Source organism: Spinacia oleracea, chromosome 1, assembly GCF_020520425.1.
Source record: "Spinacia oleracea cultivar Varoflay chromosome 1, BTI_SOV_V1, whole genome shotgun sequence".
NCBI lineage: Eukaryota > Viridiplantae > Streptophyta > Magnoliopsida > Caryophyllales > Amaranthaceae > Spinacia > Spinacia oleracea.
The window spans coordinates 85,063,456-85,123,546 of record NC_079487.1 but is presented as its reverse complement, the minus strand read 5'-3'; the positions used below and the strand labels follow the sequence as shown (position 1 = coordinate 85,123,546).

The 60,091-nt window shown below is 40.2% G+C and overlaps 2 protein-coding genes and 1 pseudogene across 4 annotated transcripts; all 3 read right to left on the bottom strand.

The window, feature by feature from the left end:
* Positions 1–7,293: 7,293 nt before the first annotated feature.
* Positions 7,294–35,083, bottom strand: LOC110788270 (glutathione S-transferase U17-like; annotated as a pseudogene).
* A 9,725-nt stretch (positions 35,084–44,808) lies between these two features.
* Positions 44,809–45,213, bottom strand: LOC110776454 (uncharacterized). Its single transcript, XM_021981020.1, has one exon. The coding sequence runs from the start codon at positions 45,211–45,213 to the stop codon at positions 44,809–44,811; it is 405 nt and encodes a 134-aa protein (XP_021836712.1).
* A 7,309-nt stretch (positions 45,214–52,522) lies between these two features.
* Positions 52,523–55,185, bottom strand: LOC130465991 (uncharacterized). 3 transcript variants are annotated; one of them, XM_056834754.1, is made up of 3 exons: positions 54,866–55,185; positions 54,242–54,451; positions 52,523–52,898 (listed from the first exon to the last, which is right to left on the bottom strand). In XM_056834754.1, the coding sequence occupies exons 2-3, from the start codon at positions 54,386–54,388 to the stop codon at positions 52,551–52,553; spliced, it is 495 nt and encodes a 164-aa protein (XP_056690732.1). In that variant the 5' UTR covers positions 54,389–54,451; positions 54,866–55,185; the 3' UTR covers positions 52,523–52,550. The 3 variants fall into 3 exon arrangements, with proteins under 3 accessions (XP_056690732.1, XP_056690731.1, XP_056690730.1); XM_056834753.1 differs by having other exon boundaries at positions 54,242–54,456; positions 54,866–55,184; XM_056834752.1 differs by having other exon boundaries at positions 52,524–52,898; positions 54,242–54,482; positions 54,866–55,184.
* Positions 55,186–60,091: the final 4,906 nt, after the last annotated feature.

Below are 60,091 nucleotides of genomic sequence, written 5' to 3'. Positions count from 1 at the left end.
AAGTTGAGAGCCTCCCTAAAATAGCCAACCAACCAATTAAAATACACTTCGGAGGGCTAGCATTGTTACAAATCATCTTTCTCAAGGAACCTTCGCTGAGTCACCCCTTAAGACTTTATACAAATCCTTGATAGAACAGTTTATGCTCGTAAAAAGATTCTGACCTTGATTCATACTCCAAAAAAAAAATTCAAAGCATTAAAAATCTTTCTTACAATCCATGAGGCTTGAGCAGGACTCGTCATGGTTGTAAGGATGTGCTGTTAAACATAGTAAAGGTGCACCCATTTTATCCAAAGTATGTATTTCTTATGCGCTAAACTCCATAAAAGCTTATAGATGGCTACTTGATTCCAGATAGCAACACCAATAATATTAAGACCACCTGAAGTTTTAGGAAGACAAACCTTTTCCCGAGAAACTAGGGCCTTCTTACAAACGACAGATTGACCAGTCCGAATGAAGGACCTGCAAGCATCTTGGATTAATTACAAAACTTTCTTTGGTATCATAAAGATTTGTCACCAATAAGTTTGGATACCAGAGAGCACAGACTTAATCAATTGGACCCTTCCAGCATATGATAAGAATTTAGTTGTTTAATTGTTAATCCTGTCCAAGATCTTTTTCACCAGTGGCTGATATTGAATCACATATAATTTCCTTGAGGAAATAGGTTCCCAAGATATCTAAAAGGCATCTCACCTTTGGAGAGTTGAAACTCATCAAGAGCTGCATTTTGAATCTCTTGGTTAACACCACCGAAGTAGATGGAACTTTTTCTTAGCCTGAAATCCTGAAGCACTAGTGAATATCTGGGACATAGAAAACAACTATTTAGCTAAAGAAGTATCACCTCTAGTAAAGAGGAGGAGATCATCGGCAGAGCACATGTGAACCAGTTTCAATTTCTTGCATGTGGATTGAAAATTGAAATCACAATCATCATGTAGCAAGCTCAGACATCGATTAAGATAGTCCATACAAACGACAAACAAATAAGGAGAGATATATTGTACATTAGATAATTAAATGAGTATGTTTAAGATTTATTAAGTATGCAATTGTTGCAAAAGGAGAAAATTTTCAGTTAAATATTTTATAAAAAGATGGTCAAATAAATTTTTTAGAATATCCATGCATGCACGGGACCTAATTTAGTTGATTATATTTGCGTAATTGGTACAAAGTGTGAATTATTATTTTAGGCGCTTATGACAAATGACATATTACTAAAATTTAATAAAGTTTAACGAATTTTCTTTTAGATATTTCGTATATTTTTATTAGTCATATGTACACACGATGTATGCTTCAATTACATAAGAAATTAATTTATCTTATGTCATAGCTAAAAAGATGCATAAACATTACTGAAAACAAGTACTTCATTTCAAAAAGTTAAATAATAAACCTAGCTAAGATATATATATTACTAGTCTTATATGCACGCGATGCGTGCGGAATTATTAAAAAACTTAAAATTGTGTTGTAACAACTAATATATCACAACAAAAAATCATAATTTCATTAATGAGAATAAAGGATTTGCTGGTGTTAAGATAAAGAAAGAAATATGAAAAAGAACATAGACATATTTATCTTTTTTTAATAGAATCCTTCATAGCATAAGGATCAATCTCCTGGTTGGGAGGGAATTCTTTTGACAGCAGAAAAGGCAACCCAGTAGTAATAACAGCACGTACTCTATTCTTACTTCAACGCAAAGCTAGAATGAAACACAAACACAACAGCCAACTAAAATGATCCACATTTCTTTAAAGAAGAACTTGAGGCAAGCCAGGACTTTGAACAGGATTTGAGCTACGGGAAGAATCTGGTTGATTGCTGGCTTGGTTTACAGATAAATTGGAAACGACCATAGAGGGCATACAGATGGGTGAACCACTGAATCTTGGACGTATTGAGGCCCTGCTGCTGCTGCTACTTAAGGAGGGTTTTGCATTTGCATCATCGGGCGATTCATTCCCATATCCATTCCCATTCCCAAACCCATTTGTGGCATGTATTGTTGTTGCATTCCTGGGTACATCATTGGGACCATGCCACATCCCATTGACATCATCTGCAAATATTAACCACCTTCAGTTTTACTGATATATACAGACAAGTGTAAGAAACGAACAGAGTACTACAGTACGACCATGTACTGACACCCATAAAATCATAAGCATCCAAACAAAAAAAAAAAACAAATTCTTCAAATCCTGTTATTTATCAGTAGTTCAGTAGCTCCAACTAATACAATAGTTCAGTCCCGGGCTCCAGCTACAAAGTGTATAGAATTTATTATTGTTTCAAATCCTACCCCAACTAACACAGTAGTCCAGTCCCAGACTCCAAGAATAAAATAACAAATATTTATGAAAAAAATAACTTATCAAGGATGCAAGTAATGAAGGTAAAAAAGGAGGGAAATGAAGCAAACTATCATGCCATGATCAGGTGCATAAAAAGTTTTCACAAATGCCATTCAGAAAAGAAGTTCACGTGTTTAAGCGTACCAGCTAAACATAAAGAAGGTGCTTGAAGAAGTCTCCTTTAAAGGAAATGGATCCCATTATCCCAATGAACATGAACATTATCAAATATTTCATATTGCACCAAGTAACAACAGTAGTTTATATGGCTAAGCTATCTGTGGCACAATAAGGCAGTTTAGAACAACAAATGCTGAATGAAATCGTATTGCTCAAATTAACTGCCCATCTTCAATCAATATGTCATCGTGAAGACCAAAAAAATCTTACACCAAAAACAAAGGCAGGAATATCTCAAGGATAGCTTTGGGTAATACCTGAACTTGCATTTGCAGTGACTTCAAGTACTCAATTGCTTCATCAAGCATTGAAGCTTTGTCTGACTGAATTCAAAGACAAAGAAGAAAGAACTCTAGTCATATTGTGAATGACCAGGGAATATATTTATCGAAGATAGTCCAAGACTAACTACTGTATTAGTTGGGTCAGTGTAGTAGGCAATGATAAATGATGGTAATGAACAATAAATTCCTACTTCGTATTATACTACCACTAATGAACAATTCAAGCAAGTCAAGCAAGTCAATCACACTTCACACCAATAAAATTATCAAGAACCTTAATTAACCCCACAATCTCATCAATCCATAAAACAATTTACATTAATTGCAATTCAATAAAATATTTAATAAAAAGCTGTATATTAAGTATAACCTGATATGGTGATATACACAATTACCGTCTTATAAATTGTGTTCTCTTAATCTTGATTGCGCATACCACACTTAATACTTGATTGATTGGTCAAGAAAGAGACGTCCAGGAATATAACCTGATTTAATCAGCTTATAACCCATTGACGATTTTATATAACCTGATATAACCTGAGTGTGTTCTCATCCATGCAAGTATTAAGTATAAGTTTTACTCACAAAACCGCGATTCCCTGTCTAAGATTACAAATCCTTTTCAGTAAAAGTATATTTTAAAGTAATCTTTGGGATTTGGGAGTAAATTACATTTCCCTCAGTATTAAATTCCCACAATAAATTTAAATTCTAATTGATCACGGCTTCAATTGAAAATCCCAAATCCAACCATATTAACAATGAATTTCAATAAGCAAGAACCCTAATTAACAAAACCCCAATTAGAACTTCATGAGATCAGATTCTCTAGCATCCAACAGTCTCAATCTCTTCAATTTTAACGATTTCAGATTCGATTTCTCTTGTAATCTGAATTATCGCTTCGATTTCATCGTTAACCTATGAAAAAATCATATACTCAAATTTTGGAAATGTGGACATTCTAAGCAACAAATTAGATTTGACCATTCAATTCCCACACTGGGCACACTCTCTTACTTGCTCAATTAACAATATCTTAAAAAATCAATCATCTCAATACTCGGTAAAAATTTAAGAGGTGTGATAATGGTGCAATTGAGTTTTTCCAAACTACAGAACATCTCAATACCCGGTAAAAATTTAAGAGATGTGACAGACCTCGGTCATCAGAGATGGTAGATATGATGTGAGTTGGAGCACGAACTTTTCCGCTCTTAATTGCTGAGTTTAGATCCTCGGGTATTTGTGGAGGTGTGAATTCTTTCACTGGTTCTTTCCTTCTTCAGCCTACCAGAAGGATAACAAACACAGTACTCTCTAAGTAAGTACAGGAAGAATAACATGGAGATGAAGGCACCCTTGCAACGGATTATATATAAAATGTGGAAGTCTAACCAATGGTCAAAAGCCTGCTTGATCGCACCCTCGAATGCTTCATAAGAGTCAGGAACAACAACTCCCGCGTCTCTCAATGCTTGATTTTTCGCTTGGCTGACTCCATTTCACCACCACTTTTTGCACCCTAATTAGAACAAAGCAAATTATAATTAATCTAGTGTGTTTTTTTGCTTCTCTTATAAAATTGGAATAACTCATCTCAATCCTCAAAATTGAAATTGGGAAATTGAACAGGAATTACCTGAGGGAAGCAATGCGATCAATTATCTCAGCAAGGACGCATGCTGCAAATTTCACAATTTCACACATCAGAAACACAACTAACCATAAGTAAAGCAGAAACTTTTGGTATATTACAAACACGATCAAAATCTCGAATTAGACACAGTAATAAACCGGCTATTCAGGAGATTCATCTTGTTACTTACATCAGATGCCTCCATAATCCCAAACTTTGTGTCTTAGTGTCTTAATCTTGGTTGTTTGTTGTTCTCTTTCTGTTGGTTGTTGGTTGCCTGTTGTGGTTTGGCTTATGTTGTTGGCTTTTAGCAGGCTGTTTTTGGGTTCTCTATTGTCTGTAGTGAGGTTGCAGCAACTTGGTCTAATGGCTTTTGCTTCTGAGCAGCTTCTACAGGGTCTTTCTGATGCAGTTCTGGTGGGTTTCAGTTGGCAGCAGCTGTGCTTTTCCCGTCAGTCAGTGCAGGCAGTCAGGTTGTTGTGTTTGCAGTGTTCAGCAGCTAGTTGTTCTTCATGTGGTGTTGTTTGTTCAAATTGTCTAAATAATCTGACAATTTAGACTTAAGTATTAACTAATTGATGTTTAATATAATACCCCAAATAAACCAATCAATACAAAAGTCAATCCCTAGCTTCGAAATGCAGATTCCACTTAACACCCAACTATTCAAAATCAAGATATCACCACATTAACAACAAACAATCCCACATTAAAGAAATCAAATTCAATTAAAACTACAACAGCCCAGAATCCAAATCTAACAACCTACCATACACTATGTTTCATGAAGAACATTAAAAAATACTCATAATTAGGTAAAAGAAAATACAGTTTACATGTGGGGGAATCGAAGCAATACCTGGTATATAGGGCACAACCAAAATCAAACAAATTCATGCAATCGCAGCTCGTTTGTACCACCGGCGTGCTAACCGTCCGTCTCCTCCCCCTACCTCTCTGGTTCCAATAAAATCCTCAGCCACATTAGAGCAGCATTTCAGTCAAATACACACATCAATTTAACCACAAAAGAAACAATAAATTCACACAAATTAATCGAAAATGCAACTCTCCACAGAAAACCACAGAAGCTAAAATCTTAGTCTGAAAGTCCAATATAATATATTTATATATCACACACATTTGAAAGCTAACAAAACCATTCCACTTGAACTTACGAATTATACCTGAAACACTTTGCCAACATCAGGAACTTGGAATTTAAGGTCCATATTCCGGGATTTTTCAAGCTCCACCTGTTTAGGAAGCAAAACAGCTCCATAGACATCCCCAAACACCAACTGCTTGTTATTCTGCAAATTCAATTCAACACCCATTTTTTAAATAAATAGAGATTGAATTTCCCTCTTGATAATTAAATTCAATCCAAAATGAAAATTGAAAATTCACCAAAACCAATCAAGTATTTCGTTATTATTCTCGATTTGTTTTACAGGTACAAATTGCAATTAAGGAATTATAATCTCAAGGCCTTAAACCCGGAGCTGTGTTTGCAATTAATTACAGGAGGATCAACCTAAAAATTAATTCACCACAAATTTGAAATGAATAATAAAACAATTTTAAAAATTTCCAGAATTTCAATCAATTTCTAAGTCACATTTCACCAGATAATATGAGCAATTAAGCAAGGAAAATCAAGAGGAGAGAGAAAACAACCTGATTGTCAGCGAGGATCACCTCAACTCGGTTCTGTTGTGACGAAAATGCTTGAGAGAACAACTGCTGCGAAGGCTGCGACCTTGGTTGCTACATCATACTCGATAAATTAAGCTTGAAGAGATCGAAAACACATTAATTTGCATAAAAATTAAGCAAATAAATACTTAAGGGACAAAATTTAGGTTAAAAACTTGGTGTAAATTAGGGTTTTTTATCAGCCCTGCGGCTGAGTGCGAAGGAGAGAGAGAGAGATTTAATCCGACCATCATGATCCAAATCAACCCAAATTACTGAAATTTCTCCATTCAATACGATACAAACTCCATCAAAATCAAACAAATTACCAAAAAGAACCAACAAAAACACCCAATTATCGGACTACTTTGGTGAATGGTGGATTCCGATTATCGGAAAATACAAAACCTTGAAAACCAATTCAGCTAAAGATAGAGAGAGGGGAAAAAACGACAAAAAACTACCTGAACGCTGATTTGGGACGCGATTTGGCGAGGAAATACAACCCTAGAAACGACGACGATGGGGACGCGAGGAGAGAGAAACGTGAGAGAGGACACAAATCGCCTCTGAAATGCGAGGAGAGAGAAAAGAGTGCAAGAGATAGGGGGCTCAGCGAGCAGCATCAACGAATTCAAGGGTATTTTGGTCATTTCGTCTAGGGACACGAAAAGTTAAGTTACTAAAATACCCTCAGGAGCTGGCTTATATAATAGAGATACTAGTCTTGTATGCACAAGATGCATGCGAATATAAAAAAGCAAATTTGATCCCCTTAAGAAAACATATTGTAAATCAAGATCAAATAATCAATATTAACAAATAACACAAAATTTTCATAATTCTTTTGTTTTATCTTAAAAGAATTTTGACTTCTAAAGGAGATACAATTGATGGAACACACTCTAGAATCTAAATACACCAAGACAAAGACGCTGGAGCGAGCAGTCTTGCACATTTATTTTACTCGATTTGAAGAAATGGAATCATTTAAGATAAGCCAGCATAAACCTCAAATACAAAAGATCTAAGGTTCACCATAAATGTAAAACATCATCAACCAGCAAGAAAATACTAATCCGTTCATAACAACCATGCATTTATAAGTTTAAGTAGAAGCGGCAGGTGCTTTAAACCTAGCAAAACTGATCTTGGCAAACTCAGCAAGCTTAGCAGTCTCAGGCATGTAATCCTTGATAGAATCATCAGATAGAACTTGTCAGCCCAGGCTAGGAGGTTAAGCGTCTTCTCCTTGTTCAACAACTCAATGTTGTTTGTCTTTTCAGTGACACGCAACCATCCCAAGTAGCTACCAAAGGCGATATCAAGGTATCCAATACTATCACCCCCGAAAAAGGACTTCCCTTGGTTGCATTTGACAAAGGCGTCCTCAATCAATGATAACCCTTGTGATATTTCCTCTAATGCTGCTGCTTTTGCTTTCTCTGTTTGTGCCTTTGTTGTTCCTTGTAAACTTGGGAACCACTACATTTTATTTTTTTTGAACAATTTACACAAACATTTAACTTTCAATACAAACGTTCCAAATTCAACACTAATTAACCAGCTAAATCATAACTAATGGATGGTGTCTGCGCTTCCTAAAATGCAATGATCTCTAGTGCAATTAAATGGTGCACACAACATAAAGTTACAGCATTTTCATCAAATCTTCAGAAAATAGAATTTAGCATTTCAATTATAGATCCCCAAAATCAAGCCCAGATAATTTAGAATTTCATTTAAAAAAAGATGAAAATTCTCATAAATTAAACACCAAAAACAAATCAAATTATAAATCATATTGCATTATAATACTACCAGACAAAGTAAAGAAATATTACAATGAGATATAAACAAATCATATTACATTGTTATTGTTCGTTAACTTAACGAACATTCCATTCGGGAACTGAAACAAACAATTTTACTCTCATACCTTAAGACACTTGCAAGTTTTACTTCTAAAACAACCATAACTTTGCATCTATAATTGAATTAAGCATTCAGCAAGAAGGCATATATACACTTTCCAACTTATCATCAGAAAGACTATCAACCAGAAACAACAAATAGAGGTTATCCAACATCCAAGTGAGATATGGTTACATATAAAGCACCAAAAATAACAAAGGTAATCATACGTCTTCCTGACGGTCACAATAAAAGGAAAGATAAGGCGATACAATCAAAGGGCCCCGGAAATTCATTGTGAAAGAAAAAAAGAGAGAAATCTCTCGATAATTAGTGGATGCAAGAATCCAAATTACCAGAGATTTTCATCAACTTGTTTGTCTCTAATAATTGCAACAACTTCCTTAATGCCATTACATGTTTCAAAATCTTATTGAAAGACAAAATTATAGGGGAATACAGTTAAACATATAACATGTGCGGAACATCCTCAAAGCCAGGAAACATGCATGTTTAAAGCACAGATTAAGCATACTTACATTTGAAGCGTGTTTTCCCGAGTTTAGTATCAACGAACACGAACAAAGAACTCCAATTTTCGTTCCTCTATTTGGTTCACCGACACGTTCAGATCCCTCTTGATAATCGTAGCTTAGACAATATTCAAGAGTGTTTGCTTTTTCGAAAAGAACAGTTTTGAGTAGAGAGCAAAACTGAACGTACGTAATTTCAGAATTAGGTTTAGGGTTATAGAAAAACTGATTGGGTGTGAGGAAATATAACCTAATATTATATTTAGTGTAACCGGCCAATACATAAGGCCTTGACCGGCCACACACACACACACTGCAAGCTTTGCGCACGCAGCCCACTGCAGGCCGAAGCCCACAGCGCAGCCGAGCAGCACGGATGGGCCATGGTCCTCGTGTTGCTTGCTCGCTGCTTGTTGTTGTGCTTATGCGCGCACTCGTGGCCACGCGGGCTGACTTGCTTGCTGCGTTGGGAGCTCGCTGGCTCGTTGGGCCTTGCGCGCATGCGCGCTTTGTTAGGTTATGACAAATATAAAACATATATTTCATGCGAAAAATGAAGGAAATAATGCCCTTGGTCCAAGTATGCATTCTATGTTAAGTCTAATAAATGCGGTTCAGTATTAATTAACAAGTTAATAATTCAGTGAGATCAAGTGAGCTGAATGCCTAGCTAGAGGCCGCTTCAGTTCAAGTGGAATTAATGATATTAATCCACAGCTTAGTCTTGACTGAACCCGTAGGGTCACACAAATAGTACGTAAACGGATCAAGTATTTAATGGCATTAAACACTCCATCTATGAATATTCGGAACCGACGGATCTTGGTTTCAGTGGGAGCTAAGATCGTCACAGGCAAGAAATGAATACTCCGGAAACGATGATATTGCCGGAAACGGAAATATGGATCGTATCGGAAATATAAATATTATCCAAGTCGTAGATGTTGCCGGAAACGGAAACATGGTACGTATCGGAAAATATTATCGGAAATGGAAATATTGCCAGAATCGGAAATATTGCCGGAAACGGAAATATTGTCAGAATCGGAAATATTACCGGAATCGGAAAATAATTCCGGAAACGGAAATATTAAATATTTGTTCAAAACGGAAATTAATTCCGGAATCGGAAATATTAAATATTGTTCGTATCGGAAATGAATTCCGGAATCGGAAAATTTAATCGGAAGCGCATCGTACGAATAAGCATCGGACGAGGCCTGCCGGACGAGGCCCAGCACGAAGCCAGGCCATCGCCCAGCAAGCCAAGCGCGCCGCACAAACAGCCACGCCAGGCCCAGCGCAAGGCCAGGCCCAGCAGGCTGCGCAGCGCGCACAGCGCGCACAGCACGCGCAGCGCGCAGCGCGCGCGGGCGCTGCGTGGGCTGCTGCTCGCGCGCACGCATGGGGGCCCATCGTGGCTGCCGTGCGTGTGTGTACAAGTGTTTGTGTTCGTGCACGTTTCCTAAAACATGCAGAGTTCGGTTAATGATTAAATTCCTAATTCTATTTGATAAATTAATTAAATTAGAGTTCTTGTAGGATTCTAGGTTTAATTAATTTGTATCTGAATAGGATTTTGATTCCCTTTCCATACCCCTATAAATATGAGGCTAGGGCTCACAATTTATAATAAGTTTAAAAAGTATTCAAAAAGTGAGTTTTTGAGAGAAAATTAAAACACACATCTTGCTCATAAAAGTGCCGAAATTTTCTAGTACCTTAAGGGCGATTCTAGTTGGTCAATCTTAAGGCGGATCCGGACGTGCTGTGGACTATCTACGGAGGGACGACACTTGGAGTCCTAAAGACTTGTTCTTGTTCGGTTCGGGCGCAGCTAGGGAGGGCACGCAACAAAGAGTATGCATCTAAATTATGCTATATGATTATGTGTAAATAATATGTTGTCCTGGGTTAATGGTTGTTTCCGCATGATCTATGTAATGTCATATGTATCATAACCTAACAGTGGTATCACGAGCCCCTTATTATTTTCATAATCTAAATTGCATGAACATGGTTAAATATTACAAATTTGCAAGAATTAAAAGGGGTGATTAATTTTCGTAATTGTTAATTAATTGCAAATTGCGTTTATTTAATTATACGTACGCAGTTTTTCGGCAGTTTCTTCGTTACTCATCCGAATTGAGTGATTTTTGTGTCAATTCCGCATGTAAAAGGCATTCTAAAATTTTGACAAAAATAGTATTTTTCTGCCGAACCCTGAATTCTCAAATTCGAAGCCTAACTATGACTTTTCGAAGGTTTTAGTTTTTCGAATGCAAAATTTCGTAAATTTAAGATGTTAAATTAAATATTTGCGATTCTTGTTGATAAATCTTGAATTTTTTATTGACCTACTGCATATGTTTAACAAGTTTGAATGCCTAGTCTTGTTAATTATGCAATCTAATTTGTAATTATGATTAATTTGTTGAAAATTAGAATAATTTAGAATTAATTTGATTTTCATAATTAATTGTAATTTAATTAGAAACCTATGATTAAAAACCACCATAAAAATTGTTAATTTATGATAAATTTTAAATTTTTATGACCTAGACTTGAATCCATAACAATCGGAAATCAATTGGATAATAAATTTTCGATTTTTTCGCCCTAAAATTATGAAATTAATATTATTTATTAATTTGTCATTAATTTTAAATATAAATTTTAAATTTTTATGCGATTCGTTCATAAAACTTGCACGCACGAAGCAATGGACGCTTCGTGTTACCCTTAAGAGGTGTTGTATAATGCGGGCATGCGACGACGAGCAAGGGAGCTCGTCGCCCATGCGGCACGAATGCAATGAGCAAGGGCGTAGTGCACGAGCACAAGGCAGCAGCCCTGCCTTGTGTCGTGTGCCACGAGCAATGGACGAATGGGCATGGGCGAAGGGCGAGCCAAGGCAGTCGCGTGTGGGCAGCAAGCGAGCTGCGCCACAACGCGCGCTGCCTCGCACAAGAGCGCGCAGCCTCGCGCGCAGCGAGCGCAAGCTCGCGTGCCACGAGCGCTGCGCCCAGCATTGCTCGCGCGCACAACGAGCGAGGACTCGCGCGCACAGCCAGCATTGCTCGCGCGCACAGCGAGCGATGTCGCCCGCCCAGCGAGCGATGTCGCGCGCCCAGCGAGCGATGGCTCGCGCGCCCAGCGAGCGATGTCGCGCGCCCAACGAGCGATGTCGCGCGCGCACTGCGAGCGATAGCTCGCGTGCGATGAGCGCTGGCGCGCGCAGCGAGCACCAATGCGTGCGGAGGCTTGCGATGGGGATGCAGCAGCTATGCGACGAGCGCATGGGCTGCGCGCACATGGCCAGCAATGGCTGTGTGCGTGCGGCCCATGGGCGTGCAATGTGTAGGGTGTTTGCGTTACGATTAGATCGTTTTGAATGTTTAATTTGAAATTTTTCAGTTTACGTAATTTTAATTAATTTTAAAATTAATAATTTAAATTATTTTCTTGGATTTTAATTTTGAATATTGTAATTATAATAAATGTTATTTATTCTAATTATTTTACTAAAATTAAAATCATGAATTAATTTAAATAACGACTGAAATTAAATTAAACTTTTTGGATTCAATTATAAATTTATATGAGCTTTAAATTTTAATTAAATTTGTATGTTTCCGGTTAGACTAGAAATACATTTTTATGTTTAAAATTAGTAAAGCATATAAATTTATTGGTTTAAGTGGGAGCGCTTTTAGTCATAAACTCTTGATTAGGTCTACAAATCCTTAAGGTTAAAACAACTTGATTAGAATTAATAAGGACTGAGTAATTGGTAGATTATTGGTGCCCTTGATTAATTGCTGCAAATGTTTACGTGATGCATAATGTGTTTTACTAACCAGCTATGTGGGCCATTCATGATAATGAATGGGTGAATGGTGTATATTGTATATGTACTGTTTTGCAGGTTATGAAGTGACTAGTATGGCCCAAATAGGATAGAAAATATGGTCTGCGTACCATTAATTTGAATGTAATTGGTCTAAAGTACCAAAGTTATTTTTCAATTCAAATATGGTCTGCGTACCATCAAATAGTTGTAATTAGTTATAACTTATCCTATTTGAAGAAAATGGTGCCTCCCACGGAGATTTTCAAGACGGACTTTGAAGTCAAAGCTTCAACATGAAGTCGGGCCATACTAGATCACATTTATCTTATGCATGTTTTAAGTTATTTATTGTTTTAAATATGTCTTAAAATGCATGAGATCAAAAGCTTGATTATGTTGCATGATTAAGGATTTTAGTTCACTTAAAATCTAACCAACATAGTAAGAGCCTTAAGTTCCAAACTTAAAAAATTGAGTTAAAAGGTGCCATGCCAAAATATACACTTGCTTGGATATCCTTTACATCGATCTAGTAATAGTTTTCGCTCAGCGAGGTGTTACTTATTGGTCCTAAAGGGGCAAGGTACACAAATAATTGTGAGTACATGTTAGTTTTGGTGAAACTCAACGATATAAGTAAGGAGTCCTTTTATGTCGTGGCAAATTCGATAGGTTTACCTAATAAGTTCTTAGACGTACCTATCAACCAAGAATAGTTTCTAGACTATTAGCAAAAGGCTTTTGCTTACCTAAGATGTTTTAGGATTAAGTCGACAAACTGTGCTTAGTTCTTCAATGATTTTAGGATCTTGGAATCATTTTATTCACACCTGCCGGAACACATAACTTGAATAAAATGCTTAATAAACATTGAATTATGCATGTATGCTAGAATTTAAGTTTATTAAGAGAAACTGTGAATGGTTATTTATTTGTTTATTCTTTTCAATTGTAGTTTTAATATGGCAAACAACAATCAAAACATCATCATGGGTTCTGAGCTTATGGTCAAGCTGAACCTGACAAATTTTCTTGAATGGGAAGCTAAGCTAGTTGAAATAGTCAAACTCAATGGACTTGAGTATGTACTATCACATCCCATGCCAAGCTACTATGCCAGAGACATGACCCCTGAGAGATTTTACGCCTGGGATGCGGATCTCAAAAAGGTTATGAGTCTCATGCTGAACAATATCCCTGATGATTGGGCTAGAAGGTTTGTAGCCTATGAACCTTTTACGCTCATCAAGAATCTGAGGGATATCTGTCGTGGAAGTACGGAGGACAGGGACCTGAACGTCCATGAGTTGATTAAATCAATGTCTGGGCTAAAGGTTAGTTCTCCCAACAGGTGTTATAGGATGGAGGTCCAAGAAACACATGTTCAGCTCCTTCGCACTAAACAGAGGGTAGGCGTCCCACTGAGGTTCCATGTGGATCTTATGTGTTCATATTTTGATCGCCTAAGTCTACTAGGAACACCAATAAGCGAAAGGATGGCAGTCTCTGTCTTGCTCAATTCACTACACAGTGGGTTTGGTCGCTTCAAGCAACAATACCTAAGTGAACCAAGAGAAGAAACAGTTGCAGAATTTATTCACCTTGTCAGAAAGGCTGAAATAGTACTGGACTGTGAAGCCAAAGATTTACTCAAGGCTAGAAAGAGACCATTCAAGAAAGGTGGAAAGTCCAAGGGCAATGCTAAATCAAAGCAGGACAAGTCCACATCAAGCTGTCTTTATTGTGATGGAATAGGCCATTACAAAAGAGAATGTCCAAAGCTAAAGGAAGATCAGAAGAACGGAACAGTCGTTCCATCTTCAGGTATTTTCGTTATAGACTGTATACTTGCTAATTCAACTTCTTGGGTATTAGATACAGGTTGTGGCTCACACTTATGTTCCAATCCACAGGGACTAAGAAGAAGTAGAAAGTTAAGCAAGGGTGAAGTCGACCTACGAGTGGGAAATGGAGCACGGATTGCTGCATTAGCCGTAGGAACTTACTATTTGTCGTTGCCCTCCGGGCTAGTTTTGGAACTGGAAGAATGTTTCCATGTTCCAAGTCTTACTAAAAACATCATTTCAGTTTCTTGCTTAGATGCTAAGGGATTTTCCTTTATAATAAAAGACAATAGTTGTTCGTTTTATTTTAAAGAGATGTTTTATGGATCTGCTAGATTAGTCAATGGACTTTATTTATTAGATCACGACAAACAAGTATATAACATAAATACCAAAAAGGCCAAAAAGGATGATTCAGATCTCACCTATCTGTGGCATTGTCGATTAGGCCATATAAACTTGAAACGCTTAGAAAGACTTCAAAGAGAAGGAATTCTAGAACCATTTGACTTAGAGGATTATGGTAAATGCGAATCATGTTTACTTGGCAAAATGACAAAGCAACCTTTCTCTAAAGTTGGAGAAAGAGCAAATGAACTATTGGGTTTAATCCATACAGATTATGTGGACCAATGAGTACAAATGCTAGAGGTGGTTTCAGCTACTTTATCACTTTCACTGATGACTTCAGTAGGTATGGTTATGTCTACCTAATGAAGCATAAGTCTGAATCCTTTGACAAATTCAAGGAATTTCAGAGTGAAGTAGAGAATCAATTAGGCAAGAAGATTAAGGCACTGCGGTCTGATAGAGGCGGTGAATATCTGAGCTATGAATTTGATGACCATCTGAAAGAATGTGGAATTCTATCAGAATTGACTCCTCCTGGAACACCACAATGGAACGGTGTGTCAGAACGGAGGAACAGAACCTTGCTAGACATGGTCAGGTCAATGATGGGTCAGGCCGAACTTCCATTAGAATTTTGGGGACATGCACTAAATACAGCTGCACTCACTATAAATAGAGCTCCGTCTAAAGCTATCGAAAAGACTCCATACGAATTATGGTTTGGAAAGCCTCCAAATGTGTCTTTTCTTAAGATTTGGGGATGTGAAGTATACGTCAAACGATTAATTTCAGACAAACTTCATCCAAAATCTGACAAATGTATCCTTGTGGGCTATCCAAAGGAAACAAAGGGGTATTACTTCTACAATACATCTGAGAACAAAGTGTTTGCTGCTCGAGATGGTGTCTTTTTGGAGAAGGATCATATTTCCAAAATGACAAGTGGGAGAAAAGTAGACCTCGAAGAAATTCGAGTCGAACAACAAACTCTAGAGAATGCTCAAGATGACATTCAGGATGAAACTCAGAGATCTTTAGAAGAATCTGGTGAGAATCATGGTCAATCTAGAAATGTTACCCCGCGTAGATCGCAAAGATATAGATCTCAACCGGAAAGGTACTTGGGTATTTTGACGAACGAGAGCTATGACGTTCTATTACTTGAAAGTGATGAACCTGTGACTTACAAGCAAGCTATGACGAGCCCTAGCTCCAAGCAATGGCAAGAAGCCATGCAATCTGAATTAGACTCCATGTCTGAAAACCAAGTATGGGATTTGGTCGATTTGCCAGATGGCTACCAAGCCATTGGAAGCAAATGGGTTTTCAAACTGAAAAAGGACAAGGATGGGAAACTTGAAGTTTTCAAAGCTAGATTGGTTGCAAAAGGTTACAGGCAAGTCCACGGTGTGGATTACGATGAAACCTTTTCACCAGTTGCAATGCTAAAGTCTATTCGAATAATGTTAGCAATCGCTGCATATTACGATTACGAAATATGGCAGATGGATGTCAAAACTGCTTTCTTAAACGGCGTTTTTACAGAAACTGTGTTTATGACACAGCCTGAAGGTTTTGAGGATCCAAAGAATGCTAAAAAGGTATGCAAGCTAAAGAAGTCAATCTACGGATTGAAGCAGGCATCCAGGAGCTGGAATATACGTTTTGATGAAGCAGTCAGTGACTTTGGTTTCATCAAGAACGCGGACGAATCTTGTGTATACAAGAAGGTCAGTGGGAGCAAAATTGCTTTCCTAGTATTATATGTCGACGACATATTGCTTATCGGAAATGACATTCCTATGTTGAACTCTGTCAAGATTTGGCTTGGGAAATGTTTTTCGATGAAGGATCTAGGAGAAGCACAGTACATATTGGGCATCAAGATTTACAGAGATAGATCTAAAAAGATGATTGGACTTAGTCAAAGCACTTATATCAATAAGGTGCTTGATAGGTTCAAGATGGCGGACTCCAAGCGAGGCTACCTAACCATGTCTCATGGAATAACTCTAAGCAAGACTCAGTGCCCAAAAACACTTGATGAGCGTAGACGAATGAATGGGATTCCATATGCATCATTGATTGGTTCAATAATGTATGCTATGATATGTACACGCCCGGATGTTGCGTACGCACTCAGTGCTACGAGCAGATACCAGTCAGACCCAGGAGAGGCGCATTGGACTGCTGCCAAGAATATTCTGAAGTACCTGAAAAGGCACAAAGATGACTTCCTGGTCTATGGTGGAGATGATGAATTAATTGTTAAAGGCTATACGGACGCAAGTTTCCAAACCGACAAAGATGATTTTAGATCACAGTCTGGGTTTGTCTTCTGCCTCAACGGAGGAGCAGTAAGCTGGAAAAGTGCTAAGCAAAGCACCATTGCGGATTCTACAACTGAAGCGGAGTACATTGCTGCACATGAAGCAGCAAAGGAAGCTATATGGCTAAGGAAGTTCATAGGAGAACTTGGTGTAGTCCCCTCCATTAAAGGACCAATAGCCCTGTATTGTGATAATAACGGAGCTATTGCACAGGCAAAAGAGCCTAGACACCACCAGAGAGTCAAGCATGTACTTCGTAGATTTCACCTTCTACGAGAGTTCGTTGAAAGAAAAGAAGTCGAGATAAGCAAAATTGGAACTGATGACAACATATCAGATCCATTAACTAAACCTCTGCCGCAAGCGAAGCACAACTCGCACACTGCAGCTATGGGAATCAAGCATATTGGAGAATGGCTTTGATGTCTCTGTTTAATGTTTTAAAGTTTTAGAGTTTAAATCTTTGTAAAACATTATTGGTTAATCATTCACAATAAATGAAAGAAATTCATTTTTCCATTTAATTTGTGGTTTATTAAATGATGAGTCCCTTCAATTTGACGATATATTCAAGATAGACTGTCAGGACCAGTCCTGTGACTAAGAAATGTCTATCAAGTGAACTTGAATGTCAAAGGTTGAAAATGGTCCCTAATCGGAGTTTTCTATAAAATTGGACGCATAGAAAACGTTAGACGATTAGAATGCAAGATGACTAGTAGTTCTGTTTCTTGAACTATGTGGACATGGCAATGTCATAATCATTTGCATAGATACTTACTTTGGGAAGACTAGTATCGGACAAGACCTATGAAACTTTACTGTAAGAGATGAAAATCTGTCATGAGTAAATTTCATTAAATTATTAGACACTAAATCCTCAATACCTGAGTGATTTGAGATTACTTGTTTGAGAACTGGTTGCTTTGACGTTGACCAACCGTCGCACCGTAAAAGGAGGCTATAAAGGCAATGCTCAGGTAATCACCTATCAAACGAAGTCTAATCTCAAGATCGCAAGATTGGGATTGTCCTCCCATAAATCGGGAAGAGATGCTTAAAAGTTGTACAAGGCCACTCGGAGAGCTAGAAACTGTGAAATGCATGGCCGTGCTCGGATGAATCATAGGCTATGATTATCTGTTTATTTGATCAGTTGAACTCTGAAACCGAGGAACACCTCTGGACATAATAAGGATGACAAACTCTTACCTTATGTTCAAGAGCAAGCATCGAGCGACAAAGGAATTAGGAAATGCACACTTGTCCCTAAGGACAAGTGGGAGACTGAAGGAAATAATGCCCTTGGTCCAAGTATGCATTCTATGTTAAGTCTAATAAATGCGGTTCAGTATTAATTAACAAGTTAATAATTCAGTGAGATCAAGTGAGCTGAATGCCTAGCTAGAGGCCGCTTCAGTTCAAGTGGAATTAATGATATTAATCCACAGCTTACTCTTGACTGAACCCGTAGGGTCACACAAATAGTACGTAAACGGATCAAGTATTTAATGGCATTAAACACTCCATCTATGAATATTCGGAACCGACGGATCTTGGTTTCAGTGGGAGCTAAGATCGTCACAGGCAAGAAATGAATACTCCGGAAACGATGATATTGCCGGAAACGGAAATATGGATCGTATCGGAAATATAAATATTATCCAAGTCGTAGATGTTGCCGGAAACGGAAACATGGTACGTATCGGAAAATATTATCGGAAATGGAAATATTGCCAGAATCGGAAATATTGCCGGAAACGGAAATATTGTCAGAATCGGAAATATTACCGGAATCGGAAAATAATTCCGGAAACGGAAATATTAAATATTTGTTCAAAACGGAAATTAATTCCGGAATCGGAAATATTAAATATTGTTCGTATCGGAAATGAATTCCGGAATCGGAAAATTTAATCGGAAGCGCATCGTACGAATAAGCATCGGACGAGGCCTGCCGGACGAGGCCCAGCACGAAGCCAGGCCATCGCCCAGCAAGCCAAGCGCGCCGCACAAACAGCCACGCCAGGCCCAGCGCAAGGCCAGGCCCAGCAGGCTGCGCAGCGCGCGCGGGCGCTGCGTGGGCTGCTGCTCGCGCGCACGCATGGGGGCCCATCGTGGCTGCCGTGCGTGTGTGTACAAGTGTTTGTGTTCGTGCACGTTTCCTAAAACATGCAGAGTTCGGTTAATGATTAAATTCCTAATTCTATTTGATAAATTAATTAAATTAGAGTTCTTGTAGGATTCTAGGTTTAATTAATTTGTATCTGAATAGGATTTTGATTCCCTTTCCATACCCCTATAAATATGAGGCTAGGGCTCACAATTTATAATAAGTTTAAAAAGTATTCAAAAAGTGAGTTTTTGAGAGAAAATTAAAACACACATCTTGCTCATAAAAGTGCCGAAATTTTCTAGTACCTTAAGGGCGATTCTAGTTGGTCAATCTTAAGGCGGATCCGGACGTGCTGTGGACTATCTACGGAGGGACGACACTTGGAGTCCTAAAGACTTGTTCTTGTTCGGTTCGGGCGCAGCTAGGGAGGGCACGCAACAAAGAGTATGCATCTAAATTATGCTATATGATTATGTGTAAATAATATGTTGTCCTGGGTTAATGGTTGTTTCCGCATGATCTATGTAATGTCATATGTATCATAACCTAACAAAAAAACCATAAAGCCAGGAATCCAAATTAATTGCCACATAGTCAATTAGCATAATCTACGATACATACATGTGACGCGTGCCTTCCCTAGCTGCTCCCGAACCGAACAAGAACAAGTTTAGGACTCCAAGTGTCGTCCCTCCGTAGATAGTCCACAACACGTTTGGATCCGCCTTAGATTCAATTAACTAGAATATAGTCTAAGGTTTTAATGTTATTCGTACTTAATTATTTGGAAAATAATTAAGCTTAGTTTAATCTTAAAACTATATGAATACTTGAGAATATGATGTATAAATTGTGATTATTCATCACCTATTTATAGGGTGGGATTATCGGAACTAGAAATCTACTAGGATTCAATTTATCTAATTCAATTAGAATTAGACTTAAATTAAACCTTTGTTTTTAGTGTTTAGTTAAACGACTAACTCTAATAGATTTAGGAAAATAATATAACCGGACAAATACTAAGCAACTAAGGATTCAAAGCTTGCACGTACACAACCACACACACAAACATCCCACAAGGGCGTTGTACGCGCGCGCGGCCCAGCAGCGCTGGCGCGGCCCATGCGTGGGCGCGGCCAGCCTGCTGCCTCGCCTTGGCTGGGCCTGGCCTCGCCTTGCGCTTGGCTGGGCCTGCCTTGGTGGGGCGAGATGTTTTCTTTGTGCTGCTCGCTTTGCGCGGGCTTCGATAGGCGTGGGCCTAGCTTCAAGCTGGGCCTTGCGTCTAGCAAGCTCGTCCGATGTTTATTTCGTACGTCGCGCTTCCGATTCATTTTTCGATTCCGGAATTCATTTTCGATTCGAACAATATTTAATATTTTCGATTCCGGATTTTAATTTCCCTTTCGAACAAATATTCAATATTCCCGATTCCGGAATTTATTTCCGAGTCCGATAATATTTCCGATTCCGACAATATTTCCGTTTCCGGCAATATTTCCGATTCCGGCAATATTTCCATTTCCGATAATATTTTTCGATAAGTACCATGTTTCCGTTTCCGGCAGCATCTACGACTTGGATAATATTTATATTTCCGATACGATTCATATTTCCGTTTCCGGCAATATCATCGTTTCCGGAGTATTCATAATTTGCCTTTTGACGATTTCAGCTCCCACTGGAACCGAGATCGTCGATTCCAAATATCAATAAATGGAGTATTTAATTCACTTAAATACTTGATCTGTTCACGTACTATTTGTGTGACCCTACGTGTTCAGTCAAGAGTAAGATGTGGTTTAATATTATTAATTCCACTTGAACTGGAGAGGCCTCTAGCTAGGCATACAGTTCACTTGATCTCACTGAATCATTAACTTGCATAATTAATTAATACTGAACCGCATTTATTAGACTTAGCATTTAATGCATACTTGGACCAAGGGAATTATTTCCTTCAGTCTCCCACTTGTCCTTAGGGACAAGTGGCATTTCCTAATTCCTTTGTAGTTTGATGCTTGCTCATGAACATAAGGTAAGAGTTGTCCTCCTTATTATGTCCAGAGGTATTTCTCGGTTTCAGAGGTTCAGAGTTTAACTGATCAAATAAACAGATAATCATAGCCTATGATTCATCTGAGCACGGCCATGCATTTTACAGTTTCTAGCTCTCCGAGTGGCCTTGTACAACTTTCAGCATCTCATCCCGATTTATGGGAGGAAAATCCCAATCTTGCGATCTTGAGATTAGACTTCGTTTGATAGGTGATTACCCGAGCGTTGCTGTTATAGCCTCCTTTTACGGTGCGACGGTTGACAACGTCAAAGTAACCAGTTCTCAAACAAGTTATCTCAAATCACTCAGGTATTGAGGATTAGTGTCTAATAATTTTAATGAAATTTACTTATGACAGATTTTCATCTCTTATAGTAAAGTTTCATAGGTCTGTCCGATACTAGTCTTCTCAAAGTAAGTATCTATGCAAATGATTGCGACATTGCCATGTCCACATAGTTCAAGACACTACTAGTCATCTTGCATTCTAGTTGTCTAGCGTTTTCTATGCGTCCACATTTATACAAAACTTCCGACCAGGGACCATTTTCAAATTTTTGACATTCAAGTTCACTTGATAGACATTTCTTAGTTACAGGACTAGTCCTGACAGTCTATCTTGAATATATCGTCAAATTGAAGGGACTCATCATTTAATAAACCAGAAATTAAATGGAAAAATGAATTCTATTCATTTATATGAATGGTTAACCAATAACTTTTTGCAAAGTATTAAACTCTAAAACTTTAAAACATTAAATAAGGACATCAAAGCCATTCTCCAACATGCTTGATTCCCATAGTTGCAGTACCCGAGTTGTGCTTCTCTTGCGGCAGAGGTTTAGTTAATGGATCCGAGATGTTGTCGCCAGTTCCAATTTTTCTTATCTCGACTTCTTTTCTTTCAACGAACTCTCGTAGAAGGTGAAATCTACGAAGTACATGCTTGACTCTCTGGTGGTGTCTAGGCTCCTTTTCCTGTGCAATAGCTCCGTTATTATCACAATATAGAGCTATTGGTCCTTTAATGGAGGGGACTACACCAAGTTCACCTATGAAATTCCTTAGCCAAATAGCTTCCTTTGCTGCTTCATGTGAAGCAATGTACTCCGCTTCAATTGTAGAATCCGCAATGGTGCTCTGTTTAACACTTTTCCAGCTTACTGCACCTCCGTTGAGGCAGAAGACAAACCCAGACTGTGATCTGAAATCATCCTTGTCGGTTTGGAAACTTGCGTCCGTATAGCCTTTAACAATTAATTCATCATCTCCACCATAGACCAGGAAATCATCTTTGTGCCTTTTCAGGTACTTCAGAATATTCTTGGCAGAAGTCCAATGTGCCTCTCCTAGGTCTGACTAGTATCTGCTCGTAGCACTGAGTGCATACGCAATATCCGGGGGTGTACATATCATACATTATTGAACCAATCAATGATGTATATGGAATCCCACTCATTCGTCTACGCTCATCCAGTGTTTTTGGGCATTGAGTCTTGCTTAGAGTCATTCCATGAGACATAGGTAGGTAGCCTTGCTTGGAGTCTGCCATATTGGACATTTCAAGCACCTTATTGATATAAGTGCTTTGACTAAGTCTAATCATCTTTTTAAATCTATCTCTGTAAATCTCGATGCCCAGTATGTACTGTGCTTCTCCTAGATCCTTCATCGAAAAACATTTTCCAAGCAAAATCTTGACAGAGTTCAACATAGGAATGTAATTTCCGATAAGTAATATGTCGTCGACATATAATACTCGAAAAGAAATTTTGCTCCCACTGACCTTCTTGTATACACAAGATTCGTCCGCGTTCTTGACGAAGCCAAAGTCACTGACTGCTTCATCAAAACGTATATTCCAGCTCCTTGATGCTTGCTTCAATCCGTAAATGGATTTCTTAAGCTTACATACCTTTTTAGCATTCTTTGGATCCTCAAAACCCTCAGGTTGTGTCATAAACACAGTTTCTGTTAAAACGGCGTTTAAGAAAGCGGTTTTGACATCCATTTTCCATATTTCGTAATCGTAATATGCAGCGATTGCTAACATTATCCGAATAGACTTTAGCATTGTAACTGGTGAAAAGGTTTCGTCGTAATCCACACCGTGGACTTGCCTGTAACCTTTCGCAACCAATATAGCTTTGAAAACTTCTAGTTTCCCATCCTTGTCCTTTTTTCAGTTTGAAAACCCATTTTCTTCCTATGGCTTGGTAGCCATCTAGCAAATTGACCAAATCCCAAACTTGGTTTTCAGACATGGAGTCTAATTCAGATTGCATGGCTTCTTGCCATTTCTTCGAGCTAGGGCTCGTCATAGCTTGTTTGTAAATTGCAGGTTCATCACTTTCAAGGAATAGAACTTTATGGCTCTCGTTCGTCAAAATACCTAAGTACCTTTCCGGTTGAGACCTATATCTCTACGATCCACGCGGGGTTACATTTCTAGATGGTTCCTGATTCTCACCAGATACTTCTAAAGATATCTGAGTTTCAACCTGAATGTCATCTTGAGTATTCTCTAGAGTTTGTTGTTCGACTCGAATTTCTTCGAGGCCTACTTTTCTCCCACTTGTCATTTTGGAAATGTGATCTCTTTCCAAAAAGATACCATCTCGAGCAACAAACACCTTGTTCTCAGATGTATTGTAGAAGTAATACCCCTTTGTTTCCTTTGGATAGCCCACAAGGATACATTTGTCAGATTTTGGTTGAAGTTTGTCTGAAATTAATCGTTTGACGTATACTTCACAACCCCAAATCTTAAGAAAAGACGCATTTAATTTGGAGGCTTTCCAAACCATAACTCATATGAAGTCTTTCCGACAGCTTTAGACGAAGCTCTATTTATTGTGAGTGCAGCTGTGTTTAGTGCATGTCCCCAAAAATCTGTTGGAAGTTCGGCCTGACCCATCATTGATCTAACCATGTCTAGCAAGGTTCTATTCCTCCGTTCTGACACACCGTTCCATTGAGGTGTTCCGGGAGGAGTCAATTATGATAGAGTTCCACATTCTTTTAGATTGTCATCAAATTCATAGCTCAGATATTCACCGCTTCTATCAGACCGCAGTGCCTTAATCTTCTTGCCTAACTGATTCTCTACTTCACTATGAAATTCCTTGAATTTGTCAAAGGATTCAGACTTATGCTTGATTAGGTAGACATAACCATATCTACTGAAGTCATAAGTGAAAGTGATAAAGTAGCTGAAACCACCTCTAGCATTTGTACTCATTGGTCCATATACATCTGTATGGATTAAACCCAATATTTCAGTTGCACTTTCTCCAACTTTAGACAAAGGTTGCTTTGTCATTTTTCCAAGTAAACATGATTCGCACTTACCATAATCCTCTAAGTCAAATGGTTCTAGAATTCCTTCCTTTTGAAGTCTTTCTATGCGCTTCATGTTAATATGGCCTAATCGACAATGCCACAGATAGGTGAGATCTGAATCATTCTTTTTGGCCTTTTTGGTATTTATGTTATAAACTTTTTTGTCGTGATCTAATAAATAAAGTCCATTGACTAATCTAGCAGATCCATAAAATATCTCTTTAAAATAAAACGAGCAACTATTTTCTTTTATTAAAAAGGAAAATCCCTTAGCATCTAAGCAAGAAACATAAATGATGTTTTTAGTAAGACTTAAAACATGGAAACATTCTTCTAGTTCCAAAACTATCCCAGAGGGCAACAACAAATAATAAGTTCCTACAGCTAATGCAGCAATCCGTGCTCCATTTCCCACTCGTAGGTCGACTTCACCCTTTCTTAACCTTCTACTTCTTCTTAGTCCCTGCGAATTGGAACATAAGTGTGAGCCACAACCTGTATCTAATACCCAAGAAGTTGAATTAGCAAGTATACAGTCTATAGAGAAGATACATGAAGATGGAACGACCGTTCCGTTCTTCTGATCTTCCTTAAGCTTCAAGCAATCTCTCTTCCAATGCCCCTTTTTCTTGCAGTAGAAGCATTAAGATTCAGAAGTGGGTTGGCTCACCTTCTTCTTTTCAGACTTGGTGCCGCCAGCTTGCTTAGTTGGGTTGGCCTTCTTGCCACCTTTCTTAGCATTCCTCTTCTTACCAGATTTCTTGAACTTGCCCCCACGCACCATAAGCACATATTGATTATCACTTTTGAGTGTCTTTTCAACGGTCTTCAGCATACCGTGAAGCTCAGTGAGCGTTTTGTCCAGACTATTCATACTGTAGTTCAGCTTGAACTGATCATACCCGCTATGAAGAGAATGGAGGATGGTGTCTACAGCCTTTCCTGAGAGAACTGCTGATCCACGACTTATATTCTCAATGAGTCCAGTCATTTTGAGAACATGTGCACTTACGAGCTCGCCTTTCTTAAGCTTGGTCTCAAGAATTTGCCTATGAGTCGAATCTTTCGACTCGAGCCAGATCTTGGAACATGTTCTTTAACTCACTGATGATCGTGAAAGCATCTGAGTTGATGAACGTTTTCTGTAGATCTGCACTCATGGTTGCAAGAATTAGACATTTTACATCCTTGTTGGAATCAATCCAAGGATTGAGGGCTGCCTGAGTGACCCCGTCGCTAGCGGCTTCGGGCATCGCCTCTTCCAGGACATACTCCTTTTCTTCCTGCATAAGAACTATTTGCAAGTTCTTTTTCCAGTAAAGGAAGTTTTCCCGCTCAAATTCTCCTTTTCGAGAATTGATCGGATGTTGAAAGAATTGTTGTTTGCCATAGTTAAAACTACAATTGAAAAAGAATAAACAAATAAATACCCATTCACAGTTTCTCTTAATAAACTAAAATTTTAGCATGCATGCATAATTCAATATTTATTAAGCATTTTATTCAAGTTATGTGTTCCGACAGGTGTGAATAAAATGATTCCAAGATCCTTAAATCATTGAAGAATTAAGCACATTATGTATTTAGACTGAATTCTAAAATATTTTAGGTAAGCAAAGCCTTTGCTAATAGTCTAGAAACTACTCTTGGTTGATAGGTACATCTAAGGTCTTATTAGGTAAACCTATCTGTTTTGCCACGACATAAAAGGACTCCTTACTTATATCGTTGAGTTTCACCAAAACTAACATGTACTCACAATTATTTGTGTACCTTACCCCTTTAGGATCAATAAGTAACACCTCGCTATAAGATTGATGTAAAGGTTATCCAAGTAAGTGTTATTTTGGCATGACACCTTTTAACTCAATTTTTAAGTTTGAAACTTAAGGCTCTTACTATGTTGGTTAGATTTTAAGTGAACTAAAATCCTTAATCATGCAACATAATCAAGCCACAATCTCATGCATAATTAAGACATGTTTAAAGCAATAAATAACTTAAAGCATGCATAAGATATAAATGTGATCTAGTATGACCCGACTTCATCTTGAAGCTTCAACTTCAAACTCCGTCTTGAATTTCACCATGGGAGGCGCCATTTTCTTCAAATAGGCTAAGCTATAATTGAAACTAATTACAACTATTTGATGGTACGCAGACCATATTTAATTTAAAAACTTTGGTGCATTAGACCAATTTTACATTCAAATTAATGGTACGCAGACCATATTTTCTATCATATTTGGGCCATACTAGTCACTTTCCATAACCTGCAAAATAGTACATTTACAATATACCATTAACCCATTCATTTATCAATGAATGGCCCACATAGCTGGTTAGTAGAACATATTATGCATCACATAAATATTTTTATCACATAAATATTTGCATCAATTAATCAAGGCTTCCAATAATCTACAAATTATTCAATCCTTATTAATTCTAATCGAGTTGTTTTAACCTTAAAGGAATGTAGACCTAATCAAGAGTTTATGACTAAAGTACTTCCACTAAACCCAAGAATTTTACATGCTTTACGAATTTTAAACATAAAATTTTATTTCCTAGTCCAACCGGAAACCTACAAAGTTATTTAAAATTTAAACCTCATATAAAATTATTATTTAAATCCTTTAGTTTGTTTTCAGTGATTAAATTAATTAATTTAATTTAATCAAGGTTTTAATTTTAGTAAAATAATTAGTATAAATAAAATTTATAATAATTAAATATTCAAAATTAAATTCCGAGAAAAAATTACATTACGAATTTAAATTTAATTAAAATCGTTTTTCAACCAAAATCAAAATTAAAACGAACCAATCGGGCCAAGACAAGGCCATGGGCTCGCGCCCATGCCTCGTCGAGTCCACGTAGCAGCAACGCCCCATGGGCTGCCACTCGACTGATCGTATCGCAAGGCACGAGCAGCCATGTACGCGTAGACGCAGCAAGCCGAGCAAGCCACGCCTACGCGCAGCAGCTCGCTCGTTGTGGCGAGGCATCCCTCACTGGGCGAGGTAGCGCTCGCTGGTGCGGGGCAACGGTCGCTGGTCTAGCCAGCTCTCGCTGCCCGCGCGCGCGGCCTCATCTTTCTTGCTGCCTTGTTCTCGCCCCTCCGCCCACGTGCACGTAGCACACAGCGCACAGCAGGGCTGCTGCCTTGCGCGCATGTGCCACTGCCTTGCTCATTGCATCGTACCGCATGGGCGACGAGCTCCCTTGCTCGTCGTCGCATGCCCAACACTCCTTAAGGGTAACACTTAGCGTCCATTGCTTCGTGCGTGCAAGATTCGTGAACGGGTTTCATAAAATTAAAAATTTTATTATTTAAATTTATCGACGAATTAATAAATCATATTAATTTCATAAATTTTGGGCGAAAAATCGAAAATTTATTATTCAAATTAATTTCCGATTATATTTATTTTCATGGATTCAAATCTAGGTCATCAAATTTTAAAACTTTTCAATTTTAACAAATTTTATGGTGGTTTTAATCATAGGATCCTAATTAAATTGCTAATTAATTATGAAAATCAAATCAAATTCTAAATTATTCGAATTTCAACAAATTAATTAAAATTACAAATTAGGTTGTATAATTAACAAGCTTAGGCATTAAAATTGTTAAACATATACAGTAGGTCAATCATAGATTCAAGATTTACATACAAGATTCGCAAATATTTAATTTAACATCCTAAGAATTATAAATTTTGCGTTCGAAAAACTAAAACCTCCGAAAAGTCATAGTTAGGCTTCGAATTTGGGAATTCTGGGTTCGGCATCAAATATTTGATTTTAGTCAAAATTTTAAAACGTCGTTTACATGCGAAATTCACTATAAAATTATACGATTCCGACCATTATTGACTAAACTGCCGAAAATCCTGCGAACATATAATTAAATTATCGCACGAATTTGCAATTAATTACAAAAAATCAAAATTAATCACCCCTTTAATTCATTGCAAATTTATAAAATTTAACCATGTTAACTATAATTGATTATGAAATTAATTAGAGGCTCGTGATACCACTTTTAGGTTATGACAAATATAAAACATATATTTCATGCGGAAAAACCGTAAACCCAGGAATCCAAATTAATTGCCACATAGTCAATTAGCATAATCTAGGATACATACATGTGACGCGCGCCTTCCCTAGCTGCTCCCGAATCGAACAAGAACAAGTTTAGGACTCCAAGTGTCGTCCCTCCGTAGATAGTCCACAACACGTTTGGATCCGCCTTAGATTCAATTAACTAGAATATAGTCTAAGGTTTTAATGTTATTCGTACTTAATTATTTGGCAAATTATTAAGCTTAGTTTAATCTTAAAACTATATGAATACTTGAGAATATGATGTATAAATTGTGATTATTCATCACCTATTTATAGGGTGGGATTATCGGAACTAGAAATCTAGTAGGATTCAATTTATCTAATTTAATTAGAATTAGACTTAAATTAAACCTTTGTTTTTAGTGTTTAGTTAAACGACTAACTCTAGTAGATTTAGGAAAATAATCTAACCGGATAAATCCTAAGCAACTAAGGATTCAAAGCTTGCACGTACACAACCACACACACGAACATCCCACAAGGGCGTTGTACACGCGCTCGGCCCAGCAGCGTTGGCGCGGCCAGCCTGCTGCCTCGCCTTGGCTGGTCCTGGCCTCGCCTTGCGCTTGGCTGGTGTAGACACCTACTTTTATCCCCATTCCCGAAAGGGAAGGTTCGATGATGAGAACATAAATCTCCACTTGGCAACGCATCTCCTATAAAATAAACGAATCTCAATCACCTTTTCATTTCAGCCAAAACTACTATGTATGGAAACCTGCTAAGAATGGTAACTGTCGTAAAAGGTAGTTGTTAAAAGTGGCAAAGTCATAAAAGATATAAACCTGTCAGAATTAGGTGTTGCACTCCAACATAAATCCTAAAAGAGATAAAATTTGCAAAAGGAATTCTATTCCTGGTATAATTCGAAAGTAAGAGTTACGTATTAATTAAAATCCTAACGTACCTAAAGTTCGTAACGGGCCCAGACGCATTCCGTCATAAAGTTAATACACACTAAAAGACTCGGATAAGTCTCAAAAGCACCGCGTTCTAAGAGGCCGAATCTGACAAAAAACTCGGCCCAGATCCCATTTTCAACGCCTGGATCTGGGCGCCGAAATCTTCGGCGCCCAGCCCTGGGCGCTGAAAATGCCAGGGGCCGTGTCGTCTCCGAATTCTTTTTGGATTCGTATTCTAAAAATCTATCTTTCCACAAACTCTTTCCCTATAAATACACCCTCAAAACCGACGTGAAAAATACACACAATTCCATAACCTGAGTATTGACTCTAGCCTTAAGCCTAGCCTCACGCTGCGAAATTGATCCGGCGTTCTGTCGCAATCGACCCAAAAGTCGAACAGAACGCGTCCTGCCCCTTGTAGCTGATGAATTAAGCCTAAACACCGGAACATTGCTTGGAAACCCGAGATTCGTTAAATAAAAGGAGGAATAGCAAAGCCAAGTGGTTAGTTTTCTGAGAACCGTAACGCACCTCTCAAGGGTGTGTTGTAATGTGTCCCTCATATGATTTAATCGCTTTCATCACCCTTTTATAAAATTGTCAAACTATTAACTTGATTGGTCGATCACGCCTAATAAGATAATACCTTGGACAATTAAATTATCATGCTAGGTACCTTAAATCAATCTAAATAAGATAATCACGATCGATTTAGTGTTATGTGTTGCATATTGCTAAAATCAATTCAGAATAGTTTAATAGTTTAACACATGTCCTTTCAATTATTTATGCTGAGCTAGTAAGGATAACCTGCCTCTGGAGTTATCGATGAGCACTACTCTCGGTAGTTACAGTCCCCCGAACTCTCAATCTCTGCCCTGCGGGTGTACGTTGAGCGATCCCCACACCAGGGATCACACGGGAACCTATGGCCGTCGTGGTCGAACATAATTGCACTCCCTTTATGTCACGATAACCGGGTTTTGTCAATTTTTCTCATTGTCGTTAAAAACTGAATGGCGACTCCTATATTACTAGTCGATTGGGTGTAAACTCACAGGAAATCCAACTACACTTGATCTGACGACGTCACGCCCACGAGGGACGAGGTCATGCATTAGCCTCGTGCTTTTTCGACCCCCTCACAGTGGCGACTCCACTAGGGAACGTTAATGAAATACTCATGCTCGTAGGTAATCAAAATAGCCGAAGGGTGAAACGATCCTACTCCGCGTTTATTTCCTTATCAAGTTGGGACGACCTGAAAATCAGCATATTAATGTGAATGGACAAAACCGCATAACGAATCTTGGCTCCCTTGGTGTGTTTCATCTCGGGAGTTGGGACTAAGGATACCCATCGCCACCCGGGGGGTGCATACGCTTCGAATGTTGTCCACTCGGCACTTTCGCTAGTAGTACACCTGTCCCAAACCCAATCGCTCGCCCACTAGGTCCCTCTCATTGGTGCATGCCCCCTTGGCTTACATCGTGATTGGCCTCTTGGGACGAAATTCGTCTGTTGAATGCACTACCTCGACCGGGGCACGTGTTAGATCTACGATAGAAGCGGTACCAAGCCGACGCAAATATTACCCATAGAAGCCTATCATAAACTACGTGACATATTATTCTTGCTTCATGTTGTAATGCTAGTTACGTGTAGCGAATTATGTGATTGTGTTGTGATTGTGTGTGACAAATAATACCGGAAAACCAACGATCCTAAAAATTGCCCAAACATTCATAAACATCGATTGGCCAAAGAGTTATACCAAAATACGTGTTCCGCAACCCCGGGCGATCGCCACAAAAATAAGTGACGCCTAGGACAGCCTGTAACGGATCCCACAACGCTGCACAACGCGTAAAGGACGTTATTAGGCAAGCACGCAAAATTAAGTCGTACGAAAAAGGATAGACGAACAAAATACGAGTACCAGTCAGGGACGCATTTTCAACGCCCCTGGCTGGGCGCTAATTATTTTCAACGCCCAGAGTTGGGCGCTGAAGTTGCTGCCTGGCCTTTTGGTCAGGCATAGCAGCCTCGGTGCCCGTGCGTAAAGTATACGTAGCAATTAAAAAAAATTTCGCAACAAATTTGCTACGAGGACGTATGAAAAAAGGCACTCGATTCTAAGAACGACTTATAAAATAAATAACTCATTGTGTCGTTGTTAGGCTTCCCATAACGACAATGTTCGGCACCAAAACCGAGCATGCTAATTAAAATAACTTTGAATGTCACACGGGCAAAGATTTTCGAAAATATATAAGAGTTCAGAGTGCACACACAATAGTCCAAATGTACTAGTCCGACTTAAGTGTAGTCATAAAGTGTCTAAAAGGCCAACTCATAAAATAAACTAATGTGTCTCCTACTCCATAATGTTAATACAGGGTCCCTGAATACCTACCCGTGATAGCAATCAAGGATCGCAATGGAAGTGGCATATCCTGAACATCCACTCCTAGAGGTCGCACAAACCCAAGAGATGCATGCTCTGGGACACGACCCTCTACGTTCTAAAAGGCCACTCGCCTCAAAGAGCTACACAATGCCAAAACACACATGCTTTCGGGCTATTGTTTGGGTTAGAAAAGAAAAGAACAGGGAGCAAAACAGAAATCATGGCATTGGCCCTTCAAGATGAATTATTTGATCCCACTAAACTGATCGCTCCATCACCCCTAAAGGTCGACCAAACCCAACAAGGGTTGCGCAAGACCTTCAAATGGACTAATGCTCGTGGAATGAAATTCAAGATATATGTGGGAGAAGGCCCAATGTGTGAAGAATCCGAGTCCGAATCTGAGTATGAATCCGAGTCTGAACCTAATAAAATTGTAATCCCTCCCAAAACTAGTTTAGACCCGGAAATATCCACTCCGGGAGATCTTTTTGATGTAATGCTTCACAACTTTAATAAGATGAACAAAACTTTTGAGTATATGCCGCTTAAAAATCCGAGTAGTAATGCAGAATGCCTCGCCACTAATGAGCACGAAAAAGAGCCAGAAGAAGAATATACCGAATTAATAAAAGCTGTAAATGAACAAGAACTCAAAACCCCTATAATTGAGGACACATAATCGGTAAATATTAGAACAGAAGAAAATCCTAAATTCATTAAGATTGGCCTCACCTTAACTCCCACTGAAAAAACCGATCTAGTCTCCACTTTACGGGAATTCGAGGGTGTCTTTGCTTGGTCCTATAAAGACATGCCCGAAATAGACCGAGAAATCGCTGAGCATAGGATTCCGCTGGATCCCAAAATGACGCCAGTAAAACAAAAGCTACGACGGGGCTTAAGCCGGAAATAACCTTGAAAATAAAAGAAGAAGTCACTAAACAATTAGACGCGGGCTTCATAAAGGTCTCCAACTACCCAGAATGGGTGGCCAATATTGTCCCCGTAGCTAAAAAAGATGGACGAGTGCGAATGTGCATAGATTTTCGAGATCTCAACAAAGCCAGTCCCAAAGATGACTTCCCCCTACCTCACATTGACATATTGGTAGACAACACAGCGGAACATGCGCTTCTCTCCTTTATGGATGGGTACGCAGGATATAACCAAATACTTATGGCAGAAGAAGATATGGAAAAAACAACCTTCATTACCCCTTGAGGTACATATTGCTACACGGTAATGCCTTTTGGTGTGGAAAACGCGGGGGCCACCTATCAAAGAACAGCCACCACGTTACTTCATGACATGATACACAAAGAAATCGAGGTCTATGTAGACGACATGATCTTCAAATCTAAAGACCGGCGCGGTCACCTCCCGGCACTTAGGAAATTCTTCACCCGAATCCTAAAATATAACATGAGACTAAACCCACAAAAATGTGTGTTCGGGGTAACCTCCGGAAAATTACTAGGATATGTGGTTAGTACACTAGGAATCGAGATTGACCCATCCAAGATTAAAGCCATTACCGAAATGCCCCCACCAAAAACTGAAAAACAGATAAGGGGTTTCCTAGGAAAGTTGCAATACATTAGTAGGTTCATTTCTAAGCTTACCACGACTTGCGAGCCAATGTTTAAAAAATTAAGAAAAGAAGAAAAAGCCGAATGGGATGAACAATGCCAAACTGCCTTCGATAAAATCAAAGAATACCTAAGCAAATCACCCGTCCTTTCCCCTCCTTTGCCCGGAATTCCTTTACGTCTATACCTCACCGTCACGGATACTGCAGCGGGAGCTATGCACTCACAGTGTGTACATGGATCCGAGCGAGCCATCTACTACTTGAGCAAGAAGTTCATACAGTATGAGAAGAGATATACAGAACTTGAGAAAACCTGCTTCGCCCTCGTTTGGGCGTCCAAAAAACTCAGACATTATCTATTAGCCCACACCGTTCATATAGTGTCACAACTAGACCCCTTAAGAAACATGTTCGAAAAGCCCGCACTAAACGGTCGCTTATCCAGATGGCTGGTCATGCTCTCAGAATTCGATCTAAAATTCATGCCAGAAAAAACAATCAAAGGAAGAGCGGTAGCCGAATTTCTGGCCGAACATGCTAGGAAGGAGGAAACCACGGAAGCTTACCTCCTCCCTGACGAGGAACTTCTGATGTTACGAGACGACTGTTGGACACTATACTTTGACGGAGCATCCAATCAAAAGGGATGCGGTGTCGGAGTTCTCCTAGTCAGTCCCGAAGGGGCCCATATACCAGTTTCCGTCAAACTTGACTTCGAGGCCACAAACAACGCCGCCGAGTATGAAGCCTGCATAGTCGGGCTAGAGGCCGCGGTTAGCCTCGGAGTCAAACATTTACATGTCTTCGGGGATTCTTCCCTAATAATCAACCACATATCCAAAAGATGGAAAGTCCGAAGCACTAGTCTCTCAAAATATCAGGCTCACTTAGACCAAATAGTTGAGCAATTTGAAAAAATCGAGTATACATACTTACCAAGAGACGACAACCAATTCACAGATGCACTAGCAAAGTTAGCTTCGATGCTCAACATCCCGAGTGGGTGGGACGGAATGACCCTTCGGGTCGAACGAAGAAAAGAGCCGGCTTATTGCTGTGCCATAGACTCCGAACCTGAAAATACCGAAGAAGAACCATGGTATACGGACATCCTTCGTTATAAAACAAGTGGAGAATTCCCCCCAGACACCTCCCCGCGAGCACAAAAGGCCCTATGCCTTCTCGCGTCACAATATAGCATAATCTTGGGAGAACTGTACAAATATATGCCAAATAAAATAAAGTTACTTTGTGTTCACCAAAACCAAGCCCAAAGACTAATGGAAGAATACCATAACGGCGTGTGTGGACCTCACATGAACGGCAAAATGCTATCCCGAAAAATATCCCGCTCAGGATATTATTGGACCACCATGGAAACCGATTGCCATCACTTTGTGAAAACCTGCCCAAAATGCCAAATTTTCAGTAACCATAACCATTTACCTCCCTCAGAACTATACACTTTCACTTCCCCATGGCCCTTTTCTACCTGGGGTATAGACATAATTGGCAAAGTAACACCCACAGGTGTAGGGGGACACGAGTACGTTCTAGTCGCAATTGATTACTTCACTAAATGGGTAGAGGCAGTCTCCTACGCGAAATTAACGGCCAAGCATGTAGCCCGCTTTCTCGAAAAGAACATATTCTGTCGGTACGGGGTTCCACACGAAATCATAAGCGACCAAGGTTCCCACTTTAGGGCCGAAGTCCAAGACCTACTCGAAAAATATCATGTCAAACATCATAAATCCTCTCCCTACAGGCCGCAAATGAACGGCGCGGTAGAGGCGGCCAACAAAAACAATAAAGTCATAATTGAAAAAATGGCCGAAAACTATAGAGGCTGGCCCAACAAATTACACTTTGCATTATGGGGTTATCGAACCTCAATCCGCACCTCCATTGGGGTAACACCTTACTCCCTGGTATACGGAATGGAAGCAGTCCAACCAATCGAGTTGGAAATTCCCTCCCTCTGGATCGTCCTAGAAAGCAAGCTACCCGAGGCCGATTGGGTCCAAGCTAGGTACGACGAGCTCGTCCTTTTAGACGAACGGAGGTTGAGAGCTTTACATCACGTGCAAGTGTATCAAAAGCGTATCGCAAGGCAATTCAATAAAAGAGTCAAACCTCGAAATATCAAAGAAGGTGATTTCGTGTTAAAAGAGGTCCGTGCACCTACCACGGACCCCCGAGGAAAATTCTGGCCTAATTGGACCGGACCATACTTTGTAAAAACCATCCTACCAGGCGGTGCAGTCCAACTGGCTGACATGGATGGAGCCGAATTCGCTAACCTCACGAATTTAGACCAATTGAAAAAGTATTATATTTAATAAAGTTCAGTCCGGAGTTAAGGCATTTAATAATACACATTAAACTCATAAGCAAGCATTCTGCACACTACTCTAACAAAACGGCATAAGACTCACTAAAATAAATAAAAAACGAAAAAGCTCACAAAGAACATAGTTTCAACGCCCAGGGCTGGGCGCCATTATTTTTCACGCCCAGACCTGGGCGCCGATCTTTTCCAACTCCCATACCTGGGCGTCATTCTCTTCTGCCACCAGTCCTCCCGCTTCCGCAAGTGTTCGTACTTCTTTCTCGAATTATCAAAAGAATCACGAACACTTAGGGGGGTAGCAGACGTGTAATAAACACCCTTTTCAAAAAAAATATAAAATTAGAACTACGCACGACCTGATTCTGACAAAGATACGTAGGCAATCCTTATCAAGGATTCGGTCCTATAAAAAAAAGGGGAATAATAAAGTCATGGAACACATCAAGAAGAAAAGATACTACAAGGGAACTATACCACGACCCATGCACGAGTAAGGCTAAAAGTCCAAATAAAACAAAAAAGGGGTAGCCAAAGGAGCCTATGAAGGTACAAGCCAAACAAAGGAGTATGGCACGAGTTGATAAGGACGAAAATCCCAAATGTAGACATGAGAAGATATACATATGTAATACCCCCCAAGTAGTCGGCTAGTCTAGTACATGTGCACTCTTGTAAGAACTCACTTTTTCTTGGTACAATATATGGAATCCTTTCTTTTTTCAAAAATCGTCGTTGATTTGAAAGTTTAGCATCGTCATAATGCTACGTGTTGAGACCTCATGTGATAAAGGCAACCTAGCAAGCCCAACGAAGGCTCAAATATTCTTGCACCAAAGATTCGCAAAAAAAAAATAATAAATCATATGTACATGCGAAATACAAGAATGAATAAAATACAAAAGTGGAAGCAAGCCTAAGACTCGTCCTCGGCTTCACCCCTCCAAGCCTCACCGGTCCATCCCGTCCACCCCCTATGGTGCGAGGACCCCCAGACTGAACCTCCCCAATGCTGAGGCTGCGGTTGCAACTCGGGGCTAGACTCACGAGCCACTGACATGGAACGCCGCCCACGCTCCCGCTCAGGTCGTTCCCCAGAAGTACTCGTCCCCACGTCAGAACGGCGATGCCGTAAGGGCGAGTGCCGTTCCCGTTCTCTCTCCTCGGGGCCGCGTCCCTCGAACCCCGACGGCCCCGTGTCATCGGCCCCGACTCGCCCTGTCTCCGTCTGTAGAAACAAAAAGAAAAAGTAAGTGACAAGAATGAGACAACCAAAGAAAATGTACAAAAAGCAGGCACATCACCTGAGTAGAGCGAGGCTCCTGCAAGAAAGTACGGATCGGGCCCGAACCAACGCGGACTTCAACCGGTTGATCACCCCCACCATCGCATTGGCCGTACGGGCCGGGACCTGAAATGGGAATGTCAGTAACAAAAGAAAACAAAAAAATAAGAAAGATGCATAAATGAAAGGTGCATACCGCCTGTACTCCCTCAGGGAGCGGAGCATGGAAAGCCCGGTCCTCCGGGATAATCTCCACAAGCTCGGATCCACCCTCCCCAATATATGAGATCTGAGCATCGGGAGGCACCCACCCACCTAACGCAGGATCAGGACGCTCCTGCACGAAACACGATAAAATGAATATATGGGTACAAACATGGGAATGCAGCAAGAAATAAAAAAAAAAAAGAGCGACTTACAACGCCAGGCTCCGGGAGACGAAGATAATCCAGGAGGAACTGATGATAGCTAGCTCCCGTTATCACCAACTCCGTCGCCGGAACGCCCGCCCTCGAATGAACCCTCCAGGCCTCGCCTATCGAACGGGTGGCCAACATGGTCGCAGGTGGAGGATGAGGCACCGAGAAGACTCCAATAGTCTGCATACATACCCGCTCCCCCAGATACCAGACGGGGTCACGGCGACCAATGAATAAAACCCGCATCTGGCTCAGGGCATAACTATCCCTGACCGAAGCGTAGGCACCCCTAAAAGAGATCCATGGGGTCCAGACCACCTATTTGTGAATACAGACACAATCAGATCTCGCACACAAAAAATAATAAATAAATAATAAGAAACGAGATACGGAAAAGGTGCTTTACATTCTCGGGGTTCCCGTCCCGAATAAGATCCCACACGGTATCAGGCGGCGGACGCGCCGTCAACTTCTTCTTCCAGCCCCAACGACGACCAGCAGGGTACTCCATGTAAGGGGGTTGAAAAAGCACGAGGCTAATGCGTGACCTCGTCCCTCGTGGGCGTGACGTTTCTTTTTGTCAAATCAAGTGTAATTGGATTTCCTGTGAGTTTACACCCAATTGACTAGTAATATAGGAGTCGCCATTCAGTTTTTAACGACAATGAGAAAAACTGACAAAACCCGGTTATCGTGACATAAAGGGAGTGCAATTATATTTGACCACGACGGCCATAGGTTCCCTTGTGATCCCTGGTGTGGGGATCTCTCAACGTACACCCGCAAGGTAGAGATTGAGGGTTCGGGGGACTGTAACTACCGAGAGGAGTACTCGCTCTTCGATAACTCCAGAGGCAGGATATCCTTACTAGCTCAGCATAAATAATTGAAGGGACATGCGTTAACTATTAAACTAATCTGAATTGATTTTAACAATATGCAACACATAATACTAGATCGATCATGATTATCTTGTTTAGATTGATTTAAGGGACCTAGCATGATAGTTCAATTTCCCAAGATATTATCTTTATTAGGCGTGATAGGACAATCAGATTTAATAGTTTAACAATTTTATAAAAGGGCGAGGAAAGCGATTAAATCATGCGAAGGGACACATTACGACGCACCCTTGAGAGGTGCGTCACGGTTCTTAGAAAACTAACCACTTTGGCTTTCCTATTTCTCCTTTTATTTAACGAATCTCAAGTTTCTGGGTTTAATTTTTCAGCTACAAGGGACAGGATACGTTCTGTTCGATTTTTGGATCTATTGCGACAGAACGCGGGATCAATTTCGCAGCGTGAGGCTTAGGCTTAGGGGTTGGAGTCAATACTCAGAATATGAATTGTGTGTTGTATCCTCTTCACGTCGAATTTGGGGTTGTATTTATAGGGAAGAGTTCGTGGAAAGATAGAATTTTAGAGCTCTAATCCAAGAAGAATTAGGAGAGAACACGTACCCAGGTAATTTCAGCGCCCAGGGCTGGGCGTTAAAGATTTCGTCGCCCAGCTCTGGGCGTTCAAAATGGGATCCAGGCAATTTCAGCGCCCAGGGCTGGGCGTTGAAAATGATGTTTGGGCCGAGTTCTTTGTCAGATTTGGACTCTTAGAATCTGGAGTGTTTGAGACTTATCCGAGTCTTTTAGTGCGTATTAACTTTATGACGAAATGCGTCTGGGTCCGTTACAAACTCTAGGTTCGTTAAGATTTTAATCAATACGTAACTCTTACTTTCGAATTATACTAGGAATAGGATTCCTCTTGCAAATTCTATCTCTTTTAGGATTTATGTTGGAGTGCAACACCTAATTCTGATAGGTTTCTATCTTTTATGACTTGCCACTTTTAACAACTACATATTATGGCAATTACTATTTTTAGCAGGTTTCTATAAATAGCAGGTTCGGGTGAAATGAAAAGGGTGATCGAGATTCGTTATTTTACAGGAGATGCGTTGCCAAGTGGAGATTTTATGTTTTCATCATCGAACCTTCCCTTTCGGGGATGGGGACAAAAGTAGGTGTCTACAGTTAGCCCCCACTTTGACTGAGTCTCGGGATGAGACGATGGTCAAAGTACTGGACGGAGTGCGTCACACAAGCCATAGTGTATGTGACCTGTTTTGCGAGGGTCTCACAAGCCCCCGAGTGATAACATTTGACTTAAGGGTCATCACTTGAAGTGTCGACATATCCCTCACGTGTCATTGGGATTTGTCAACGGATAGTATAGAAACTCCCTCACTTTGTCATTGGAAGTATCTAAAGATGTGTAGAAACTCCTTCACTTTGTCATTGGAAGTAGCTACAGATGTTTTCGAAATCAAAGCTATAAAGTGTAATTGGGCCTGGCCAAGCCCAATCACGAGGTAATATGTTTTTAAAAGATTCTCATTTTCAGGGTTAGCTAAACGAGAAAACCCCCTTGTTTTTATAGGACGTAAAACGAAGGAAAATCCGGCACATCGCTCTTTTTTGGAAAAACGGAAAACCAATCCTTTAATTTTTGGAAAAAGGGAAAACCAGTCCTTTAATTTTTGGAAAAAGGGAAAACCAGAAAAAGTTATCGCTGCAGCGACTAAGGACCTGCGCGGTTAGTGGCGCAGACCCCGCCGGCTAAAGATGGCGAGCCTGTCCGCCAAGGGTGGACACCCCGTCCGATAGAAGTGGACGAATCTGTTTCGAAATCTGTTTGTGGTTTTTTGAAAATAAGGACCTACGTGGTTTGTGACGTAGACCCCACCGGCTAAAGATGGCGAGCCTGTCCGCTATGGGTGGACACCCCGTCCGATAGAAGTGGACGAATCTATTTTGAAATTTGTTTGTGTTGTTTTGAAAATAAGGACCTACGCGGTTTGTGACGTAGACCCCGCCGGCTGAAGATGGCGAGCCTGTTTTTTCGTTTTGAAGATTTTTTCGAAAACTGAGGACCTGCGCGGCTAGTGACGCAGACCCCGCCCGCTGCAGGTGGGCGAGCCCTGTCCGCTGAGGGTGGACGTCCCTGAATTCGGTTTTTCAATATGGGACTCGCGTGGTTCGTGACGCGATCTTGCCCGCTGAAGATGGGCAAGTTCCTATTTCTTTTGTTCATTATGATTTCTTTTGAGAATTTTTTTTTTATTCATTTCTGTAAGAGCGAATTCTTTCGCGGGATGCTCGGATTTAGTTGCAACCTGAATGTGGGTTGACAACGTGCTTAGACGGACCATTGTCTTGTGGTCATCATCTTTCATGGTTTTGAGCTAGTCTTTACGGCTCAATTTTGCCACTACTTGGTCTTTGATCAGAGGACTATGTATAAGTATCAAAGGCGACCTTTGTCTTGAGGTCGTAAACCAGTTTTATTTTTTTGAGACATCCAAACACGGGACTTCGTACAGCGTAGTCTGGGAATATTGTTTTAACTTTGCATAATATATATTTTCCTTCGAACCCCCAAGCACTCGTGCTTGACGGTCATCTCTTGTCAAAGAGGTTCCTTGGGGATAAGCATTTTGTAATGTCCTTGATCGTGTTTGGGATCGTGCTCGTAAGTGCGAGCGATCTTTGTAGTGGTGTGCTACTCTTGACAAAGCCGTGAGGCGCGACTTTCAGTAAAGAAATCGGCAATTTTCGAGTCGAATGGATACGGCAGGGCCCTATAGAAGTCAGGGGCCCTTTTTTGGGTCTAGGATCATTACCGGCGCCCAAGCCTGGGCGTTAAAGATTTCGGCGCCCAACTCTGGGCGCTGAAAATGATTTCTGGCAAGGTTTCTTGGCGACATAGTTGGCCTCTTGTTCGTTCGTTTTCTTTTTTTTCTTTTCGTCTAGAGATTCTGTTTTTGGAACGAACCGTTTCATTTGAGATCACCGTTGATTGGTGAATAACAATTATTTCTCGAGAAACCGTAGCCGATTGGTGGACTACGGTGTTTGTCGTTTTGGGGCGATTATTTAAAGGAACTGTCGCTCTTTAAGGTCTACAATTATTTCAATAGTTGGGCGAGTCTATATGGCCCGAGGAACATACCTTGAGGCGTAAGACTTTGATCGCTCTTGTATATATTTTTCCTTTTGAACGCGTTCGTGAATGATGATATGTATGTGCGAACGAGCGTTCATAGAATGGCCGTTGTGTGCGGTCCATTAATCAGTTTGCTTGAATCATTTTTTTTGAGCAATGACTGATGTTGAATAGTTTTCTTAGAAGCTTGATAGGGTTCAGGCCCATTCATGAAGTGGGCTCAAGCATCGTGCTTTGAGACATTTTTTTTATTATTTTGCTATGGTCGTTCCGTAGCTTGGAGCCCCCAAGTATGCATGTTGGGATGCTTCCTTTTGGCGTACGATTTTTGTAGGTTCTTTCGAGAAAGATGCCTTGGGATTCCGCTCGTGTAAGTGCGAGCTATCCCTTCCGTGGTAGGTGATATTTTGCTACCCTTAATCCTTAATGTAGAAGTCGTGTGGCTTGCATTTTGAATTTGGGCGATAAGTAGTCTTTGCCTCTTTTACACATGCTCTTTGGTCGTGCCCGCATTAGTGCAATATGCCTTAGTCTTTTTTTTTTTTTTTTAGACTTGTACCGTGGGATGGTTGAACTTATGGTGCGACTTAGGCTTGTGTGACCTAACAGCGTGTCTTAGAACATTCCTCCAGGTTTTGGGATATCATTATTATTTTTTTGCATTGGAGTACTTCATCACGCCTCGTTCGGGTGCTCGAACAAGTGTAGCACCTTTTGCGTGGGTGTGCACGGCTTTTTACTTCGTTCGATGCGAGGATTCATAGATGTTTCTTTCTTGTTTTTATATCTAGGCAAAATTTGGCAAGCAGAGAGATTCAACGCCTAGGCTGGGGCGTTAAAGATATCGGCGCCCAGCTCTGGGCGTTGAAAATGATTTCTGGGCAGAATTTGAGAGTTTTTATCCTTGATTTTTCTTCCGCTTTTGCTTTGGAACGCCGTAGACTGTGTAACGGGTGCTTGTAGGGCGAGCGTTATGTGCAGTAGTTTGATCGGAGTTTTGGTGACTCGTGATTTTCAGTTACCCTTGTTAGTGGGGTGACTTTATATATTCTAAGTAGTGCTTAGAATTTGGGAGGGGTTGTAGCCATTCTAAGGTTCGTTTTACACGATTAAAGCTTAGGATTGTGCCCCTATGACGTGTGTATAGCATTAGCGTCGAGAATTTGCGATAAAATTGTCATTTCGAGCATTTTTAGAGTGTTTTTCCCAAGCCCCCAATTGTAGCTACGGGATTGGCCTGGTGCTATAATGCTTGGCATACGTTTTTATGCATTCATGGTGACATGGATCATGAATAGTTTGAACCAGGCTCGTTTAGTGTGATGTACGTTCGAGTAGTGATTTGCTACTTTTCTTGTAAATGTCGTATTGTGCGACATTGCCATGGTCAAGGTAGTCATATGTTGAAGTGTGCCTTGACCAAAAGCTAGGTGCCTTTCTTTACCCATAATCATATTTAGAAATCTTTTTGACTCACTTGCAACATCGAGATAAATGCATACTTAGATTAAACCAACGACACTTTATTATGTTTGAAGAAGTCTTTGAAAATTATTTGAAATCCGAGTCCTACTGTGTACAATCCGAGGTGTCCTAAGTAAGTTGACTTATAGAAGGGTTCGTACAGGATTACATGAGTGAATCAAAATACTGTTACGATTTTCAGAATGCCGTCTAAGGATTTGTTGGAAGCCAGGGTGCAGGCGTCAAGATATTACTTGTGCCCGTGTGGCACATGCTTTAGGCTTTTAGGGCCATCTTTTCCAGAATTGCGGGAATATAAACCGCTTTCAAATTGACTTAGATTTACTTGGTGTATGTCTGTACAAAAGGTCAAGGTATACTTAGTTCTTTCCCTAGCTCTTTCATTTCAATTTTTAGCTCCCAGTTGCTATTATGTCTTCTCGTTAATGATGCTTTCAGATTTCGATTTTAGATGCCCGTGTCATATGTCTGAGTAGGGTGAGCCTTGGTTAAGTGCCAAGTCCTATTGACAATGTCTGATTTTTTTTCAAAGGGGATACGCAAGCATTTGAATTACTATGAACGGGTGCCCTGAGTTCGAAGGAACGATGGGGCGATGCCGTAGAACAATCCTCTTTATTGCAAGCTTACTGCCTTTACTACTTGTTGGCGGTTATGATTGTGTCTAGTGGTGAAAGAAGGTCTTTAAGCGAACGACTATGTCTAGTGGTGAAAGAAGGTCTTCAAGTGAGTTAGTTCGCTTTAGGGAGGGTCAAGTCGAGTACTTTAGAGGTCATGGACGCTTGCGCTAGCCCCCATTCAATTGAGGCAAAGCGATCTTTTGAGTCTTGGCTAAGTGCCTAGGAGTGTGAGTGCTCCTTCTGGCGAGGGTACGTGCCCTTATTATTTTTCGATGTGTGCTCATTAATTTTGGCATCTTGATGACTTGGATTCTTCCTTTGACTTAAATTTTTCTTTCGACTTGGGTTGTAAGTAATTAAATTTCAATAAGGGACTCTATTTCTTATTCTTGTTATTCTATAGGCTCTAACATCTTTGCAAATTGGTTGGACCGAATCATGGATTGCCTACGTATCCGCCTTAAATAGATTTAATTTGGAATCAGGTCTTGCGTAGTTCTTAGCCAGAAAATGGTTTCTTAGAATGCCGATTTTAAACAAGTACGTTCGAGTGGAACCGCAATGTTTGAAATAGGGTGAAATAAGTGTACGAAAATTTTGGAGCGCGCGTATTTTGCGTATTTTATACGATCTTCTACCCCCCAAGTGTTCGTTATTCTTCCGCATGTATATAGGAAAATATACGAACACTTTTAGGAATTGGGAGTTGAAAGCAAGAACGGCGCCCAGGGCTGGGCGCTATTATTTTCGGCGCCCAGGTCTGGGCGTTGAAAGCGTGTTCTGGGCTGCCTTTTTGCGCTGCTCCTTTTCGTTTCGTGCCAAATATTTGCGAATCTTTTTTGTGCGCTAAATGCTTCTTTTCCTTTTTTAAATGCTTCTTTTCTTTTTTGTGCGCTTTGCTAAGTTTTTTTTCTTTATTATTATTATTATTTTTTTTTTTTTTTTTGATAAGTCAGTAGAAATTCATTGCTCAAAGGGAAACCATATTACAAGCAAAGCCCAAAGCCACGCAGACTAAGGGACACTCAAAACATGACAACAGGTCATGTGAAAAAAACCAGAAACAAACTTAGGCTATACATTTGGTGTTCCACCAAATCTGATCTGCAGTACTAGGATTCCTAGCACCTATGTGAGCTAATCTCTCAATGACACTCCTCTTAATGCAACTAATAGTAGCTGTAGGGGTGGGGATCTTCTGATTCCACAGAGCATCATTTCTTGCTCTCCACAAGACATAGACAGTAGCATTTATAGCAGTATGCATTGCTGTTTTCTGAAATCTGCTGCATTTGCTCTTCCACTTGACCCATCTCAATAATCCCATATAGTGAACTTTGCTGACAGGAATGTCAAGCAATTTTTCCACCCCCTGCAAACACCTTCTACTGTAATCACACTCAAAGAACAAGTGTGAGTGAGTTTCCTCCTTTACCTCACATAACAGGCATAGTGTAGATTGACATATACCCATTTTGTTCAGTCTTATTCTTGTTTGCAGTCTCCCTTGTACCATCAGCCAACAAATCACCCTAGTCTTAGGAATAGAGGCCCTATTTCACACTGCAGACCCCCAAGGGACCTTATCACCATGTTGGATCTGTTTCTGGTATATTTGCTGAATAGAATACTTAGGCATTTGAGCAAACTCAGTCTTAGTGAACAACATCTTCAGATCATCCTTAACACTACAAATTTTCCTCCAATACCAACCACTATCAGCTTTTGGCTGATATTCCCACCACTCAGCAGATTTGATGTAAATGGCATTCACCCATTTAACCCACATTGAGTCCTGCTTTTTAGCTATTGCCCATACATACTTTCCTAGAGCAGCAATATTCCAAGCTTGAACTTTCCTAATTCCCAAACCACCCTCCTTTTTTGGACTACACACTCTGTCCCATGCAACATAACCAGGTTTGGTACAAAAATAGGTGCCTTGCCATAAGAATGCTCTACAAATAGCCTCAACGGTTTTGAGCACCTGCTTAGGGAGAATAAACACTTGTGCCCAGTAAGAATGGATGCTCAATAGTACTGCATTAATTAGGGTTATCCTTCCTGCAAAGAATAAATTTCTGGAACTCCAAATCTTAATCCTAGCCAGCATTTTATCCACCAAACTTTCACAGTCAGCACTAGTGATTCTTTTAAAATAAATAGGTACCCCTAGGTACCTAAAAGGGAAGGTTCCCAAGGCAAAACCAGACATATCCACCACCTGCTGAACTACATCAGCTTTCATACCAGCACAATACACAGCAGACTTCTGAACATTAGCTCTTAAACCAGAAGTATCAGAAAATAGTTTGAAACCTTGAAGAAGAAGATGAATTGAAGTAAACTCACCCTTGCAGCAGAGAATCAGATCATCTGCAAAGCACAGGTGGGTTAGCTTAGTTGTTTTTCATCTTGGGTGGAATTTGAAACAACAATCCTCTCCCACCTTGTGAAGAGTTCTTGACAGATACTCCATGCAAACCACAAAAAGCAAGGGAGATAGAGGGTCCCCCTGTCTCAATCCCCTGTGAGAAGCAAAGTACCCATGAACTGAACCATTGACCATAATGGAGAATCTAGGGGTTGTAACACAGGTCATAATCCACTGAACAAACAACTGGGGAAAACCTAAAGCAAGCATCATTTCTTCCAAAAAATCCCACTCAATTGTGTCATAAGCTTTCTGCATATCCAGTTTGATCAAGCAACCAGGTGATGCATTTTTCCTTCCATATTGTCTAACAATTTCCTGACACATCATGATATTGTGCATGATGAACCTGCCATGGACAAAAGCTCCTTGATTCTCAGCTATCAGATCAGGCAGCACACATTTCATTCTCTCACACAAAATCTTGGTAATACATTTATAAATTACATTGCAGCAAGATATTGGTCTAAATTCAGTCACACTTGTTGGACACTTTGTTTTGGGAATCAAGGTAATGGTGGTGGAGTTGATCTCTTTCAAGAGCTTGCCAGTGTGAAAGAAATCTAACACAGCAATTGTCACATCCTCCCCCACTATATCCCAATTCTCTTTGAATAAATGGCTCCCAAAACCATCAGGTCCAGGAGCTTTGTCTCCATTGATAGAAAACATGGCATACTTGACCTCCTCACCAGTAACAGGAACCATAAGTTGGTCCTTCTGTAATTGCTGAAGAATAGGGCCAGCATGAACAATGTCAAGCATGACAGTACTTCTATTACTAGCTTTGGTGCCCAGAAGTTTCTGATAATACTCTAAAAAAGCATTAGACACAGACTTGGGGTCACACACCCATTTACCATTCATGTCATGAATGGCATGGACAGTATTATGAATGGTTCTAGCCCTGATACTCTTATGGAACAAAGAACTATTCTCATCACCATCCTTAGCCCAGGCTTCCTTTGCTTTCTGTTTCAGAAAAGACATGTAAGCAGAATGCATGATCTTATATTTTTTTGCAGCTTCCACCTCTCTATCAGCAAGCACACTATCACTACGATTAGAGTGAAGGTCTTTCTGACATTTTTCTAGATCTTGTCTAGCTTTCAGATCAGCAGCATGTATATCATTAAACCATGTATTGTTTAACTCCCTAAACACTCCCTTCATTCTTTTAAGTTTTTGTACTACCTGATACACCCTGGTGCCAACAACTCCCTTTGACCAATTGGTCTTCACCAGATCAGTATAACCATCAGCATATTTCCACATGGCAAAATATCTAAAAGGCTTCTTTGCAATGCTATCAATAGGATAAACAGCAAGCACAATAGGGCAGTGATCATACTCACCCTTAGTCAAGAAACCAGCTTCTGCGTTGGGGTAGTTCTGAAACCATAGGTCATTTGCCAGAGCCCTATCAATTTTGGAAAACACCCTAGCATCTCCTGCTTGCTTGTTGTTCCAAGTGTAGAAATGACCAGCAGCTTTAACATCCTCTAGACCACATATATTAACACAGTTCCTGAAATCAACCATTGATTGGTGTCTAACAGGAGCACCAACCCTTTCTTCCACATTCAAAACACAATTAAAGTCACCCAACACCAACCATGGCCTAGACAAACCACTGCCAATACCACATAGGTCACTCCACAGTTCCTCTCTCTCTTTGCTATGGTTAAAAGCATAAACAAAGGTACAACCAAACTCCATACCACCACTCTTTGGGCACACTAGGCAATGAACCAATTGACTAGTGACCAACTGCACACTAAGAGTAAAAGAATTTGGGTTCCAAGCTAGTACAATCCTACCCCCTTTACTTTTACAACTATTGGTAGTGAAACACCAACCATTGAATATGTTCACATACAAGGTCCCCATTTTGGCACAAAGCACCTTTGTCTCAAGAAGACCAACTAACCCAGCACCATGAGATTAAACAAAAGCTCTCACCTCATTTTGCTTCCTCTGGGTGTTGATCCTCCTCACATTCCAACTAATGATTCTATCCATTGTTTCTAGGAGAGTCCCCTCTCCTAGAAACACCAGTTTGCATCCCCATCCTATCTCCATCATCACAATCCCCCACTCTATCCTTCCTTCCACCATCATCCATTGTGTTCTCCTCAGTTAACACATGAAAAGGGTTACCAGTAGGAATGATTGGGGCTCCCTGTGTTCTTCTCCTACTAGAGTGCACCACAGTGTGAAAACCACCATCTGCAGCCACCACTTCAGTGTTTGAAACAGATGCAACAACAGTTAGGTCAGGTACAACAACATCAGGTGTAACAACAGCAGCAGCAGTAGGTACCACCTGCTGTCTAGGGACCCACACTCTTCTACTTCCTCCCTTCTTGCATTTTGTAGCATCATGTCCCATGATTTTGCATACAGAGCATACCAGTGGTCTCCATTCATACTCCACCTCCACCTCCACCAACATTCCCTTCTCATTCACAAATTTAATCACATCAGGGAATTCATGTTCAACTAACACCTCCACTTGCACCCTAGCAAACTGCAACTTATCCCTCTTTGCAGTTGCACTATCAACCTTCTGTAACACCCCAATTTTCCCCACTATCTTACTCAAACTCCTCTCCCCCCAATACATGAAACCCAGTCTGTGCAGCTTCACCCAGATAGGAACAGATCGAAGATCCTCCTTTGTGAAATCCATGTCTTGAGTCCAAGGTTTCAAAACAACAGGTTTACTATCAAAAAATGGTCTATTAATTTTAAGTACAACATCCCTCTTTTCCATCGTAGTAAATCTCACCAAGAACACCCCCTTTGCCCCCAAAACCACCTTATCAACTCCCATATTCCTCCAGATTCTTCGAACAAACCCCTCCATAACATGAATGGGAGGGTTCGCACCCACCACATAGCACATTACAGCTGAGTTCCAGTAGTCAATTTCCTCCTTAATGTCCTCAAGATCTATGGTCACATAGTCCCCTGTTTCCATGTTACGCACAGGCATCGATTGATTCAAACTAACACCAGTATTATGTGCAACCGGTTCAGTATTGTCATGATTATGTGCAACATTGTCAAAAACAGAGATCAAATTGTTCCTAATGTCCCCAAATTGCAGGTTATTTGAGGTATCAGGATTACCTTCAATTTCGTCCACCCACGCAATCGGGCTTGAGTTTGTGTGAATATGAGATAACCAAGCAGAGAAATCCCGTCGTGTTGATGATTGGTGTTGCAATGCCAGCAGCGACGCCGTCGGAGAGAGAATATCCCCAAAACCACCATCTCCAACAATCTGGGTATCCACCGTTAATGGCGCCAAATCCTCCATTTCCTTTTCTAAATCCTCTAGAACTGCCGCAGATGGGCCAGTGTGTTGTGTTTCATCTCCATCCTTGCCAAGGTTCGTATTTGATGCCTCCATCTCCATCCTTGCCATGGCATCACTGCTAAGCAGGACAGGAAGCTAGAGAGTATTATTATTATTATTATTATTATTATTATTATTATTATTATTATTATTATTATTATTATTATTATTATAAAAAGTTACAAGCTTAACAAGCTACAAAGATCAAGTGAACTACAAGAAGTTGGAAGGGAGCCGAGATACAATCTGGGCCCATTATTATTATTATTATTATTATTATTATTATTATTATTATTATTATTATTATTATTATTATTATTATTATTATTATTATTATTATTTTTATTCTTTTTAAGTTAAGCGTAGAACGTACTTTTCATTTGTTTTTTTTTATTCGTGACTCAAGACGGCTTGAAAGACGGGTCGAATGAGATAGGATAATTTGTATAGGTATTAGTCAAGCTTGGGGGTTACATCTGCTAGTACTCACAATTTGTATCCTCGTGCTAGTGTCATGAGTTTACATCAACCAAGGCCAATGAGTAGCATGGGGACGGCTCAAGGATGTATCCATACAAGTTATATGGTCATTATACTAATGGTGGTGTAAGAGCAGGTTTGGGCTTTGGAAATAATGGGTATGACGTACGTGTCAATGGCCGTACGTGGTTTGCAGTTGACAACAAGTTCAAGAACAAGAGTCGAGGTAATTGTTTCTTGGGTTATGGCAATGAGAACATGGATGGGTTAAATGAGCTGAACAGGGGCCCGAGAGCGAAGGCGTCTAGGAACATAAGGATTGGAAAGGGTAGATATCGTAGAATTTTATGTAGTTTTTGTGGCATGATTTGGATTGGTTGACTCAATTCTTTTCCTTCGTTTACTTAGGTAAATGTTGCACTTTGGGAGGTACGGGATAAGTATTCCATGGCTCGCTCTTTTCTCTCTCCCTTTTCTCTTTCTATTTTCTCTTTTTGCTTGGGATTTCTCCCCAACATAAATCCTTCAAATTTTTTTATTTGGGCTAAAAGGTAGATGGTTGTGGTCTTTGAGTCACGAGGCGAGACTGAGTGAGCCTCGTTTGGTAGGCCTATAGTGGACCTTTAACTTTAGTAGGCCTAGGGTGGACCTTTAAATTGTCTTACTTTGCAAGCGTATTTAGTCGTTTCTTAAAATGTGCAAATAGCGTAGATTCAAAATGTTATTTTTACCTTATTGAAATTTAACGAAAGAATTACATCGAAAATAATTTTTTTGCTTCTTTTCAGATTCCAGTTTCCGGGATTAAACTGGAAGTTGTGATTTAGACTCGAACTTTCATTAATTTTTTTTTATTATAACCCGTGTATGAATACAAGGAGGTGGCCTAGACTCAAAATAATGACGTGGCGTAAGCCTATAATACTTGACCAAGCAACTTTCAGACTTAGGCTAATTGGACCGTAACTTTCATTGGTTGACACTTTAGATTTTAACCCTTGGGTGTTCATTTGTCATGCGCCATTTTGCTTAATGTTGGCAAGGTAGTTAGTTGGGGAGATCGAATTTTTATTTTTGCAAGAATAGAATCATTAGTGCAGCTTCCCTCTTAGTGTGTATTGCTTTACCCCAATGGTAGCCTTATGGTATGCCGATTTGGGTATTTTCATGGTTGGTCATGTTGCATTCATGAAAAATCTTTTAGTTCGTACTTAGGAGTACTTTAAGGAGCGAGTGGCTCGAGAGGACTATGATAGTCGTGACCCAATGTGATCATAAGCCTTGAGGCCATTAATTTTTTCTTGCCAATGGTATTGACACCTTAGGCTCACTTTGGGGGTTGTGCGACTATGGAGGAATGATTTTCAGAATGTGACTGTTTCCATTTTGCAAATACTTGAGTTACATAATATATTCTTTTTATTGGTGAGAGAGAGTATTGAGGCCGTAGATTCTTAGCAAGGGATGACAATTACATTTGGGTGCTTATTGATTTAAACGTTAGGAAGGGAGACTCAGTATGGTTTAACCTTTTAACTTACAGAACGACACCAAGCATTAGGAACGATTCTATGTATAGGACAACTAAGACTTAGGATCTAGATTGTACTTTGGCATAGCCTAGTCTAGACTCGGATTTATTTTTTTATTTATTCGAACATTATTTTTCCTTGAAAACTTTATTTGAACATCATTTTTTGAATTCTTTGCCCATGTGACATTCAAAGTTATTTAAATTAGCATGCTCTGTTTTGGTGCCGAGCATTGTCGTCATAGGAGGCCTAACAGCGACACAAAGAGTTATTTATTTTTTATAAGTCGTTTTTAGAATCGAGTGCTTTTTTCCATACGTCCTCGCAGCAATTTTCACGATTTTTTTTTCATATTGCTACGTATATTTTATGCGCGGGCACCGAGGCTGCTGCGCCTGACGAAAAGGCCAGGCAGCAACTTCAGCGCCCAGCGGTGGGCGTGAAAATTATTGGCGCCCAGCCTGGGGCGCTGAAAATGCGTCCCTGACTGGTACTCGTATTCTGTTTGCGTACATTCTTTTCACTAGTGGAAAAAGGGTCATTTGCATCGCACTTTTAAGCACATTTGCGTCGCACATTGTGCGTGGCAAAAGATCTCGATGCAAATGACTAAAAGTCATTTGCATCGCACAAAAGTGCGATGCAAATGACCCTTATTTGCGTCGCACATTAAGCAAATGTGCGTGGCAAATGACTTTTCAGGCACCATGTTGAAAGGTCATTTGCCACGCACATTAGCTTAAAGTGCGTGGCAAATGACTTTCAGGCGCCAAAAAAAAAAGTCATTTGCCACGCACAATAGCTTAATGTGCGACGCAAATGACTTTGAATTTTGTAAAAAAAATAGGTTCCATTTTACTATATATATATATATAGTAAAATAGACAACTCATATTATTAAATAGAACCACATCAAATCAATAAGACTAAATACGTAAAGGCAGTACCTTCATAAATTTTACAATACAAAAGCTTGAAATATCTACAACAATGTATTCCATCTAACGGTTTCTCTTGACACCCAACAAAAAAAAAAAATTAGTTGTTGCCCAGAATCTTCTAGTGTTTCTCTTGCTTCTAGTGTAGTATCGAGAAACGTCCCAACAATCATGGCCAAGTCGTAGCAAGTGATGAGAAGGCTCTTTAGCTACAAACGCAGCCAACTCTTCTGTGCGTTTCTTTACTTCTAATTCTTCCAGTTGTTGAGCTTGCAGTTTGTACTGATCCATGATTTGCTGGACCCTTTCCAGTTCGGCAATGTTTTCTCTACCTCTTTCTTCTTCTGTCCCACCAGTGTTCATCTGTTTGAATGTAAGCTCGATTTGTGTCTTCAATTTATCAGCTCGCATCTGAAACACATGAGATATTACAACTTAGCATCATCATGTTATTGATATTAGCAAACAATACGTGAGCTCTATTTAACAAATGATATCACATAAGCAAACAAAAAGAGGGAGGTGGAAATCAAGTAGGATGTTTACAACTTACATCTTGGTATACTATAGAGATAGAAGGATTAAATCCACCAAGAAAACAAATGACATATGAAAATAGTTGTTAAAGCTTGAAGTACGATAAATATATTAAAAAAAAACAACGCTTTTAAATCTTGGCTCATTCCTATTAAAAAATAAAATAAACTACAGTCCCACACTCACACAAACATTAAAAAAAATGTGCTTTGAATTAGCAAAAGAAATAAAACAAATACTTCTTTGACTAATTGTCTTATACCTTAAAATTGATGTGAACACATTTAGAGAGTGTTTGATTCCCACTTTCCTTTGTTTGGTTTGTAAGGGATGGAAAGTTGTTTCCAAATGGAGGAATACAACTCTATCAAGGTGGAAAACATTTTCCTTTTGAAAGGGAGGGGAAACACATTTTCCTCCCTCCTCCTTACATCTCCTCCTCCTCCCATCAACCCCATTCTATTTCCATTTTCCTTTTCTCTATAACTTTGCTTGTAATGAAACAAACGAAGGAAAAGTAGTTTGGAATTGTGTTTTCCGTCAAACCAAACGGAGCCTTACTCTCGAAAATACAGAAAAAGACACAAAGAATTTGTATGCACTTATCATTGTCAAACATACCCCCCAAAAACGAAAACAAATCCAGCACCAGAAGCTCTCCCATCTACCTATCACTATCCAAAGCTTTCAATTAAAAAGGCCTGTATATATACTTGGAACAAAGAGAATTTACAGAATATTTGTTAGGAAAAAGCTAATAGTCAAGTTGTAAGAGGACAATAACCACAAATAAGAATCTAAATCTTAATTGGACGACGGAATCTGATTCCTCTTCAAAAACATCCAAAGGGAAAGTCTCCCAACCTGTTGAACTCAAAAGTGCTGATCTAAAGTCAGCCACGAAACTCCTTTCTTCACCTCAAACTACTTAGAAAAAGGTTGCTAAGCATTAAACAAGAATATAAATCCTAAATTCCTAATTAGATACTGATTCCTCTTCAAAAGATCCAAAGGAACAATCTGTTTGTATTATTAAGAGCTGAATTGATCAAAGCAGTCAGATCACGCAACATAACACGCTCAGTGACTAAACTTAAGCATTATACTTCACAATACTAAAAATCCAGATCTATTTAGTATTTCTATTTGTACTCCAAAAACAAAGATGAAAAAATTACTTGTAAGAACATGTAGAGAAAAAGAAAACTAAAGCTTACCCTATCATCAGCGCGGTCCGCTCGGTCTCCGAGTCTTAATTCAAGCATCTCTTTCCCTAACCAATCCAAAGAACTAGATGAACCATTCTGATCACTGTAAGCCATTGAACTACCTGGTCCTACATCTCCTATATTTGCAGAGGACATTTCAACAACTTCTTAATCCAAATATCACAAATGTTCACCCAATTGCCCATGATTTCGCTCCATCTAGCCTTGCATCCAAATACGACCTCAAATTCTTCACAGTCCCAATAAAAAATCAAAATTGAAAACTTTTAAATTGAAAAAGTTTGCGAATGCAAGATTAAAAAATACCAAATCCAATTGCAAAAAACAACTAGAATCAAAGACCTCGGCTTTATTTGATTTACATTTTAAAATGCAATTAAAAACCCTAATTAAATAAATTTGCACTAGATCTATAATTAAACACTAAAATCAGCAGCATAATCAAAATTTCAAATTCAAACACTTCTAAATCGACCAGAACTATCGACGATTGAACAAATGCATAACAAATAACCAAAACCCTAGATTCGCAAAATTAACATAGGAAAGGGAAAACTCTAATGGACTTCGAAATTACAGCAGGAGATAGCAAACGCTTCGGCAACAACTTACTCAAGGACGACGACAAGGTGAATCGGAGATCCCAACCTTCAAAAATGGGTGAACCTTCATAAATCGAGATGTACTGCTTCGAGATCGATGTCTCCTTCTTCGCCGAGGATCATAGGGTTTTGCTTATTCACTAAAATGGACAAATTAAGATAGGTTGGTTAGAGGAGATTTCAGATGAAGTCGCCGTCGAAAATGGAGTTTCTAAGAAGAGGATGAGAGAGAAAGTGAGGAGCTGAGCGGCGAATTAATGTAGGGTAGTCTACAGTACTTCTATCATATCTGAAATAATGTTGGAGGAATATGGCAGGCCCAGCCCATACATCTGCGTCGCACATTTGTTAATCTGCGAGGCAAATGACTCTAGGATGCTCCCAGAGTCATTTGCCTCGCAGATTAACAAATGTGCGACGCACTTGATTGAGTCATTTGCCTCGCAGCTTTGTTAATCTGCGACGCAAATGACTCTGGGGGCATCCTAGAGTCATCTGCCTCGCAGTTTAACAAAGCTGCGACGCAAATGACTAAATTTTATGCTAAAATTTGTCATTTGCATCACATGTTAAGAATGGCGTGGCAAAAGCGGGGATGCAAATAAGCGTTTTTCTACTAGTGTTTGTTTATGCGACTTAATTTTGCGTGCTTGCCTAATAACGTCCTTTACGCTTTGTGCGACGTTGTGGGATTCGTTACGGGCCATCCCGAGCGTCGCTTATTTTTGTGGCAATCGTTCGGGTTTGCGGAACACGTATTTTGGTATAACTCTTTGGCCAATTGGTTTATGAATGTTTGGGCAATTTTTAAGGTCGTTGGTTTTCTAACGTTATTTGTCACACACAATCATACATTTCGCTACACATAACTAACATTACATCATGAGGCAATAATAACATGTCATGTAGTTTATGATAGGCTTCTATGGGTAGTATTTACGCCGGCTTGGTACCGCTTCTATCGCAGATCCAACACATGCCCCGGTCGAGGTAGTGCCTTCAACAGACGAATTTCGCCCAAGAGGCCAATCACGATGTAAGCCAAGGGGGCATGCACCAATGAAAGGGACCTAGTGGGCGAGCGATTGGGTTCGGGACGGGTGTATTACTAGCGATAGTGCCGAGTGGACAACATCCGAAGCGTATGCACCCCCCGGTTGGCGATGGGTATCCTTAGTCCTAACTCCCTAAGGGAGCAAAGATTCATTATGCGGTTCTGCCCGTTCACATTAATATGCTGATTTTCAGGTCGTCCCGACTTGATGGGGAAATAAACGCGGGGTAGGATCGTTTCACCCTTCGGCTATTTTGATTACCTACGAGCACGAGTATTTCCTTCACTATCTCCAGCGGAGTCGCCACTGTGAGGGGGTCGAAAAAGCACGAGGCTAATGCGTGACCTCGTCCCTCGTGGGCATGACGTTTCTTTTTGTCAAATCAAGTGTAATTGGATTTCCTGTGAGTTTACACCCAATTGACTAGTAATATAGGAGTCGCCATTCAGTTTTTAACGACAATGAGAAAAACTGACAAAACCCGGTTATCGTGACATAAAGGGAGTGCAATTATGTTTGACCACGACGACCATAGGTTCCCTTGTGATCCCTGGTGTGGGGATCTCTCAACGTACACCCGCAAGGTAGAGATTTAGGGTTCGGGGGACTGTAACTACCGAGAGGAGTACTCGCTCTTCGATAACTCCAGAGGCAGGATATCCTTACTAGCTCAGCATAAATAATTGAAGGGACATGCGTTAACTATTAAACTAATCTGAATTGATTTTAACAATATGCAACACATAATACTAGATCGATCGTGATTATCTTGTTTAGATTGATTTAAGGGACCTAGCATGATAGTTCAATTTCCCAAGATATTATCTTTATTAGGCGTGATAGGACAATCAGATTTAATAGTTTAACAATTTTATAAAAGGGCGAGGAAAGCGATTAAATCATGCGAAGGGACACATTACGACGAACCCTTGAGAGGTGCGTCACAGTTCTCAGAAAACTAACCACTTTGGCTTTGCTATTTCTCCTTTTATTTAACGAATCTCAAGTTTTCGGGTTTAATTTTTCAGCTACAAGGGACAGGATACGTTCTGTTCGATTTTTGGATCGATTGCGACAGAACGCGGGATCAATTTCGCAGCGTGAGGCTTAGGCTTAGGGGTTGGAGTCAATACTCAGATATGAATTGTGTGTTGTGTCCTCTTCACGTCGAATTTGGGGCTGTATTTATAGGGAAGAGTTCGTGGAAAGATAGAATTTTAGAGCTCTAATCCAAGAAGAATTAGGAGAGAACACGTACCCAGGTAATTTCTGCGCCCAGGGCTGGGCGTTAAAGATTTCGGCGCCCAGCTCTGGGCGTTGATAATGGGATCCAGGCAATTTCAGCGCCCAGGGCTGGGCGTTGAAAATGATGTTTGGGCCGAGTTCTTTGTCAGATTTGGACTCTTAGAATCCGGAGTGTTTGAGACTTATCCGAGTCTTTTAGTGCGTATTAACTTTATGACGGAATGCGTCTGGGCCTGTTACAAACTCTAGGTTCGTTAGAATTTTAATCAATACGTAACTCTTACTTTCGAATTATACTAGGAATAGGATTCCTCTTGCAAATTCTATCTCTTCTAGGATTTATGTTGGAGTGCAACACCTAATTCTGTCAGGTTTCTATCTTTTATGACTTGCCACTTTTAACAACTACCTATTATGGCAGTTACTATTTTTAGCAGGTTTCTATAAATAGAAGGTTCGGGTGAAATGAAAAGGGTGATCGAGATTCGTTATTTTATAGGAGATGCGTTGCCAAGTGGAGATTTTATGTTTTCATCATCGAACCTTCCCTTTCGGGGATGGGGACAAAAGTAGGTGTCTACACTCCAAAGGCCTTTGCCCCTTTCGGGGAGCCATCCAAGATAAATGCTCAAAGGCCCAAAGCTATAAAAGAAAGAAAATGGGCAATAAAACAAAATGTATATCAAAGAGCCCAATAAGGCATGGAAGCAAAAAAAAGAGCGAGGCACATACCTCAATCAAGCGCGGTACCCCCGCCAATGCGATGACGAAATGACGTCTACGGGGGTCCGATTCTCGCACCGCCAGACTCATCTGGCCCACGAGCGTCGCATAGCCCAAATCGCCCCAGCAGTAGGCGCCTAGGGAAGACACGTGCTCCACCAAGTCTATCCACCTCGGGTCAAAGGTGTCAGTAGGACCCGACAGAAAAGTAGAAGTGATGAAGTGGAGGTAAAACAGCCGGGCCTGTCTCAAAGGCGAATCCGCCACCCCATGCTCCAGGCCCCACATCAAATCAGCATAGGGTATCCCACGGGCCTGGTACGAGGGTAATCTCCGACCCAGCCACGAGCCCTTGAGCCTGGTACCCTCAACAACGGTCGGCAGCGGGCCATCAGACCTCATTCGAACGGGAATCCCCGTAAAGGTCAAGCCCGTCAAAGCAGTGTAGTCCTCGGGGGTAATCGTCATCTCGCCCCAAGGAAAATGGAAGGTGTTGGTAGTATCCCACCACCACATCATAAATGACCGCAAGAAAGATAGGGAGATGTTGAGTCGCAGTATCTCCCAGAAAGTCTCCACTACCGGGAACAACGAACTCTGCCTCACCAAAACCTGGGCGTCCAGACTCAGGTAGCGAAAAACGGTCTCGCTCGTCGCCGCGCCGTAACCACGGACTGTAGTATCCCTCCTCGTGTGAAGACGGGTAGCCACGTGGTGCTCCAGGTCGTAGTGTAAGTCCCGACCGTCGTAATACACAGGACCCACCCATAGGGGTCCCGCACCGGTAGACTGACGTGTCATGCCGCGCTCCGCGTGGTCGCTAGAAGACGGTGATGACTCGTAAGACATGCTGGTCAAACGACACAACAATAAGGCATTGCACCTTTAACAAGATGGCACTTACCATCTCTAAGAAAGTGCATTCCGCTCATAAAATGGAGTCATACAATTTTGTTCCCTAAAAACATGGTACTAAGTTCAAATTGAGCAAATACCTCCCTAAACAAAATTAACTCCAACAAAATCAAAATTCTTTCATAATTTGTCACTCATGAATTATGAAGAACGCAAGCAGTATACCAAGAACACCTACATTGCAAGAAAATACTAGAATCGTAGGTGCACTTGGGGGCTAGTATAAATATGTCCAAATTCAACAAAAACCAACATACTTGCGAAAAATGACATGCACAAACTAATTAACATGTCATATAGAACATTTTCAACTATCTAATTGAAAGAAAGGGGCACGAAATCAAAAACCCCCAAATCAATTTCAAGTTCAAGAACACTCAACAAAAATACTCAAATTTGACAAAAAGCTTAAAATTACTGAAAATTACTTACATTGGGAGGATTAGGAAGTGACTTGAAGTGGAATTCGTGAAGAAAAATGAAGGAAACGAGTGAAAAATGAGTAAGTTGAGTAGAGAGCTCGAAACGAAAATGGCGAAAGAATGGGGAAGAGGGAGACTTCCCCTTTGCATTTTCAACGCCCCACTTTGGGCGTTGGAAATTCTCGCGCCCAGAGCTGGGCGCTGAAAGTGCTCCCCCAGACAGCGAATATTCGATGTCGGGGCATGCGTGAGTTTTCTTTGGTGAGAATTATCTGTTGTCTTAATAGTCCTTTCCCGCGGAAAAACAACGGTATTCCAAAAATCTCGTTATTTATTAACGAGAGACATACACGGTGTGGACCCACTTATAGGACACGGCCAATTGGAAAATATTGCGACCCACAAACAGGTTGTAATCATAAAAGCCTTTTATAAAAAAAATATATATATAGGCAAAACGAAAAAGAAAATAAATTCTCCAAAAACAAAAAAAAACAGGCTCGCCATCTTCAGCCGGCGGGGTCTGCTCCACTAACCGCGCAGGTCCTCAGTTTTCGAAAATAAAATATTCAAAAACAAAAACAGGCTCGCCCACCTTCAGCGGGCGGGGTCTGTGTCACTAACCACGCAGGTCCTTAGTCGCTGCAGCGATAACTTTTCCCGGTTTATCTTTTTCCAAAAATCAAAAGATGGTTTATCTTTTTCCAAAAATCAAAGGATGGTTTATCTTTTTCCAAAAATCAAAAGATGGTTTATCTTTTTCCAAAAATCAAAGGATGGTTTATCTTTTTCCAAAAATCAAAAGATGGTTTATCTTTTTCCAAAAATCAAAGGATGGTTTATCTTTTTCCAAAAATCAAAAGATGGTTTCTGTAA

Coding starts and splice junctions, on each gene's coding strand:
- LOC110776454 (XM_021981020.1), bottom strand. CDS start 45,213: ATGGGTATATGTCAATCTACACTATGCCTGTTATGTGAGGTAAAGGAG.
- LOC130465991 (XM_056834754.1), bottom strand. CDS start 54,388: ATGTCCTCTGCAAATATAGGAGATGTAGGACCAGGTAGTTCAATGGCT. Junction 52,899..54,241: donor CGGACCGCGCTGATGATAGG/GTAAGCTTTAGT, acceptor CATGTGTTTCAG/ATGCGAGCTGATAAATTGAA.